Source organism: Erythrolamprus reginae, chromosome 10 (assembly GCF_031021105.1).
Source record: "Erythrolamprus reginae isolate rEryReg1 chromosome 10, rEryReg1.hap1, whole genome shotgun sequence".
In the NCBI taxonomy this organism is placed as follows: domain Eukaryota; kingdom Metazoa; phylum Chordata; class Lepidosauria; order Squamata; family Dipsadidae; genus Erythrolamprus; species Erythrolamprus reginae.
In genome coordinates, this window is record NC_091959.1 from 23,501,768 (window position 1) to 23,573,856 (window position 72,089).

General features: G+C 42.1%; 2 protein-coding genes across 2 annotated transcripts in view; one reads left to right on the top strand and one right to left on the bottom strand.

Moving 5' to 3' along the window:
• Nucleotides 1-15,910: 15,910 nt before the first annotated feature.
• Nucleotides 15,911-46,591, bottom strand: RHCG (Rh family C glycoprotein). Its single transcript, XM_070762030.1, has 11 exons — nt 46,321-46,591; nt 36,747-36,933; nt 33,269-33,419; nt 30,248-30,395; nt 25,081-25,247; nt 24,327-24,464; nt 23,304-23,440; nt 21,321-21,445; nt 19,451-19,524; nt 17,951-18,045; nt 15,911-17,007 (listed from the first exon to the last, which is right to left on the bottom strand). Exons 1-10 carry the CDS (start codon nt 46,523-46,525, stop codon nt 17,974-17,976), a joined length of 1,404 nt encoding a protein of 467 aa, XP_070618131.1. The 5' UTR covers nt 46,526-46,591; the 3' UTR covers nt 15,911-17,007; nt 17,951-17,973.
• A 23,469-nt stretch (nt 46,592-70,060) lies between these two features.
• The window catches only part of TICRR (TOPBP1 interacting checkpoint and replication regulator), a 28,112-nt gene continuing 26,083 nt past the window's right edge, over nt 70,061-72,089 (top strand). The window contains exons 1-2 of the mRNA XM_070763494.1: nt 70,061-71,044; nt 71,961-72,089. The exon at nt 71,961-72,089 is cut by the window's right edge and continues 148 nt beyond it. Coding sequence (XP_070619595.1) covers nt 70,388-71,044; nt 71,961-72,089 — 786 coding nt within the window. The 5' untranslated portion in view covers nt 70,061-70,387. The remainder of the gene's footprint in view (nt 71,045-71,960) is intronic.

Sequence of the window (72,089 nt, forward strand, 5' to 3'; positions counted from 1 at the left end):
CACGAGGCTGGAGATGGTCCTCCAAGTCAGTGTTTCCCAACTTTGGCAACTTGAAGATATTTGGACTTCAACTCCCAGAATTCCCCAGCCAGCTGGCTGGGGAATTCTGGGAGTTGAAGTCCAAATATCTTCAAGTTGCCAAGCTTGGAAAACACTGCTCTAAGTAACATGCCAATGTTCCAAAACCCAACGTGTGTGATTTTTGTTTTCATCTTCATTGGTAACCAGTCAACCCGTCTGTGGGAATCCTTTCCTCGTGGTGGAATTTTACACCAGAATCCCCTTGTCTTTCTTCCCCCCCCCCAGCTAATGTCCAAGCCTTTTGATTCCATTGTGACTTGACTGAAGGTGGCAGGGTTGGTTCTCCACCCACCCCCTCACCCACCCCTTATGTGGTCCGAGTGATGATTCTTATGGGATGTGGGAAGAAAGGGGAGAGACTTTGTCTTTCTCCCCAACCCTGACAAACAACATAGCTGTCCTTTTCTATTCAGCATCTTCACACGGTTTAAGCCCCAGACAACATACACCCTGATCTAGACTGAATCAATGCCAAATCAGTATGCAGAGGTGGAATCTACTTGGTGGTGGATTAGCATAAACACTCTAGGAGGCAAATAGAGACACAAACAGCCACTGTGTACCATGTGGAGATGCCTCTTTGTTACTTGGGTCTTTTCTCCCTTCTTTTAAGTACAAAGTTGCAGACGTCTGTTAAATGTCAATTATGGGTTGGGGAGGGGAAAAAAGATGTCTGCTTTAGGCTTAGTTATAGACTTCTTTTGGCCACAGAGATCTTTTAAAACAATGAGCGAGAGACTTAGACTAGCCCACAATGCATCCAGCTATCAAATGTGTAGGTTGTAACTCTATAAACAAGCCAGAACTTTAATGGAGGCTGGTGGGGATGCAAATGAAGAAGGGGAGAAGCTTTCAACATCTTGTCTTTTTTTGTTTTTTTTAAATTTGGGAGGAGTGGAAAGGAAGAAATAATAAAATAAATAAAATAAAAGGAAGTGCAAGGGGGGGAAATTAGACTTGTTTCAAGGGTGAGAGACAATTGCTTATACGTTGGGATGCTTTCACTGGTATGTGTGGTCATGCCTTGGAAATCTAGGAATAAATTGAAATGAATTGGAATAAATCCGGTGGGGAGGGGGCTTAGAATATTTGGATATGAGCTGTATGTTCTCATTATGTTGAAGTCCAAGAGGACATTAATTGAGACTTCGAGATGGTCCAGTAAAAAGATAAGCTTGGAAAAAGAATTCTTAACCACATATCCTGTTTCGAATAGAGAAATGAATGCAATTTTTAAATTCTTTTTTTAGAATTTAGTAATAGAATAGAATAGAATAGAATAGAATAGAATAGAGCTGGAAAAGGCTGGAAGAAGCCTCCGTGGGGCCTCTCTAGGAATCTCCTGGGAGGAAACGGGGCTGGAAAAGGCATGGAGAAACCTCCCTGGGGCCTCTCTAGGAATCTCCTGGGAGGAAACAGGGCCTCCACCCTTCCTGTGGTTTCCCCAATCGCACACATTATTTGCTTTTACATTGATTCCTATGGAAAAAATTGCTTCTTCTTACAAACTTTTCTATTTAAGAACCTGGTCACGGAACGAATTAAGTTCGTAAGTAGAGGTACCACTGTACCTATTTTACAGAGGGAAAAAAAGTATGAAATTGCAGTAGAAAAGTCTTGAGCCCAACTATGTCCTCACCCATTTTGTTACTTCAGATATGACATTTCCCTCCCACCCCCCCACCATTGCATACAAAACGTTAAATGTAGCTTTTGTCTTCCAAAGGTTCCCCAGAGCTCATCTTGTCATCCGTGTTCAATCTGAATTGTCACTTGGATATGGTTTGCGGTGCTAATCTGGGTTTTATTTTCAAAGGAAGGATTCATGGAAGAAGATGGATGAAGTTCAAACTGCTCACTTATCCGTAATTAGCTGAGAATATGCAAATCACATTAATCCAGGTCAGACAATTTTACTAAATGATGTGAAGTTAGGGAATGAACGGTTGGTCTCTTTTGCTGTCCTCCTTTTTAGTCTTTTCCTCAGTGAACTGTTATGGCAATCTTTGCAAGGGGAGAGATATACAATGGCACCCCTATTTACGAACTTAATTACTTCCTGGACCAGGTTCTTAAATAGAAAAGTTTGTAAGAAGAAGCAATTTTCCCCATAGGAATCAATGTAAAAGCAAATAATGCGTGCAATTGGGGAAACCACAGGGAGGGTGGAGGCCCTGTTTCCTCCCAGGAGATTCCTAGAGAAGCCCCACGGAGGCTTCTCCCCGCCTTTTCCGGCCCTGTTTCCTCCCAGGAGATTCCTAGAGAGGCCCCACGGAGGCTTCTCTCTGCCTTTTCCAGTTACAGTTTCGGAGGCTCGAGTTTGTAAGTGGAAAATGGTTCTTGAGAAGAGGCAAAAAAATCTTGAACACCCGGTTCTTATCTAGAAAAGTTTGTAAGTAGAGGCATTCTTAGGTAGAGGTACCACTGTAGAGGAAAAGAATATCAGTTGATGTGTACATACAGAAAACAGAAATGGAGCATTTTTGTTCTGTTCTGATTCGCTAATTCTGAATTATTATTGTTGCTGTTTATTACACTCAGCCAGATTCTGGATATGGTGCTTTTATCCACTTTCCCAGGACCTGGGAAATGCAGATGTTGTCTGATGGATCAGCACTCATGATGTGGCCTAATTTGGCTAATGAAACATCTGTAAGAAAACAATCAAGTTCAGAGACCCCTCATTTCAACCCTGAGCTGCAAATATTCTATTTTATTGATGATATTAAAGGCATTGTGGAAGGATGCACTGTAAGATCTTACAGTGAAGTTCCCATTAGCAATTGACTGATGGCAATTTTGTCACAATGCCCCGTTGTTATTCTTAATTTTAGAAACATAGAAACATAGAAGAGTGATGGCAGAAAAAGACCTCATGATCCATCTAGTCCACCCTTATACTATTTTTTGTATTTTATCTTAGAAGGGATACAACTACTTTTTCAGTAAAATAATATTTTCTCATGTTGCTTCTGATCTTTCCCCCAGCTAACTTCAGATTGTGTCCCCTTGTTCTTGTGTTCACTTTCCTATTAAAAACACTTCCCTCCTGAATCTTATTTAACCCTTTAACATATTTAAATGTTTCGATCATGTCCCCCCTTTCCCTTCTGTCCTCCAGACTATACAGATTGAGTTCATGAAGTCTTTCCTGATACATTTTATGTTTAAGACCTTCCATCATTTTTGTAGCCCATCTTTGGACCCGTTCAATTTGATCAATCTCTTTTTGTAGGTGAGATCTCCAGAACTGAACAGAGTATTGCAAATGTGGTCTCACCAGCGCTCTATGCAGCGGGTTCACAATCTCCCTCTTCCTGCTTGTTATACCTCTAGCTGTGCAGCCAAGCATTCTACTTGCTTTCCCTACCGCCTGACTGCACTGTTCACCCATTTGGAGACTGTCAGAAATCACTGCCCCTAAGTCCTTCTCTTCTGAAGTTTTTGCTAACACAGAACTGCCAATACTTTTGGCAATACTTTTCCCCAAGTGCATTTTTTTACATTTTACATCTTAATTTCACCTTTTATATATTATGGTCAACTCATGGTGGCGAACATGCCTAATCCCGCTGCCTCCTAATTTATGCCATTAAAATTACCCTGGTGTCTTTAAAAAGAATGAGAAAGAATTTGATTCTCATTTTCATTATGGTGATTATAATCACTATTTTTTTCCCTAAATAAGAAGCTGTCATATGTCAAAGCAGTTCCTCCTCCCCTCCACCCCTCGTAAAACAAAGATCTTCTCTTTAATTGTTATTTCCAGGGACATACTATGGTTTCAAATATTCCTGAGAGTTAGGGAAATAGCTCCGTCTTCACATCTTTTGGTCAGGCAGTAGGAAAAGCAAGTATTTATTTATTTGTTTGTTTGTTTGTTTTGTCCAATACACAATAATACACAATTAGGGTTATAGAGGATATAATCAAGTATAATCAAAATGCTTGGCTGCATAGCGAGAGGTATAACAAGCAGGAAGAGGGAGATTGTGATCCCGCTATATAGAGCACTGGTGAGACCCCATATGGAATACTGTGTTCAGTTCTGGAGACCTCACCTACAAAAAGATATTGACAAAATTGAATGGGTCCAAAGATGGGCTACAAGAATGGTGGAAGGTCTTAAGCATAAAACATATCAGGAAAGATTTAATGAACTCCATCTGTATAGTCTGGAGGACAGAAGGAAAAGGGGGGACATGATCGAAACATTTAAATATATCAAAGGGTTAAACAATGTTCAGGAGGGAAGTGTTTCTAATAGGAAAGTGAACACAAGAACAAGGGGACACAATCTGAAGTTAGTTGGGGGAAAGATCAAAAGCAACATGAGAAAATATTATTTTACTGAAAAAGTAGTAGATCCTTGGAACAAACTTCCAGCAGACGTGGTTGGTAAATCCACAGTAACTGAATTGAAACATGCCTGGGATAAACATATATCCATCCTAAGATAAAATACAAAATATAGTATGAGGGCAGACTAGATGAATCATGAGATCTTTTTCTGCCGTCAGTCTTCTATGTTTCTATGTTTTAAACATGCAATATTTAAAACTCTGTGAAAAAAAGTTTTCACCGAGATGCTTTATGCCTTCCTCATTATGGCCGATCCCTAAGTCCTATAACAATACCCTGAGTTGTTATGCAGTGGGAAAGTCCGTGTTTGTTTGAATGGGACTGGGACAAAACAGGTGTCTCGTAGTGGGACATTTATCACCGTATCCAGCAAAGCTCTGAGAAGGAGCAGCCAGCATGTTTTATGACTGCCGAAGAAGGGTAAATGAAAGGACCCACCCTTGTCTCCTTATGCAAATCCTTGCATCTTTCTCTACTACTCCACCACTCAGAGAAGGTCCCAGAAAGAAGTTGCAATTATTTGGGTTGGAATTTGAGGAGAGGTGTTATCTGCCAATCAAATGCCATTGAAGGAGGAGAAGAGTGGGGAGTGGAGGGAGGGCAAAGCACCCTATAAAACAAGTTGTTTGGTCTGAATCTCCCGATCCTGTTAACCTGAGGCCGGCTAGTCTAGGCCCCAGCCTCCAAGTGTGGGCCTCATGCCACTTTGCCTAGCAACACGGCAAAAGCCCAGTGTAGAAGAAAAGGCCCATTCTTGTCGGTGAAAGATTCATCATCGGGCTGAAAGTGGTCCCACCCCTCTTTCAAATACTTGTCAGCGGGGAGAATACAGCTTGGATACGAAGCTGATCAGATCATAGCTAAGCTGTGCGCTGTGGCCACTAAAACTGCCAGCAGACTTTCAAACAACTTCACAGAGTGTCTGCCTAATGTTATGTCTGGAAGGGTGGTGGAGAGAGGGCGCGGAAGACAATAACGTCTGCCGGGTACATGTTCCGATTCTTATTTATTCCCCTCGGTGTCTGCGTGTCCAGATTTCTGGGGCCCAGGGTGCAGCTGAGTCCTTTGACACTTTGGGACATAATGAGCTGATGAGAAGGATCTTTGGGTGTGCATAGCATGGCAGAGGTGAAGCAAACAACTCATGGGGACATAAACAGCATTTTGTCACAGAACACACAAACACACACAATCTATGAGAAAATGCTGCTTATGTCCCCATGAGTTGTTTCCTTCACCTCTGAAATTCTCTCTCTCTCTCTATGTCTTTCCCTCTCTCTTTCTGTGTGTGTGTGTGTGTGTTTTTTGTTGTTGTTGTTGAGGAGAGCCTGTAGTCTAGAGGCTAAGGCCACTGTCTTACAAGGTAGAGGCTGCAGGTTCAAATCCCAGTAAGAGTATGGCTAGCTGACAAGAGCAAATAAGCTCAAAATCGATTATACTAGCCTCCCTTCATTTTCATTAGCAGTACAAAATATGTTACAAACACACACACACACACACACACACATATATGTTTTGTATATCAAAAATATATCTGTTGAATGTATCTGTTGAATATATATATATATATATGTGTGTGTGTGTGTGTGTGTGTGTGTGTGTAGATTGTTCTGAGTTCGGGTTTTGCCCCGTGTAATATTTTGAGTGATTGCCATATATTGCCAAGAGGCAAAAAATGGAGCTGTGGTGTTCCTTCAATACACCAGGGACATTTGACACAAAAATATGTAACCCTTCCCTGGTGCAGAGCTAAAGGGATTGGATGCTGTAGCATAGAGGTTAATTCTCTGCCTTACAAGGCAAACGTTGCAGGTTCAAGTCCCAGTGAGGGTATCACGTGAGCATCCATAACTACATCTGTGTCATGTGAGCCAATCAAATTTTTTAAAAAGTTAGACAAAGAAAAGATGCTGGACGCTGTTCAGCTGGCGTATGCCCCATGCCTTCAATTAAAGGGAAATTTAGCCAAGCAGACACACACATGAGAGAATGCAATTAAATGTTCTTTATCCAAACAAAAAAGAAGCAAAACTCCCTTTTAAACTTCAAAGGGATTTCTTGTACAAACAAGGCACTCTTGAATACAGACAGTTGTTGTGGTTGGCTCTGGACCAGCTCCTGCCCCAAGGAATGTGGAGGTGGAGGTGGGGGAGACATCCACATGCCACAGGTCTGTTTTGCTCCCGATAGAATCTCCTGACGAAGGCTCCTCTGACGAAGGAAGCATGGGTAGCAGGGAAGGGGGGAGTTTGGCAGACAGCCCAGGAGGAGATCAATCATCCTTATCATCCCTGGATTCTGAACAGAAACTTATGACAGACCCACGCATGCGTAGAGTGATGCATAGGAGAGAACAACTGAAGGATTATTACAGAAGATACGTGAGACCACCTGTGGTTGGGTGGGGCTGCTGTAATTAATGCTACAGATAAAAAGAGCAGCGTGCTGGTTTAGCCTTGTGGCAGTTTATCTGATTCGTAGTTTTGTCAAGATCGTGGTTTTTGCTGTTTCCCTGTTCAAGACTGTCTGTGGACTTTAGAATTGGACTCAATTTCCCAGTTATTGGGTAAGAAATTGGATTGCATTTAACCTGTGCCTTGTGTGTACCAGAAAATCCCTTTGACATTTAAAAAGGGAGCTGTTTCTGTTTTTCTGTTGATAAAGACTTTTGGTTTTGCTTCTATCGTGTGGTGTGTGTCTTTCTAGACTAATTACCCTGTAATTACGGGCGGTTGGGACACGCCGGCAGAACAACAGTGGTCTTTTGCATCTAGGTCATTTTGCCCCTATTGACCTTAAGAACTACAGGAGAAGCAAACTGATTAGATTCCGCCAAAAAAAGACAGTAAATACATTCTAGATCCCGTTTTATGCAGAGATGCTCAGGGCAGCTGGTGACAAAATTTAAGATGGGATGCAGCTGCAAAAATGGCCAGTGTGATTTTAGAGTGCACTAACAGCAGCATCCTTTCTAAATCACAGCACTGGCTCTGCCTTATTCTGAATACAGATTTGACCATGAAGAAATTTATTTATTTATTTATTTGTTTGTTTGTTTGTTTGTTTGTTTGTTTGTTTATTCATTCATTCATTCATTCATTCATTCATTCATTTATTAGATTTGTATGCCGCAGATTCGGGGCAGCACATGACAATAATAAAACAATGTACAAAGATATTTTAAAAATATCTAAAAACCCATTACAGTATTTAAAAAACATACAGCACAGGCATACCATACATAAAACTATATAGGCCTGGGGGAGATGTCTCAATTCCCCCATGCCTGTCAGCATAGGTGGGTTTTAAGGAGTTTGCGAAAGACAAGGAGGGTGGGGGCAATCCTAATCTCTGGGGGGAGCTGGTTCCAGAGGGTCGGGGCCGCCACAGAGAAGGCTCTTCCCCTGGGTCAACGGGACTCAGAGAAGGCCAACTCTGTGGGACCTAACCGGTCGCTGGGATTCGTGTGGCAGAAGGCGGTCCCGGAGATATTCTGGTCCGATGCCATGAAGGGCTTTATAGGTCATAACCAACACTTTGAATTGTGACCGGAAACTCGTTGGCAACCAATGCAGACTGCGGAGTGTTGGTGTAACATGGGCATACCTGGGGAAGCCCATGATTGCTCTCACAGCTGCAATCCAATGGAAAACAACCTGGTCTTGCAAATAAATGTGTAGGTTTTTCTAACCCTCCGTTAGCTTTTCACAAGCTTGTCTCTACACAGAAGAGGATATGTAGGAATCCATAAGCTGTTAATTTTGAAAAAAAAAAATGCATGTAACTGTGCACAAGGCTAAGAGGAATTTCTAGGATCTTGGGGTGGTGGTGGTGGAATAAAACAGAAAATGCACATTTGCTTGTTTGTTTAGGGATTTAAATCTCCATACTTAGGGTATCTAATATTTAATAGTATGTAAATCCAGTCATAGAGAAGGATGTCTCGTGAATTCTTATGGCCTTGTTGAGAGTTGAATCTACAATTCATATGGAAAATTGCCCAATAGGTGTATTTCTCAACTCAGCTGAATAGCAGGGACACTGAAATGTCTCTTGAAGTTGCAGTCTATGATAGCAGTTTTACTTTCGAGCTGAAAGAAAACCCCTGGGTGGAACATCTACAGGCATTCTCAGTCTTGATATCAGGTCATGGTTGTCCCAAAAGTTAATTGTTCATCCTTCAAGTTATTTTCCTTCTTTTGTTTTTCCTTGAAGATGTTTCGCTTCTCATCCAAGGAGCATCCTCGGTTCTTCAGTCAGAACTGAAGAAGCTTCCTGGGTGAGAAGCAAAACGTCTTCAAGGAAAAACAAAGAAAATCCAGTTGGCTTTTGAAAAAGCGCTTTAGAGACAACCATGAGTGGAACCATGTGAGCCACCCTGAGTCTTCGGAGAGGGGCGGCATACAAGTCTAATTATTATTATTATTATTATTATTATTATTATTATTAACAACAACAACAACAAAAACAATAACAACAGGCTAAAAAGAGTAAAGGTAAAGGTTCCCCTTGCACATATATGCTAGTCGTTCCTGACTCTAGGGGGCGGTGCTCATGTACATTTCTAAGCCAAAGAGCCAGTGCTGCCTGATGACAATTCCATGGTCATGAGGCCGGCATGACTAAGGTGCACGCAACGTTGTTACCTTCCCACCAAAGGTGGTCCCTATTCTTCTACTTGCATTTTTACATGCTTTCAAACTGCTAGGTTGGCAGAAGCTGGGACAAGTAATAGGAGCTCACCCCATTACATGGTGCTAGGAATTTGAACAGCCGAACTGCTAACCTTTCTGATTGACAACCTTAGCGTCTTAGCCACTGAGACATCGCATCCCTTCTGAAAGAATATTAGTAACTGGAAAAAAATATTTTTTATGATTTTCTCAAGCAAAGAGCTGTGTTTGATATGTTTGTGATCAGAGCCTGAAGTAAACAAGTGAAGAACCATGCTATTAATGCTCAGGCCACTAAAGGTGACATACTGTGCAAGTCAAAAAGAGGGCTGTGAAAATACTTACTGACCCCTCACATCCTGGACACAAACTGTTTCAACTGCTACCCTCAAAACGTCGCTACAGAGCACTGCACACCAAGACAACTAGACACAAGAACAGTTTTTTCCCAAATGCTCTCACTCTGCTAAACAAATAATTCCCTCAACACTGTCAAACTTTTTACTAAGTCTGCACTACTATTACTACTAGTTTTTCTCACCATTCCAATCACCCATTTCCTTCCACTTATGACTGTATGACTGTAAGGTGTTGCTTGTAACCTCAAGATTTTTATTAATATTGATTGTTTCCTCATTGCTCATTTGACCTCTATGACAATAATTAAGTGTTGTACCTCATGATTCTTGACAAATGTCTCTTTTCTTTTATGTGCACTGAGAGCATCAGACCAATTCCTTGTGTGTCCAATCATACTTGGCCAATAAAGAATTCTATTCTATTCTATTCTATTCTTCCAAACTATACTAAATGTTACTCCAGTACCATTCCTGCCACTCACAAGTTCAAACAGTTGTCAAACAGGACCATGGACAGCACATGATGGAGTTGTCTCATTGTTTGCAAGCTGGCTGAGGAATTCTGAGAATGAAAGGCCATTCATCTTAAATTTCCCAAGGTTGAGAAATATTGGTGTAAGACAATTCTGTCCCTCTCAAACAGACAAGCTGTCAGCATTCCAAATAACACCAGAGAAATCTGCCACAAGTGCTAGCACCATGTGGAGATGAGTGAATGAATTCAGTTTCCCCAACTCTGTCATTCTGATTTATTTATTTATTTTATTTTTGTTTATTTCTTTTGTCAAGTACGTATTGGTGATATACAAAGATATAATAATATTTATATGCATTTATCATATTTAATATTTTTTATTTTCAAAATAAAATAAATTTATGATATTTATATTTATGATATTTAATATTTATGATACTAGTGAGAGAGAAACAGGGGATGGAAGGCACACTGGTGCACTTATGAACGCCCTTACTGACCTCTTAGGAATCGGGAGAGGTCAACTGTGGATAGTCTAAGGGTAAAGTTTTGGGGGTTAGGTGATGATACTACAGAGTCTGGTAGTGAGTTCCATGCATCAACTACTCGGTTACTAAAGTCATATTTTGTGCAGTCGAGTTTACAGTGGTTTACTTTAAGTTTGTATCTGTTGTGTGCTCATGTGTTGTTGTGGTTGAAGCTGAAGTAGTCATTAACAGGAAGGATGTTGTAGCAGATGATTTTATGGGCTATGCTTAGGTCATGTTTAAGACGACGTAGTTCTAAGCTTTCTAAATCTAGGATGAAACCAAACCCCCACCTCCACAGTCTACATAAAACTACAGTATCGCTCTGTAGAAGGCTGCTACTTATATTGACCTTACGAGAGGTTCACCTCTGGAAAAAACAATTACAAATAACTAAATAACTAAAATGCTTACAGTAGGCACAATAGTGCGCTTATGCACGCCCCTTACAGACCTCTTAGAAAAGGGGAAAGGTCAAAAGTAGATAATTTAAGGCTGAAGATTTTGGGGTTAGGGGAAGAAACAACAGAGTCAGGTAGTGGGTTCCAGGCATTGATCAATCTGTTGCTGAATTCATATTTTCTGCAATCACGTTTGGAGCAATTTACATGTAGTTTGTGTTCTGGTCTCCGGCTAAGGCCACTGATAATTGGAATAAAGGATTGCTAGATGCATATATTTGTAAAACACCACATCATCTTTATTTTTCTTTCCTTTGTTCCACACTGAATCATCTTGGCACGCAGCGCTAATCTCTTATCTTAAACTTTGGTATACAAGGCAACATCAAAATCATTAAAACATTCCACAAGTCATTCTAAGATTTATGGCTAGTCAGAGTTAGCCCAGAGTCATAAAAACTGCAATTAAAAGCACCCAAGGCATAGTTCTCATTCGGGGCTGCTTGAAAAACCCTCCATATTTCTTAATGGCAGATTGATGACTCAACTCTTCTCTTCCGCTGACACCTGGATGTGATGAATTAATTACTTAATTAATTAACCCATTCCTCTCCTTAATATTTCTTCCCTGACCCTCGCTCTCTTCGCCTCTGCAAGCGTCTGAAATAAGGATTTACCCATCTATCATCTGAACCCATAGAAATGTCCTGTGGTTGGTCTCCTCCTTCTTCTGCCTCTAAATCAGGCCTTGCCACTAATTCATAACCACTTTCTGAATCAGAATCTGAAAAATCCCCAAACTGAACAGGAGTTTAGTTTGTATCTATTATGTGCTCTTGCATTGTGTTGAATGGATTTAATTGTTTGTTGGTTTCGGATCTAGATTTTATGTTTGGGTTTCTTAAATTTTGTATTTTGTGTATTGACTTTATCTTGTAAGCTGAGTCCCCTGGAGAAAGGCAGCCTAGAAATCCAAGCAAATAGATAAAAAAGAAGGTGGGATGGGGGAAACCCAACCCTCACAATTCCTCCAGTGGTGTTTTTGCAGCAAAGCCACATCACCGCATCTCCAAAGACCAGCCACATTCCCAGAACTTAGTTGGCCATGTTTTTCTTCCATTACCACATGAATAAGGCCGGCTGAGAGAAGAATGGACGTACCCCAGCGTCCACTCAAGCAGACAATTTGCCTAGTAAACTGACATAATTACAAGGGACAGAGAATGGGGGGGAAGCAGGCCTTGACCCCTACTGGTTTACTTGGACATTGGAGCTAGGCGTTGATTAGAAACCGTATGTCCTTTTCAAGAGTTCAAACGGATTGGCTGCATTAATCTGATTACAATTTTTCCCCCTAGAGTTCTTTCAGAAAATCCCTTCACATAAGCATAGAGATTGGCAAACATGCACACAGCATGGTGATAGGTATGGCGGCTGATGTGTCCATAGGAATGGCCTTGGCTTCCGGATGTAGAGTACATGCAACCCTACCTTCCAGGATGCTTACAAAGCAAATCTGGCCTATGCAGGGCACATAATCATATGAAAATCAAAATCAGAATACCAAATACAACCTGAATAAGCAAGACCTTACAGACAACCATTAAACACCTTGGAATACTCATATCAAATGACTTAAGTGCCAAAGTCCACTGCAACAACATCGCCAAAAAGGCTTCAAGAGTTGTTAACCTAATCTTAGGTAGCTTCTGCTCCGGTAATCTCACACTACTAACCAGACCCATTCTTGAATACAGCTCAGCTGTCTGGAACCCACACCGCGTTTTGGACATAAACACACTAGAAAATGTCCAGAGATACTTTACTAGAAGAGCCCTCCATTCCTCCACTTGCAACAGAATACCCTACGTAATTAGACTTACAATCCTAGGTTTAGAAAGCTTAGAACTACGTTGCCTCAAACACTACCTAAGCATAGCATAAGAGTGCCTTCTATCCTGTCCTAGTGTTTCTTTTTTACCAGTATCATGTATATAAATATTATTATATCTTTTTATACCACCAATACATACTTGACAAAACAAACAAACAAATTAAATAAATAAATAAAATATGAAGAATGGCTGCAGGAATTGGGCATGTCTAGTTTAATGAAAATAACGACTAGGGGGTGACATGATAGCAGTCTTCCAGTATCTCAGGGGCTGCCATAAGGAAGAAGGGGAAGCTATTCTCCAAAGCCCCTAAAGGATGGATGAGAAAACAATGGATGGAAACTAATCAAGGAGAGGACCAGTCTAGAACTAATGAGAAAATTCCTGATTGCTAGAACAAGTAATCAGTGGAACGACTTGCCTCCAGAAGTTGTGGGTGCTCTGACTCTGGAGATAGAGCTGGGGTGGCTCAGTGGTTAGAGTACAGCACTGCAGGCTACTTCAGCTAACTGCTAGCTCTAGTTCAGCAGTTCTAATCTCACCACCAGCTCAAGGTTGACTCAGATGAATAATTGCTCTTATCTCCTGGACATCTCCTGGAATCCCACGTTTTCCTCTCTGCATGTCCTTGATAACTCAATCATCCATCCATCCATCCATCCATCCATCCATCCATCCATCCATCCATCTATCTATCTATCTATCTATCTATCTATCATCTATCTGTCTATCATCAATCAATCTATGTCTGTCTGTCTGTCTGTTTGTCTGCCTATCATCTATCTGTCTGTCTATCTGTCTATCATAATAATAATAATAATATTAATAATAATAATAATATTAATAATAATAATAATATTAATAATAATAATAATAATAATTTAATAGATTTGTATGCCGCCCCTCTCCGAAGACTTGTCTCATCTATCTATCTATCTATCTATCTATCTATCTATCTATCTATCCATCCATCCATCCATCCATCCATCTATCTATCATCTATCTATCTATCTATCTATCTATCTATCTATCCATCTATCATCTATCTATCTATCTATCATTGCTGAAGAGAGATATTTGTCTATCTATCTATCTAGCTCTCATCTAGCTATCAGAGAAAGAGAGAGAGAGGGAGAGAGACAAAGAGATATGGGGGGAGAGTCCTACATGTTCCAAAACAGTTACCAAAGCAAGACGCAACCAAGAACTGATGAATCTTTCAGCCACCAATTTTTCTACCCCAGTGATGGTGAACCATATCTGCTGGGATATGAGCTGTTGCCCTAGCTCAGCTGCAACGTGCATGAGTGTGCTGGCCAGCTGATTTTTGGCTCATACAGAAGCTCTGGAGGGCATTTTTTGCTTCCAGAGAGCCTCTGGGGGGATGTGGGAGGGCATTTTTACTCTCCCCCAACTCCAGGGAAGCCTATGGAGCCTGGGGAGGGCTAAACATGAGCCTGTTGGGCCCACCAGGCCATTCCTGGCCTCCAGAGGGCCTCTGGGGGCCAGGGGAAAGTGTTTTCACCTCCCCAGGCATTGAATTATGGATGTGGGCACACAGACATGTGTAATAGCATGCGCCCACGCTCTTTTGGCACCCGAGGAAAAAAAGGTTCGCCATCACTGTTCTACCCTCTACCACCATTTCTGCCCCACCCTTGACAAAGAACCTGGGAGAAAAAATAATAGCTGTTGACCAAGACTTCTGGTCATTGTTCCAGTGTTCTCTCTCTCTCTCTCGCTCTCTTTCCTCCCTCCTTCTTTAAATCAAAGTGATGGCGGATCAAGCCAAGCCAAATCCTCACTTATCTTGACAGATGGATCTCCTTCATCCCACCTCCCCATGGCACACAGAGGGGGCACCCCCAGCTCTGGAGCCTATGCCTTTGTTGCTTTCCACTCCCTCCCCATCCCCACAATGCCAACAGTCCAATTAGAACTGTGTCCCATGTGCTTCCATCTTTGCCGACAGTTAATTAAGATGCTGCTGCTGGCAGCTGCTGACAAATTCCAGGAACATGTGATAAAGGGAGACAGGTTTGGGGCGGGTGTGTGTGTGTGTTTGTGCATGGGCCCCTCTTTCTCCAGCATAGAAAATGAGGGTGTTGTATCCCAAGGGCACACACATGGCTTACGTCCAATTCGTTCCTTGGGTGTGAGAATATAAGCAGGCACCATGGAGAGCAGCCCCTCCGAACGAAAGAAAGAAAGAAAGACAGACAGAAAGAAAGAAGGGAGGGAAGGAAGGAAGAAAAGAAAGAGAAAAGAAAAAAAGAAAGAGGAAGAGGAGATGAGGATGGATGAAAGAAAGAAAGGAAAGAAAGAGAAAAAAAAAGAAAGGGGAAGAGAAGAGAAGAGAAGAAGGAGGGAGGGAGGGAGGAGGGAGGGAGAAAGGAGGAAGGAAGGAAAGAAAGAAAGAAAAGAAAGAGAAAAGAAAAAGGAAGAGGAAGAGGAGAGGAGATGAGGAAGGATGAAAGAAAGGAAAGAAAGAGAAAAGAAAGAGGAAGGTAAGAGAAGAGAAGGGAAGAGAAGAAGGAGGAAGGGAGGAGGGAGGGAGAAAGGAGGAAGGAAGGAAAGAAAGAAAGAAAAGAAAGAGAAAAGAAAAAGAAAGAGGAAGGTAAGAGAAGAGAAGGGAAGAGAAGAAGGAGGAAGGAAGGGAGGGAGGGAGAAAGGAGGAAGGAAGGAAAGAAAGAAAGAAAAGAAAGAGAAAAGGAAGAGGAAGAGGAGAGGAGATGAGGAAGGATGAAAGAATGGAAAGAAAGAGAAAAGAAAAAGAAAGAGGAAGAGAAGAGAAGGGAAGAGAAGACAAGAAGGAGGAAGGAAGGAAGGAAAAAAAGAAAGAGGAAAGAAAAGAAAAAGAAAGAGGAAGAGATGAGAAGAAGAATGAAGGAAAGAAAGGAAGGAAGGAAAGAAAGAAAGAAAAGAAAGAGAAAAGGAAAAAGAGGAAGAGGAGAGGGGAGGAGGAAGGATGAAAGAAAGAAAGAAAGGAAAGAAGGAAAAGGAAAAGAAAAAGAAAGAGGAAGAGAAGAGAAGAAGGATGGTATAAGGTCTCTTGCTTGAGCAGGGAGTTGGCCAACTCCGATATTCAATGTTCTAAGGATCGTTCTTTGTGGAAGATAAAGCATGGGAAATGTTGCTCACTTTTTGTAAAAATGCCTTTACTTACAACATTTACAGATTTAGGAAAAGCAGAGTTGTGGGTTGCAGCCTCAAGGCCTTTAATTGATTTGATGAAGCCTAGCGTCCCATTGGGTGGATCAAGATATTCCTCAGGCTGTGGACAACCACCCCAAGACCTGTAACAAAACCTAAGTGGTGCTTCTTCCATTCAATGACAGGGAATCCTTCAAGGGCCGGTTGACACCTTCCGCCAGATTATTACGGAATAATTTGGAATCATATGCAAACTCAACCACTTTGCTGCTCTACACTGTTCATCTCTAGATTGTTTCAGAATTATTTTATTAAAATGCCCCCATTTCCCTACAGATCCTGTGGATGACCTTATTTTCGGGCATCCCTCATCCCTCAAAACTTGTGTTACATTCATTCTCTCTTTCTCAGTCTTGCAACATCTATTAAAGGAATTGTTCTTCTACCTTGATTAGTAGGTTGACTCTGGATTGCCCGATGAAGATGTTTTGCTAAAGCATCCAGCTAAAAGATTCATCAGGTTGACTCCTTAAAAAAGCTAAAAAATTTGGGAGGTTACACTTGCCTGGCCAGAAACCATATTCCTTCTTCTATATGGCTTGTAGTTTTATTTGCTTTCCGCAAATTTAGCTAGAATGGCGGCTGTAAATTTTAGCTTCCTTTGCCTTCTTTCGTTATCATTTAAAAAAATAAAGAAAACTAATCCCTACGCCTTAAAAAAACCCAGCCAATTTTAGAGAAAGTTATATGCTTTGGCTAAAACTTCAGCAATTTCGTTTTAAGAGCTCTATGGGGAATGCCTCGCTCATTTTTTATTTATCAATAAGCTCTAGAATTTTATTGCTTATTACTTCTTTGGGTTGTCCCCCTCCCCTAACTTGTTTTGCTTTTAGCAACGTGCTTCTGAATCTGGAGACCCTCCCTTCTCAACTTCCTTATTATTTGTTTGCATAGTTCTTTTGCTAGAATTCACTTTAAAAAAAAAAATCTTCATTGGAGTGTTCATATTTTTCCCTTTTTCGGTTTCCTCGATTCTACTGTATATTTAAAAAAGGAATTCCAACTGCAGAGGTTGATCGCCCTACAAGAGAAAGAGAGATATCTCATTACTAACTGTGTCACTCAGAAATACAGTATTGTTTATTTATAGGTCCCACCTTCAGCTTGGTACCTGACAAATATTTTGTATTCTATAACCCCATGATTCTCAACTTTAGGATTATTAAGATGTGTGGACTTCAACTCCCAGAATCCCACAGCCGGAGGTTCTCATGGTCAAAGGGGTGAAATGCTACCAGTTCAGCCTGGTCTACAATACTGGCACTGTTGGGCAGCCACTTACCTTGCTACCTGGATGGTCCTCGGCAGCTGGCATAAGCGCACACGGTCCAGACACATGTGACTGCGTGCCCCAGCAGATTTGGCTTCTCATGAGATTTTAGCTATTTTTGCAAATATTTTTGCTTCCGTTCATGTGCAGAAGCAAAAATAAGCAAAAATTGATGATATCTCACGAGGACACACAAGATTTTGGCTATTTTCACTGGTATTTTTGCTTCCGCGCATGGGGAGAAGCAAAAAACTGGCGATTGATGCAAGCATATAAAACTCAATTATTGAGAAGGGGTGCAAGATATTTGTGCATCAGTTTCATTTGGATTTGAATTAATTTCTTTATTTGATTTATTTGATTTTTGTATGCTGCCCTTCTCCTTAGACTCAGGGCGGCTTACAACAGGTTAGCAATAGTCCTTTTTAACAGAGCCAGCGTATTGCCCCCACAATCCGGGTCCTCATTTTACCCACCTCGGAAGGATGGAAGGCTGAGTCAACCTTGAGCCGGTGGTGAGATTTGAACCGCTGACCTGCAGATCTAGCAGTCAGCTTTAGTGGCCTGCAGTACTGCACTCTACCCACTGCATCACCTCGGCTCATTAATGCTCTTGGAGAACCTGATCGTTTCTGCACCGTACTGTAATGTTAAAAAAAATTAAGAGGGCATATAAAAGAGTTGGCTGCCTTACCCTTCGTCTGTTGTTGTCCCAGGTTAAGGGTTAATCACAGGCTTAGCATTGGAGTCATGCATGCAGTAAAGGTTGCTCTCTTCATCACCTGGGACCTTTGGAAGGATGGCAGAATACGGGGTGAGTCAGAATCACCGCTTTAAAAAATAATAATAATAATCCCTCTTCCTGCATCAATTGCTTTTATGCACCTGAAGGCACAGCACTGTCAAGATAGCTGGACTAGGGTGTCTGTGGCACACAGCTCGGTGGCTGAGAGGGATGGGAGTTAGAATCCAATACGCCTGGAGGGCATGTAGGTTGGGTGAAGCTGTAAGCCACCAGCTTGCTATTTTGGCAGGCAACAGTGTCACCTAGTGGCAGGACAGCTATACAGTATATCAGATAGATTAGATGATAGATAGATAGATAGATAGATAGATAGATAGATAGATAGATAGATAGATAGATAGATAGATAGATAGATAGATAGAGATAGATAGATAGATAGATAGATAGATAGATAGATAGATAGATAGATAGAGATAGATAGAGCAAGAGAGAGAGACAGACAGACAGACAGATTGATAAATAGATAAATAAATAGATAAATGGAGAGACAGACAGACATATGGGTATGGCTTGATGACAGATATCTAGAGATAGACAGATAGAGAGTAGATACAGACAGACAAGTAGATGATACATAGGTAGGTAGGTAGGTAGGTAGATAGATAGATAGATAGATAGATAGATAGAAGATAGATAGATAAGATAGATAGATAGATAGATAGATAGATAGATAGATAGATAGATAATAGATAGATAGATAGATAGATAGATAGAAGATAGATAGATAGATAAGATAGATAGATAGATAGATAGATAATAGATAGATAGATAGATAGACAGACAGATAGATAATAGATAGATAGATGGATAGATAGATAGATAAGATAGATAGATAGATAGATAGATAATAGATAGATAGATAGATAGATAGATAGATAGAGTGAGATAGATAGAGTGAGATAGATAGATAAATAGATAGAAAGAGAGAGAGAGATAGTGAGATAGATAGTGAGATAGATAGATAGAAGATAGACAGACAGACAGACAGAGACAAAGACAGACAGACAACTGGATATGGCTCAATGACAGATAGATAGAGATAGATAGGTAGAGAATAGATACAGACAGACAGATTGATAGGTATAGGTGATAGATAGATGATAGATAGATGATAGACAGACAAACAGACAGACAGGCATCGCTCCAACTACCCCCAACGTCTAAACTAGCAAATGTGGTGAAGATGACCAGGCTAAGGACTAGCCAGATGAATACCTGGTAGGCAGAATCCCGCCCCCCATTTTCCTTCCCAAAAACTAAGGTGCGTCTTATACTCTGAAAAATACAGTATTTCCAGGACCATGGAATAAACCATTAGTGCGGATTCCACAGAGGGAGCTTCTCCTACAATCTGGATTCATTCAATTAATCCAAGTCTAATCCACTTACTTCCCAATAGACATTATCTTCAAAGCAGTTTTCATCTGTAGGGTCACCAAAGAAGGGCAGTTTCAAAATGCCACCTTCGGGAAAGAAAAATCAAATGCTAAATTCATTTATAGTGCATTTAAATTTAAAATTCTTCTCTCTCTCTCTCTCTCTCTCTCTCTCTTTTCCAGCTGAGAAAGCATTCTATACCATGGCACAAATTACAACAGAAAAAAATTACTTGGGGAGAATATCCACCAAGATACACACAACAAGACACAAGAACTGGGGAAAAAATTACTCAATAAGTTTGATGTCCAAATTTTTGAAAGAGCCGCACAACTGGGAACATGAAAGAAATACTTCCCATGATTAATTCCAAGGAAACTGCAGAAATTTTCCATGTCTGCCTACAATAGTTGAGCTCAGAGAGAAGATGGTTTTACTTTTCTATTTATTTATTTATTCTTTAACCGAAGGCTAACAAGCCAGAAGATGGCAGCAGGGAAACATCAGGGACATGGACACTGGGCTGAGTCCTAGAAAATTAGAGATAGAGATTCCACCTCTTGCTGGCACACTGTTAAGAAAAAGAATTGTTCTGCTTGAGGATTTTTCACTTAGAACATAGAATAATAGGGTTGTGGGGAACTTGGAGATCTTCTAGCCTAGGAGGTCTCCAACCTTGGCAACTTTAAGACTTTTGGACTTCAACTCCCAGAATTCCTCAGCCAGCTTTGCTGGGAATTCTGGGAGTTGAAGTCCACAAGTCTTAAAATTCCCAAGATTGGAGACCCCTGTTCTAGCCCAACCCCTGCTCAAGCAGGAGACCCTGCCTACAGAATTCTGGATAAATGACTACCCAATCTTTTCTTGAAAGAGTAGTAGATCCTTGGAACAAACTTCCAGCAGACACAGTAACTGAATTTAAACATGCCTGGGATAAACATATATCCATCCTAAGATAAAATACAGAAAATAGTATAAGGGCAGACTAGATGGATCATGAGGTCTTTTTCTGCCGTCAGTCTTCTATGTTTCTATGTTTCTATGAAGACCTTCAGTGAATATCCACAACTTCTGGAGGCAAGTTGTTCCACTGATTGATTGTTCTCAATGTCAGGAGAATTCTTCTTAGTTCTAAGTTGCTTCTCTCCATGTTAGTTTCCATCCATTGTTTTTTATCCTGCCCATTGGTGCTTTGGAAAAATAAGTTGACTTCCTCTCCTTTGTGACAATCCCACAAATACCAAAATACTGCTAACAAGAGCTTACAAAACATTTCTCAGGCCAATCCTAGAATACAACTCACCTGTATGGAACCCACATTGCATATCTGACATCAACACAATTGAGAGAGCCCAGAAATATTACATCACGAGAGTCCTTCGCTCCTCTTCTCAGAACAAAATACCTTTCTCCGCCAGACTTGAAATTCTTAAATTAGACAACTTACAACTCCGTCGTCTACGTTCTGATTTAACTATAGTTCATAAAATCATATACCAAAATGTCCTACCTGTTAGAGACTACTTCACCTTCAACCGCAACAACACGTGAGCATGAAATAGATTTAAACTAAATGTCAACCGCTCCAAACTAGACTGCAGAAAATACGACTTCAGCAACAGAGTGATCAACGCCTGGAATGCACTACCTGACTCTGTGGTTTCTTCCCCAAACCCCAAAATCTTTAACCTTGGATTGTCTACAATTGACCTCTCCCCCTTTCTAAGACGTCCATAACGGGCGTGCATAAGTGCACCACTGTGCCTACCGTCCCTGTCCTATTGTCTTCTACCATTACTTATCTAATGTTTTATTTGTACAAATCGCCATCCTATAACTGTTTGACAAATAAAATAAATAAAAAATAAAATAATAAACTTACCTACAATAGCTCCTCCTACAAAAGCCATAGCTAGTGATACTGCAATGCCTGCTGCTTGGAATCCCCCTTGGATACTCGGCGTTCGATCCTGGTATTCTCCGGTGAAGTCAAACATCTTAATGAGCCTGTGAGAAGGAAGTGAAGTGGGAAAGAGAAGAAAGTGAGGATTTCCCACAAGATCAAGGACAATTTTTTTATTCCAAAGTTCTTTTTCGTTCATCTGTCTTGCTTTGCCTCAAAGTGAGAGTTTTCTGGGGAGGCCACCAATGGGCCTCACCATCATTTTGGGACATCGTAGCTGGTGGAAATACATGTCACAAACGTACCCCCAATATTTTTTATTTTATTTTATTGAGAAAGTTAAAATAGAAATTCCAAAGGCACAAAGGGAAAAAAAGGAAATCTTATAAACAAAATGAAGGTAGACAGAACATTTGAAAATGAGCATTAGGAAAATAAAGAAAAAAATAAAGGCAATTATACATTGTCCCACCCTAGTTTATTCAACTAGGGTGGGACAATATATGTATAATTGTCTATATTTTTTCTGATAGGTCTATTGTAGCAATACAGGTCATCCTCAAGTTTCAACCGCAATTGAGCCCAGCATTTCTGTTATTAAGGGAGACATTTATTAAGTGAATTTGGGCACATTTTACAGACTTTCTTGCCATGGTTGTTAAGTGAATCACTGCATTTCTTACGTCAGTAACCCATCTGTTAAGTAAAATCTGGCTTCTCCATTGAGTTTGCTTGTCAGAAGGTCACAAAAGGGGATTATGTAACCCCCAGGACACTGAAACCATCATAAACATGAGCAAGTTGACAAGCATCTGAATTTGGATAACATGACTATGGGGATGCTACAAAAGTTACCGTATTTTGGGGGGGGGGGGTATAAGATGCACCTCTCCCCCCTTAATGAGGCTGAAAATTTGGGTGCATCTTATACTCTGAATGTAGCTTTTTCAAAGCTTTTCCCCCCAGCCCTAATGAGGCACTACTGGTCTTCCTTCTTTTACCGGCTTGCAGGCTTTCTCCCCCCTCCAAATAATGTTTTTTTCAGCCCTAAGTCTTTGCAGGCTTTTTCATTGCTATTCCCTCTGAAGAATGCTTTTTCCAGTCTTAAATCTTTGCAGGCTTTGTTCAGTGCTATTCCCTACAAAGAATGTATTTCCAGCCCTAAATCTTTGCAGGATTTTTTCATGGCTACTCCCTCCGAAAAATGCTTTTTCCAGCCTTAAGTCTTTGCAGGCTTTTGGAAGTGCTACTCCCTACAATGAATGTATTTCCAGCCCTCTTTGCAGTCTTTTTTTAATTGCTGCTCACTCTGAATCAGGTTTTTTTAAGCCCCAACCAGGGGATAAGGTAATGTGCTGAAGCTGACCAGACTAAGGACGCTAACCAGATGAATACCTGGTAGGTAGAATTTCTCCCCTATGTTCCTTCCCAAAAACTAAGGTGCATCTTATACTCCAAAAAATACGGCATATAACAAAAGTTATAACTGTGGAAAAATGGTTATAAGTCACTTTTGTCCAATGCTGTTGTAACTTTGAATGGTCGTTAAGTTGTAAGTCGAAGACTACCTGTAATGACATCCCCTTTTGCAAAACAAGTCCACAATTGATGAAACAAGTCCACAGTTGATGAACTTCTACAAGTCTGTTTGCAACTACTCTGACCTGTCATCTATCTGCGATATATAAAAAAGGTAATTAATAGGTTAAACCAAGATCAAGCTTCCAACTGCCCAAATTTTGATCATGGAACCAAGAGGACACTGCGACAACGCTTCCAAACTTGAATACTGGCCTTAAGTCACTTTTTTTTAGTGCCACCATAACATTCTAATCAGAGAGGGGCGGCATACAAACAAACAAACAAACAAACAAATCCAGCCATAAAACACAACCCTGATGAGGCCCTCAATGAAATCAATTTTGACACCCCTGCCTTACATAGATGCCCCAAAGACCTTACCCTTTCTTTCCGTAGACTCCTTCAGTAGCAGCGGCAGCAGTGACGGCCCCCACGATGCCCCCAATTAAACCTGGCATTGCATGAAGATTGTGGATGCCACAGGTGTCTTGGATATGTAGCTTAGCATCTATAAAAGGCTAGAAGAAAGGAAGGAAGTGTTCTGCCTGGGCCTGATCAGATCGGAACAAAGGAACCCCCAGTCTGAGAAATTCAAACCAAACACATCTATATTTAAAAATGATTTGTACAAAACAAGGTCAGGCTTTTTTCCATGCTGGCACCATTCCCGGTCAAATTGTCTAATAGATAAGAGCTGCAGGCCTGGAGCCAAATCCAATTAAATCATTCCTAAGTGTTCTAATGTCCTTTAAACACACACTCATGAATCTTCATGTTTTCCTCAGACAGCTGCATCTCTGCACAATGAACTTAAAAGGATAACAGCAGCTTGCCAGCAAATCATTTCTGGAACCCCAGATCTGGGACCTCCACCATTACAAACGTTGATTCTCCACACCCCTTTTCCCATAAATCCTGACTTATATACTGTCTGGGTGTGGTCAACTGTTTCCTAGAGCTATTCAATGTCTAGACTTTCTTCCGTAGAGATTTTCACCTTCTAGAATTTTTCCCATAAAGATATTCCTGTCCGCTTCGTGACCTTCTTACCCTGGCATCAAATAGGGGCTCCTGGTCCCCAATGTCCCCCTCTTCCTCTGACTCAGACATTATCATAATTGGGCTTTCTACAGTCTCTGGTGGTTCCCCAGGTTTCTCAGATTCCAATTCTCCCTCACTCTCACTCTCTGACTCAGCTGTCCAGAATACTGGCCTAGGTTACCAAGACGAACCCGGTTCATCCTACTTAGAATCTGTGACCACTCACAACAGGAAGGACAAAACATGAGCACTACAAAGAGGAAACAGCCACAATATATTGTAGTGTAAAGAAGTAACATTTCCACTTTTTTGCTACTGGGTCCTGCCATCAATGCTCGGAAAAGCTTGGATGCATTCACTTACTGTGATGTAGACGTATCCGATAGTCGTCACAATGCCACAGAGGAAGCCCACAATAAGGGCACCATATGGGGTGAGCATCATTTCAGCAGATGTTCCTACAGCCACACCGCCGGCCAGGGTGGCATTTTGAATATGGACCTATGAAGACACAGCAATTTTAATTCCTGATTTTCTACTTTATTGACTCATTTTTTGCTGAAGGGTCATTTTCACCTCCTTCTTTGACCCAATGCAACAGTCTTTTAAAGTGCAGTCTTATTATGATTAGCACAATCATAGTTTTTCTGACCCACCACGGAGGAGGAAGGAGGAAGAAGAAAGAAAGAAAGAAAGAAAGAAAGAGGAGGAAAGAGAAAGAGATAGAAAGAAGGAAGAAAGAAAGAAAGAAAGAAATGGAGGGAGGGAGGGAGAAAGAGACAGAGAGGAAGGAAGGGAGGGGAAAGGAAGGAAGGGGAAGAGAGAGAGGCAGAGACAGGGACAGAGAGAGAGAGAAAGAAAGAAAGAAGGAGGGAGGAAGGAAGGAAGGAAGGAAGGAAGGAAGGAAGGAAGGAAGGAAGGAAGGAAAGATACCCCCCTGTGGTGGGGGTTCCATGAATCTTTGTACAAGATAACAGAAAGCCATGACATCATTTTTAATTATTGAGATTGATTGATTGATTGATTGATTGATTGATTGATTGATTGGCAGGCAAGCAGGTAGTCGAGCAGCCCCCCCCCAACCTTAATGCCTGACACTTTGCCTGGCTTCACTCACCATGTTCAGCCTCCCCTTCTTTTGCAAGAGACTAGAGAAGGCCACAGATGTAAGGACACAAGCAGCCAGGGAACAGTAGGTGTTGATGGCCGCTCGATGCTGGGCATCCCCGTGGTTGGAAACGGCTGAGTTAAAGCTGGGCCAATACATCCACAAGAACAAGGTTCCTGCAATGGGAGTTAACAATGGACTTTTTATAAAGGCAAAGCAGGAACTGCAAGCAGCAGGATAAAGCATGAACATCAGAGGTAGGTTTTTGCTGGTTTGGTAGAGCTGCAGTAATGGGCTGCTGCCCCCATGGGGGTAGTAAGCTTATGCACTATTTATTGAATACTTTAATAATTTTTTTGCCCTTCCTTCTCTAAGGATGATCCTTAATTCCTTTTAAAATAGGAAATAATTCAATGGTATGTTTTTACCCATAAACGCTCTAATCATTTTAATCATTATCTAGAACTGAACTTTTATAGCAATTGAGCTACTTGCCTAATCTGTTCTCATACTGAACCCTGTGAGTTCAGTACAAAACCTTAAAATGTTACCGGGCTCCTCAATAAATAATGCTGTCGATCATTTGTCCTTTTTGTGGCTATTCAAATAATCTTAATCAACTGAAAAAGAGTCCAAAGCACCTCTCTGAAAACTTATCTTGCTCGGTAAGCCACTCCCACTCAGTCACATGACCTTTAAGCCATCCCTGGTCACATGATTGTCAAACCACTCCCACCTGGTCACATGGCCAGCAAGCCACACCTTCCCGGTCAAATGACCATCAAGCCACACCCACACAATAAACCATGCCCACAATGTGGTAGTGAAAAATTTTTCAACCCTTCACAGAGTAGCGGGAATCCCCCCCCCCCTCACAGTGTGGCAGCAATAGCCAGCTGGACACCCCCCGAACTGGCTCTCTCATCAGCGCCCTAAGTGTCGCCATCTTGTTTTTTGCTTCTGCGCAGGTGCAGAAGCTGTTTTTAGCACAGCGCATGCGCAAAATACTTGCGCACATGCCGCGTGTAAGGAAGCAAACCAGCAGCCAGGTAAGTCATAACTCATCCTGATGAACGTAAGCTCCTTGAGAAGTTCCCTAGCCCGAAACAATTCTTTTTGGATACAGAATTGCCAAGAAAACAAGTGAACAAAAAAAAATGTTTTGATGGAAAGACATAATTCTTTTTCTTTATATACTGTATATATATTTCTCTTTTCTTTTCTTTTGTTCTGTTCTGTAAATGTATTTATATTGTTATTTGTATGTGTTTCTTTTTTATTTTCTGTTTTCTCTTTTGTTGTTTGTATGTGTGTTTATTTTCTTTTTAATTTTTAAATTTAAATAAAAACTACTTTTTTAAAAAAGAGAAGAGAAGTTCCCTAGCCCAACTAGAGACCAGGCAGGAAAAATAACTTACTAAACCATCAGCAATATTGATCTGTATGACAGCATATTTCCCGGTTCCTGTACAGAAATCCCTTCTGCGTCTCTCAGTCTGCGTTTTTAAAAAAAATAAACATCCGAAATAGGACCTCGAGGTTACAATAGCAAGAAACCAGAAAACCAGCTTCCCGAATTTAATGAGATGTTTGCGCATCAGTAAACAGGTAGTTTAAAAAAGAGCTCATCAGGAAACTTCTACGTTCCTTTCGCTGTGCTCGTAAAGAGGATTAAAGAGGTTTCAAGATTTCTAAAACAATGACAGGGCAAGCCTAGTTTTTGCCTAGTTTCCGGGCTGTGATGAACATGCAGTTTTGGGCATGATGGATTAAAGCCTAAAAGTCCACAATAAATACTTTCACAATATTTTCCGCTTTGAGTACCTTTGCTCGGGCTACCTGAAACGGAAATAAAAGGTAAGAGAAAAGGCCTCTTTTTCACTATTCCTATTTGTCACAGAAAGCAAAGGTTCTCATTTAGAATTGTAAATGAACTGTTAATAAAGTGGTACCTCTACTTACAAATGCCTCTACTTACGAACTTTTCTAGATAAGAACTGGGTGTTCAAGATTTTTTTGCCACTTTTCAAGAACCATTTTCCACTTACAAACCCGAGCCTCTTAAACTGTAACCGGAACTGTAACCGGAAGACTACGTGGGGCCTCTCTAGGAATCTCCTGGGAGGAAACAGGACCGGAAAAGGCAGGGAGAAGTCTCCGTGGGGCCTCTATAGGAATCTCCTGGGAGGAAACAGGGCCGGAAAAGGGGAGGAGAAGGCTCTGTGGGGCCTCTCTAGGAATCTCCTGGGAGGAAACAGGCCGGAAAAGGCAGGGAGAAGCCTCCGTGGGGCCTCTCTAGGAATCTCCTGGGAGGAAACAGGGCCGGAAAAGGGGAGGAGAAGGCTCTGTGGGGCCTCTCTAGGAATCTCCTGGGAGGAAACAGGCCGGAAAAGGCAGGGAGAAGCCTCCGTGGGGCCTCTCTAGGAATCTCCTGGGAGGAAACAGGGCTGGAAAAGACAGGGAGAAGCCTCCGTGGGGCCTCTCTAGGAATCTCCTGGGAGGAAACAGGGCCGTAAAAGACAGGGAGAAGCCTCCGTGGGGCCTCTGTAGGAATCTCCTGGGAGGAAACAGGGCTGGAAAAGGGGAGAAGGCTCTGTGGGGCCTCTTTAGGAATCTCCTGGGAGGAAACAGGCCGGAAAAGGCAGGGAGAAGCCTCCGTGGGGCCTCTCTAGGAATCTCCTGGGAGGAAACCGGGCTGGAAAAGGCAGGGAGAAGCCTCCGTGGGGCCTCTGTAGGAATCTCCTGGGAGGAAACAGGGCCGGAAAAGGCAGGGAGAAGCCTCCCTGTGGCCTCTCTTGGAATCTCCTGGGAGGAAACAGGGCCGGAAAAGGCAGGGAGAAGCCTCCGTGGGGCCTCTCTAGGAATCTCCTGGGAGGAAACAGGGCCGGAAAAGGCAGGGAGAAGCCTCCGTGGGGACTCTCTAGGAATCTCCTGGGAGGAAACAGGGCCGGAAAAGGCAGGGAGAAGCCTCCATAAGGCTTCTCATGGAATCTCCTGGGAGGAAACCGGGCTGGAAAAGGCAGGGAGAAGCCTCCGTGGGGCCTCTCTAGGAACCTCCTGGGAGGAAACAGGACCGGAAAAGGCAGGGAGAAGTCTCCGTGGGGCCTCTATAGGAATCTCCTGGGAGGAAACAGGGCCGGAAAAGGGGAGGAGAAGGCTCTGTGGGGCCTCTCTAGGAATCTCCTGGGAGGAAACAGGCCGGAAAAGGCAGGGAGAAGCCTCCCTGGGGCCTCTCTAGGAATCTCCTGGGAGGAAACAGGGCCAGAAAAGTCAGGGAGAAGCCTCCGTGGGGCCTCTCTAGGAATCTCCTGGGAGGAAACAGGGCCGGAAAAGGGGAGGAGAAGGCTCTGTGGGGCCTCTCTAGGAATCTCCTGGGAGGAAACAGGCCGGAAAAGGCAGGGAGAAGCCTCCGTGGGGCCTCTCTAGGAATCTCCTGGGAGGAAACAGGGCTGGAAAAGACAGGGAGAAGCCTCCGTGGGGCCTCTCTAGGAATCTCCTGGGAGGAAACAGGGCCGTAAAAGACAGGGAGAAGCCTCCGTGGGGCCTCTGTAGGAATCTCCTGGGAGGAAACAGGGCTGGAAAAGGGGAGAAGGCTCTGTGGGGCCTCTCTAGGAATCTCCTGGGAGGAAACAGGCCGGAAAAGGCAGGGAGAAGCCTCCGTGGGGCCTCTCTAGGAATCTCCTGGGAGGAAACCAGGCTGGAAAAGGCAGGGAGAAGCCTCCGTGGGGCCTCTGTAGGAATCTCCTGGGAGGAAACAGGGCCGGAAAAGGCAGGGAGAAGCCTCCCTGTGGCCTCTCTTGGAATCTCCTGGGAGGAAACAGGGCCGGAAAAGGCAGGGAGAAGCCTCCGTGGGGCCTCTCTAGGAATCTCCTGGGAGGAAACAGGGCCGGAAAAGGCAGGGAGAAGCCTCCGTGGGGACTCTCTAGGAATCTCCTGGGAGGTAACAGGGCCGGAAAAGGCAGGGAGAAGCCTCCATGAGGCTTCTCATGGAATCTCCTGGGAGGAAACCGGGCTGGAAAAGGCAGGGAGAAGCCTCCGTGGGGCCTCTCTAGGAATCTCCTGGGAGGAAACAGGGCCAGAAAAGGCAGGGAGAAGCCTCCATGGGGTCTCTCTAGGAATCTCCTGGGAGGAAACAGGGCCTCCACCCTCCCCGTGGTTTCCCCAATCGCACGCATTATTTCCTTTACATTGATTCCTATGTAACTTTTCCTAACTTTTCTACTTAAGGACCTGGTCACGGAACAAATTAAGGTCGTAAGTATCACTGTATTTTTAAATAAAAAATTTCTTAAGAAAAATAAAAGAAAGCAAAGAGTCTCCTGCAGGCAAGGGTTCCCCATCGCCACCACTCCTGGTGTGGTTGCATGTGCAGCTCTGTGTGAATAGCGGGCGAGTGGGTGTGCCTGCATGAGATTTGGCTTCTGCGCATGCACAGGAAACCAAATCTCACACCAGGATGCTCATGCGTGAGAGATTCCACCAGTTTTTGGCGATTTCTTTGCTCCCACGTATGCGCTTCTGTAAAAATACACCGAAAATTGCAGAAATCACATGTGAGGAAACTTGTGTGTGTGAGATTTCACTGATTTTTGGCATATTTTTCAAATCTTGCACAGGTGCGCCTGGTTGTGTAGTTCACACAGAACTGCATACGCTGCTCCATTTTCCCTACTGGTGCTATGGCATGAGAGATTTCACCAATTTTCAGTGATTTCTTTGCTTCTGCGCATGCACGTCCGCAAAAATATGCCAAAAATCAGCGAAATCTCACATGCACAAGCATCCTCACATGAGATTTGGCTTCCTGTGCACCTCCATTCTCCCTACCGGTGCTATGGCATCAAGCACACCAGTTGGAACCCAATACTGGTCTTCTGGAGGGGTGGGTTCTAACTTACCTCACCGCTGCTTCGCTCCCTCCCTTGCTGCGTAGCTGCATGCATGCGTGCATGTGCGGTGCCGAAAACACAGCTTCTGTGCATGCGCAGAAGCAAAAAAGAAGATGGCGGTGCCTACAGTGCTGCCATTAGAGCTGGTTCGGGTGTGTGGCCAACCAGCTATCAGTCCCGGTGGGAGGGGGGGAAATTCCCGTTCCAGGATCTATAGATCCGGTCTGAACCAGGAGCAACTCTCACCTCTGGTCTCTTGTCTAACAGGGAGAGGAACCACAACTCACCAATCATGGCAAAAAGATCTGAATGGTAAACCGATTCCTGCTTCTCTTTGGTCTGCTCGAGGTTAGGCCGGTACAGAATAGTGGTCACAGTTAGGCCAAAGTAAGCACCAAATGTATGAATGGTCATGGATCCTCCAGCATCCCTGACCTGCGGTAACAGATATAAAAGAGATTGAAGCCTACCTAGAAGTAATTGGTTTATTCTACAGAGAATCAGTAGACCACAGATGAAACTTGAAGCCAGTTGCTTAACAGTCGAAATAGAACATTTGTGCCTTTGGGCATCTAAAAATTCTATTTCTGGATGTCCCCCCAAAACCATGTTTCAAAGCAAATGGACTCTCCTTCCCTTGGGTTTCTTTGTTTTTAATAACAATAACAATAATAATAACAACAACAACAACAACAATAACAACAACAACAGCAACAATAGGGTTGGAAGAGACCTTGGAGGTCTTCTAGTCCAACCCCCTGCTTAGGCAGGAAACCCTACACTACTTCAGAGAGATTGTTATCCAACATCTGCTTAAAAACTTCCAGTGTTGGGGAATTCACAACTTCTGGAATCAACTGTTCTGACTCTCAGGAAATTTCTCCTTAGTTCTAGGTTGCTTCTCTTCTTGTTCAGCTTCCACCCATTGCTTCTTGTTCTGTCCTCAGGTGCTTTGGAGAATAGGTTGACTCCTTCTTCTGTCTGGCAACCCCTGAGATATTAGAACACTGCTATGATGTCTCCCCTGGTCCTTCTTTTCATTAAACTAGCCATGCCCAGTTCCTGCAACCGTTCTTCATGTTCTAACTTCCAGGCCCCTAATCATTTTGTCGCTCTTCCCTGCACTTTTTCTAGAGTCTCAACATCCTTTTTGTATCGTGGCAACAAAAAGGATATTGAGACTCTAAGCAAAGTGCAGTGAAGAGTGTCAAAGATGATTAGGGGACTGGAGGTTCCCTTGAAAACATATTGCTTCTCATTTAACCTCCCTTTACTCAGGAAATGTTCTGGACTACTTTCACTGCTATTCATCTGCAAGAAACTGGAGTCTGGGAAAGAAGAAGTAACAGGCTTTTCACTTTGTTTAGTTACTGTTGACTTCCTCCCTTCTCCCTCCTTTCACTTTGCTATGAGATCCTTGAAACTGCAAATAAGCAAGCAAGGACTATCTTATCTGAAAGATACCCTGGGAGTCTTTCTGGCTGGACAATGACATTTTTTTAAAAAAATTCAAACAAGCACAAAAATGAAACATTGAAAAAAAGATACACATTTGATTTCTATTCCCAAGAATGGAGACATTACTACTTTGCCCTTCAGAGAATTGAACTCTTATCTCAAGCTTTACAATGGGTGGAAGAATAATTCACCTTGTATTTATTCTATCTTCTTGTTGCCCTTCGGCCTGAATGAGAGTAGAAGAAGAGCTGTATAAATTTAGCAAACGAGATGCTCCTTTCCTTGCAGGAAGAACATGTTTGACTGGAAGTCCAGGAGGTCTCCCTTCATTCCACAAGGCTGGTAATATTATTCTAAGCCCGCTTTTCCATTCGGACCCTCCAGCCAGAATCTCATTCAGTCCCCTTATCTGATGGTTAATTTATTCCTCTCAGGGGCTTTTATGTACGTTCAAAGTGGGCCCTACTAGTGCAACCACATTCCAAGCACACAAGAGTTACATCCTGCATCTTGTGGGTCTTGGATAAGAACAATTGGCTCTGTTTCCTCCCTAATTTGGCTCTCCTCTCACTTACCTTACTTAGGTAGGTAGATTAGATAGATAGATAGATAGATAGATAGATAGATAGATAAGATAGATAGATAGATAGATAGATAGATAGATAGATAGATAGATAGATAGGCAGGCAGATATGATTTATGATTATGATTTATTAGATTTGTATGCCGCCCCTCTCTGCAGACTCCGCAGATAGATAGATAGATAGATAGATAGATAGATAGATAGATAGATAGATAGATAGATAGATAGATAGGACTTATATGCCGCCCCTCTCCGTGGACTCAGGGAGGCTTACAACATTTTGGTAAAAAATACAATAAATAAAACACCTAATCCAATTAATAGAAATAATTAATTTAAAAATTATCTTTAAAAAGCTAAACATTTAAAAATCAAACATTCCCATGCATGCTACCACGTCTTACACATTCACTGGACAGAAGCTGGGTTCTAGTGACCCCTGGCCTGACGACATAAATGCATTTTCAAATTCTTACGAAAGGCAAGGAGGGTGGGGGCAGTGCGAATTCCTGGGGGGAGTTGATTCCAGAGAGCCGGGACCCCTACAGAGAAGGCTCTTCCCCTAGGATCCACCAAATGACATTCTCTAGTTTACGGGACCTGGAGAAGGCCAACTCTGTGGGACCGAACTGGATGCTGAGATTTGTGCGGCAGAAAGCGGTCCCGCAAGTAATCTGGTCCGATGCCATGTAAGGCTTTATAGGTCATTACCTTGAATCTGGTCCAGAAAACCAATTGGCAGCCAGTGCAGTCCACGGAGTGCTGGAGAAACATGGGCATACCTTGGCAGGACCATGACAGCTCACATGGTTGCATTCTGCACAATTTGTAGTTTCTGAACACTTTTCAGCGGTAGCCCCATGTAGAGGGCATTGCACTAGTCGAACCTCGAGGTGATAAGGGCATGAGCGGCTGTGAGCAGAGACTCCCTATCCATATATATATATATATATATATATGCGGGGGAGGACTGTAATGTAATGATTTCCCATAAAGGGCTACCTTGACCATCAGCTGGCCAGCATACACATGCACGTTGGAGCTGGGCTAAGGCAACGGCTCGCATACCAGCAGATATGGCTCCGTGTTCCATCTGTGGCACCCGTGCCATAGATTTGCCATCACTGGCTTAAACCATTGTCCTCTTTGTCTTGCTATTCAGGATGGCAAGCGATAATCAAATACACAAGTTTTTCACAATCCCCCCCAAAAAAATTAAGATAGGGAAGCATTTCCGAACATTTGCAACCAAGATGGAGAGCCTTACATGGAGCAGGTCAAGCAGGATATATTCATTGACGGAGAAGAGAGTCACTTGAAACAGGGTCATCACGAGCAGCTGGACAGGGCTGACTTTGCCCAAAAGGGCACCGAAGGCGATACAAACAGAACCCACGCAGAAATCCGCATTGATCAGGCTGAGAGGAGAAGGAAGAGATGGAGAAGTCAGAGAAGGCTACTGAAGCAACACAACAACAAGCATCTTGGAATTGTAGTGGATCACATGAGCCAGCAGTGAGACATGGCTACAAAAATGACACCTGAAGCTTCATTATCTGCCCTTGATGTTATGGTTGACCCTTGAGGATGACATTGGTAGATTTTGGCCATTATGATCTGTCCCTAACCTAGACTTTTAGGTCATCCAATGAGGCTGCATCAAGAGAAGATGAATTTTTAATTCATCTTAATTCATGGAAAGTCACAATTCTATTCTATTCTTTCTTTCTTTGCTGGAAAGTATTCAACCAAGTTGGGAAAGGGTCAGATCAGAGCAGTGGGGATTGAAGACTATTTGTTTAGCTTTGAGATGACCAACAAGGAATGTAAAAGAACTCTTCCCATTTGTCAAAGAGGGTCATGTACAAGCTTTGGCCTGATAGACATTTTCCATCATCCAATGTGCAAAATTTGCAATAATAGTCTTAGCTTGTAGTAAGGGCAACATGAATTTTGAGCCCCCAATATCCCTTCAGGTATATCCCTTAGTGCCCATTACTTTTTTTGTCCTATTGATCTGGTTCTATTTTTTAAAAAACTGCAAACAGCAATCTTGCATTCTGTAAAGTAGAACACCAGCTTCTGGTGTCTCATCAGTTGGCAGGACTCACAAGGTCTTCTGGGATGTCCTCTGGAACAGGGGTCTCCAACTTTGACTCATGCTCGTTGAAGAATTCTGGGAGTTGAAGTCCACAAGTCTAAAGTTGCCAATGGAGACCCCTGCTCTGGAGAACATCCCTAAAGTCTAGCTCATTATTTTTTCTGGGTAAAGTTTTTTTAATTTTTTCCTCCATACAAACGTTGTCAATACATTTCAAAATACCTCCCAGAGACCAATAAGAGCTCACAGAGTTGGCCTCCTCCAGGTCCCACCAACTAAGCAATACAGGTTGGTGGGACCACAGGGGAGGGCCTTCTCTGTGGCTGCCCCGGCTCTATGGAACCAACTACTTCCCGATGTCCGTACTGCTCCTACCCTGCTGGCCTTTCGCAAGGCCACAAAGACCTGGCTTTGCCACAGGCCTGGTGGCCATAAATGTACATCTTCGATGGCCAATTTTATGGTGTGTATCAGTGTTCCCTCTAATTTTTTTTGGGGGGGGCGGAAAAGTATAGTGTCTGAGCAGCAGTCCCTTCGGGACTGGGTGGCACAGAAATAAATAAATAAATAAATAAATAAATAAATAAATAAATAAATAAACAAACAAACAAACAAACAAACAAACAAACAAAAAACCCACCCTGTTTTGCCTCAGATAATTTCAAAATAAAATACTGTACTGTGTGTCTATAACAGTGAGCTCATAATAGGGCAACTCTATCAATATCAAAATGCCACTTAAATAGTTGAGCTAGTTTCAAACTAGATTTTGATTTTCTTTCTCTCTTCCTTACTTCCATTCTTTTTCTTTCTCTTTTCCTTCCTCTCTTTTTTCTATCTGTTTCTCTCTCTTCCTCTCTCTCTCCTTCCCTCTCACTCTTTCCCTCTCGGCTTCTGGGCAGGTTTGGAAAACTCTGAGTTGATGATGATTTTTAAGTGAGCGATTGCTCACTGCTCAGCTTAGAGGGAACTATGGTGTGTATGTATATGAGTGTGACCACCATTTCTTATAATAACTCTTTTTAAGGGGTTTAAGTTAGTTTTTAATATTTTAGTCTTAGCTAATGTTCGACTTCTTTTACTGTTTTGTATCTATTTATTGTACTGAGTCCTTTGGGATTGGGTGGCATGGAAGTCGAATGAATGAATGAATACCTCCTATTTGTGTTACAATAAAAGCAGTATTGTATTAGTACATCAAGTATAATCACCCCCAAAAATTACTGATTCCAAATTAGTTACTTTCGGTATACATCAACCCTTTATGCCCTGGCCTCTAATTTTGTCATCTAGCTAAACAATTTTCTGCTAATTGAATTCAACATTGATTTCCTTTTAATCTTATTCAATTAATATCATTATTGTCTCACAAATCATTAATAATAATAATAATAATAGTAGTAGTAATAATAATAACAACAACAACAACAACAACAACAACAACAACAACATAAAAGCCATGGTGGCACAATGGTTACAATGTAGTACTACAGGCTACTTCTGCTGACTGCCAGCTGCCTGGAATTTGGCCATTCAAATCTCACCAGGTTCAAGGTTGACTCAGCCTTCCATCTTTCCCAGGTTGGTAAAATGAAGATCTAGATTGTTGGGGGCAAGAGGCTGACTCTGTAAACCACTTAAAGAAGGCTGGAAAGCACAGTGAAGAGGTAATATAAGTCTATTGCTATATACACCATAGCAGACATTTTGTCAGTGCACTCAGAATATCCACTCCAAATTCCATATGTGCCTTTGGTCCAAAATTCCAAGTGTGCTTCCGAACCAATGGAGTGTCTCAGACGATGCTTCCACACTCTCTCTAAAATGCTTCTTTTGGGTGTCCTGAATGTTTATTTTGGACCCCATAAATGATAAATGAATCCATCTTATCTCTCACCCAGTACACAGCTTTGCATTCTTAAGCCACAAATTAAATTTATCTTCATTATAGTTTCACTCTTGTCTTGTGACGTGTTTAGCCAGAAACTCTTTCTTTCCCTGTCCATGTTGTGAGTGTTCCCTGTCAGCCTCCGAAAATGTCAGATTCAGAGGAGGATGAGGAGACAGTAGATTTAATGTACCTTGATTTAAGACAAGTGGGAGAGAGCAGTGGAGATGAGAGCGTACCTAAAAATCAGTTAGATGTTAGCATGGGAAACAGTTCTTCTTCAGAGAATGGGAGAGTAGATGACAGTCCATGGTTGGATGCAAGATTTAGGAGATTTGAGAAAAGAAAGGGGGAGATGTTTGGAAAAAAGTTTTGAATCTGCTAATTTAGAATGTGAAACTTAAGTGAGATGTCACATCCTGAATATGCTGGAAGACAAGGGCACTTTCGTGCAAACTGCATAAAAAAGATGGACGTCTTTTGATATTTCATGATAAAACTGTGTGAAATTAGCTTTAACCTGACCCAGAGATAAGGAGATGCCAGAAACCTGTCATCTGCTCATTAGAGATAATTTATAGCTTTGTAAACTCCAGCCCGTGAGATCGAAATGTGCTTAGTATAATGCATTCTAAACTTGACGATTTTCCAGTGTGGAAGAGAAATAAAGACTTGTTATTTGACAATCCAAGTCTTGAAAAGAGAGTTTTTGGAGCAGCTCAGCTGGATCAGAACAGTCCAAGCACGCCATCTTACCTTTCCACTCCAATGAGTATCTTCCCATTTTCAAAGGTGTGGAGCCAGCCCTGCATCAGGAGAGCCCACTGGATCCCAAAGGCAGCGAGGAGAAAGTTGAAGCCAACAGCTCCAAAGCCGTAACGTTGAAGAAAAGTCATGAGGAAGCCAAAGCCCACAAAAATCATCACATGGACATCTTGGAAAGCTGCAATAAAGGAAGATGCTTCATTACATGGACTTCCACTCTCATTCCGCACTTACCTGCGTGCTTAGCAACCATCTCACTTAATGCTGACTACTAGTTTACACACGACTGTTCCTCACTTATGGTCTACAACAGTGTTTCTCCATGTTCGCCAGGATTCAGCAACCTTAAACACTCAAAGAGCTACAAAGGTCCTAACCAGAAGCCACCCCTCCATCCCATTCTGGAGCCGACAGGAAGTCCGGTCCCCCCACCATAGAGTTTCTTCCTAGCATAGCATCCTTTTTCCTCTACCAGTCATAACCGAAAGCCCAATCAATTGTGGAGCTGACTGGGAAACACACCCCTTGCCATAGAGTCTCTTCCTGGCATGCCCTGCTCCCCCCCTCATCAAAACTGAAAGCTCCTCTCAAAATTGTGGTGCTTACTGGTTAGTCTATGTAGAAAAATCAGACATTGGTCCGATTTTGATGGACTCTTGATGGACATCTGGACACTATGCGGTGGATATTTTGTTGAGGAGCACCACAGTCACAGTGAGGGGTAGAGATAAGACCCCACTTAAACCATGAGTCCTGGAAGGCACCATGTTGGGTGCGGGTCCTGTTCAGAGTTGACCAATGCTGGTGAGGAAGGTCAAAACCTGGCCCCTTTTGTGTAGGGTCATCTACACCAGTTTTTCCCAACCTTGGCAACTTGAAGATATCTGGACTTCAATTCCCAGAATTCCCCAGCCAGCATTCGCTGGCTGGGGAATTCTGGAAGTTGAAGTCCAGATATCTTCAAGTTGCCAAGGTTGGGAAACACTGATCTACATGACTGCCTGTATCTGGGCATTCAGCAGCCCATTTGGCTTTCCAATGTGAGTTGATGTCAAAGTTGTTAGACAGTTGTTGAGCGAGTGCCAGAGAGGGCTTCCTGGATTTAAGCCTGCCAATTGATAGATGAGGAAGATCAGTGTGCACAGGAAGAAGTGTGTTTCTCATAATTTTGTTGTACTCCTTCCTGCCTTCGTAAGGTTGGTGGTGCAATGTGGCTTAAGACAGGGAGCAAACAAGTAGTATATTTTATGCCACTGCTTAGGATCCTCATTGTATCATTTAGTCTAGTCTATCATCTAGTCCAGAGGTCAGCAATCTTAAACACTCAAAGAGCCATTTGGACCTGTTTCCCACAGAAAAGAAAACACCGGGAACCACAAAACCCTTTTAACATCTAAAATGAAGATAACACTGTGAATATATCATTTTTTAACCTTTGTGCTATGCATAAAAAACCCTATAGTGTGTTGCATTTATGCAATCAATGAACTGCTACAGAGAAAAACACATTTTTATTTCTGCGTGCAACTGCGAGAGCAATCATGGGCTTCCCAAGGTATGCCCATGTTACACCAACACTTCGCAATCTGCATTGGTTGCCGATCAATTTCTGGTCACAATTCAAAGTGTTGGTTATGACCTATAAAGCCCTTCATGGCGTCGGACCAGAATATCTCTGGGACTGCCTTCTGCCGCACGAATCCCAGCGACCAGTTAGGTCCCACAGAGTTGGCCTTCTCCAGGTCCCGTCGACTAAGCAGTGTTGTTTGGCGGGACCCAGGAGAAGAGCCTTCTCTGTGGCAGCCCTGACTCTCTGGAACCAGTTCCCCCCAGATATCAGAGTTGCCCCCACCCTCCTTGCCTTTTGCAAGCTCCTTAAAACCCACCTCTGTCGTCAGGCATGGGGGAATTGAAATTTCTCTTCCCCCTAGGCTTATAGAATTTATACATGGTATGCTTGTATATATGAGTGGTTTTTTAAATTGGGGTTTTTTAGATTGTTTTTAATATTAGATTTGTCTACATTGTCTTTTTATATTGTTGTTAGCCGCCCCGAGTCTTCGGAGAGGGGCGGCATACAAATGTAATAAATAATAATAATAATAATAATAATAATAATAATAATAATAATAATAATAAATAAAAAAAACATTTTGAACTCTGAAAAAAAAGATGGGCCAAAACACTCAATAAATCGCATGACAGTGGGTGTCGCGCATTGGCAGTTGTGATGCATGTTTTGAGTGACAGGGAGTTGCCGAAGAGGGATGAAAGAGTCACATGTGGCTCCAGAGCCATGGGTGGAAAACTCCTGATCTAGTCTATCATTTAGGAAGAAGGTGGGAGTTATGTTCTCACAATAGGTTTAACCAGGCCAAGTATAGTTTTCTAGCAAAGTCATTCACACAAAATAATAAAAAACAGTTAATGTTAAACTTACTTATTATTTTTGTGGCTTAGCAGGCTGTGTGAATTCAGCCCCTTTGATTAGTTTATGGCTTAATGCATTGTGGCATCCCACAAAAAAGTATTTGTTAACCGGGAGTAAATTTATTGCGTGAACACAATCAATATTGGCCTAATCTCTAATGCAGTATTTCCCAACCTTGGCAACTTGAAGATATCTGGACTTCAACTCCCAGAATTCCCCAGTCACCATTTGCTGGCTGGGGAATTCTGGGAGTTGAAGTCCAAATATCTTCAAGTTGCCAAGGTTGGGAAACACTGCTCTAATGCAATGTTGTTGCCAATATTTTTTTCAGTCAAGAACTTCAAAATCTTAATAGTGATCTACTGGAATTTTCTGTATCTGTATGATAAATAGCAACTTTCATCCTTATACCTCAGGCAGTGGGGTGAGAGATATTTTTGTCTCCAGAACAACTTAGTAGATCTTTAACCAACTTTGTTGCTCATCATATCCTCAAGATAGAAATCTGCTCTGGTGTAAAATGAAACTTGGCAATTATTGGTGGTCCAGGAGATGCCGAAGGCAAGGCAGAAAATTGAAAATGGGTGTTGTGTTTCTTCTATCACTGGCTTAGGAATCTACCTTTTCCCTGACCTACTCATGTAACCAGAAACATACATGCATTGACCCATTCCACACTGATAGTTTTGAAAAGTATTTTCACTGCAGGAGGTAAAAACCCACGCTTTGCAACAGGTTTCGTGAAAATAACAGGATAAAATTAGTTTTGTGTCCTCAGTTTGTTCTGTTCTGCCTTTAAAAAAAACCTGTTAGATTAAATTTCACAGATATTTTTGTCTCAGTCAAAAAAAAAACATTTAGGAGAAATTCACAGAAGAATAATATATTTCTGCATCTTGCCTTAGTTGTGAAAGGGCCAAAGATTGAGTGTGAACATTTATTTATTTTACTGTACAGTCATCCTGCCACCATTCTGCAACTTTCTTGGCTCCACTTCTTTTCTTTTGATCTTATCAGGAAGGACATTTTTCATTCCCATTGTATTTCTTTAGATTGCGAAGTGTGGAGAGTCAGGCTGCAGAATGAAGATGCATCTCAAAAAATTAAACGAGTAGCTGCTATAGCATGCTTCACCAAGTCAGGGGAGTTTGTATCAGAAAGAGAAATTTGAACATTTTTTTCTAGCATCCTGAGATTCAAATAGAAAAAGAGAGGAAACTTGAGATAGATGGATGGGAGGCGTTGAAAGGGGGTAGTCCCTTACCTTACCAAAGTTCAGGGATGGGAGGGACCACGCTGGGAATGGTTTGGATTATTATTATTTATTATTATTATTATGTCAATACAACACAGCAAACGAGATCACTATGCTGGATTTCGTATTTCATCACCAGTCAGGCGCTTCCCAAGCACCTAGGGCTGTGTGATGTAGCGGTGAATTATGTTTGCTGATCCCAGTAAAGCAGCCTTTTGCAATTGACAGATGGAGATTTTGTCAATTCTGATGGTTTTCAAATGTCCGCTGAGATCCTTTGGCACTGCGCCCAGCATGCCAAGTACCACTGGGACCACTTTCACTGGCTTATGCCAGAGATGTTGCAGCTCGATTTTTAGATCTTCATATTTCACTAATTTCTCTAGCTGCTTCTCGTCAATTCTGCTGTCCCCTGGGATTGCGATGTCGATGATCCATACTTTCTTTTTCTCCACAATCAGGATGTCTGGTGTGTTATGCTTCAGAATTCGGTCAGTCTGAAGTCGGAAGTCCCACAGTAGTTTTGCTTGCTCATTTTTGACCACTTTTTCTGGCTTATGATCCCACCAGTTCTTTGCCACTGGTAAATGGTAGTTCCGGCACAAGTTCCAGTGGATCATCTGTGCCACAGCATCATGTCTATGCTTGTAGTCAGTCTGTGCGATCTTTTTGCAGCAGCTGAGTATGTGATCGATTGTTTCATCTGTTTCTTTACAAAGTCTGCACTTTGGATCGTCTGTTGATTTTTCAATTCTGGCTTTGACAGCATTTGTTCTAATGGCCTGTTCTTGTGCCGCCAGTATTAGTCCTTCTGTATTATTATTATTATTATTATTATTATTATTATTATTATTATTACTGTATTATTATTGGAGTTGCCACAAAGAAGAGGGAGTCAAGCTATTCTCCAAAGGCACCTGAGGTTAGGACAAGAAGCAATGGGTGGAAACTAATCAAGGAGAGAAGCAACTTAGAACCAAGGAGAAATCAATCAGTGGAACAACTTTCCTCCAGAAGTTGTAAATGCTGCAACACTGGATGTTTTAAAGAAGAGATCGGATGCCCATCTGTCTGAAGCAGTGTAGGGTTTCCTGCCTAAGCAGGGGGTTGGACTAGATGACCTCCAAGGTCCCTTCAAACTCTGTTATTCCATTCTATTTCTCCAGATTCAGGGCTTTTCCCCCACATGCACATACACCTAGTACAAACATGACTTGGGAATCTGGGTGTTTTTTTTTTTTGTCCTGCTATGTTCCCCTGATGTTATCTTTCATCTTATCCACGGTCCATGAATGTGACACAGCGTAGGCCATGCTTAGCTGAATCGGGAGAATTTTAAGCTTTTTTCTGACACCGTCAAGGACATTCTTAAGGTGTTTAAATTTGTTTAAGGTTGTCGCACGTTATTTGCAGAGAAGTCAGAGGTCTGGCAGCGGCTCAAAAGGAAGGTAATAGAAGCAAAATAGGGATCCCATTTAAATATGCTAAAGGGTTAAATAAGGTTCAGGAGGGAAGTGTTTTTAATAGGAAAGTGAACACAAGAACAAGGGGGCACAATCTGAGGTTAGTTGGGGGAAAGATCAGAAGCAACATGAGAAAATATTACAGTATTTTACTGAAAGAGTAGTAAATGCTTGGAACAGCAGACATGGTTGGTAAATTCACAGTAACTGAATTGAAACATGCCTGGGATAAACATATACATCCTAAGATAAAATACAGGAAATAGTATAAGATGGATGGATCATGATGTCTTTTTCTGCCATCAATCTTCTATGTTTCTATTCCAAAAGTGCTTCTCCAAATGGCAACTGGATTTCTGTGGTTCTCCCGCCCCCAGAAAATGTTTTCCTTCTTACCCAAGAAGCTTCTTCAGTTTTCAATTCTTCAGTTCTCAGAATTGGGAGATTAGAACTCACAGTCTCCCAGTTCCCAGATGGGTGCCTTAACCATTGCAGAATATTGAGACTCTCTGCTTATTTTGAGACCTCCAAGTTCAGAAGAAACTTCCTTTTTTAATATAAAAGATTTTTTTTTAACACATATCCAGGGTTGGGCTACTGCCTGGACAGGGGGCAGCGAAAATGGAGCTCCACCACAGAGCCCCCAATTTGCACTGAAATATGTTGAAAGAAAATGCAGGGCGTCCTGCATAAGCCACAACCACAGTGTGGTAGTAAAAATTTTGGTAGCCCTTCACTGCACATATCCATACAAATGCCAGTGCAAGCGCCTTACATACATATCACAAACAGTACCTTAATCCACATTTCTATATTCATGTTTACAGCTTTTTCTTATTAATAAATCAATGGTCTGTATTCAAATCTCATTTCCCCACTCCCGTCATACACTCTCTATTTCTCCTATCTTCCTTCCCCTCTCTCCAACCTTCCTTCCTCCTCTCACCTCTCCTCCTTTAACCTTCTCCAAAAAACTACTTCCTCCCTCTCCTTCTTAACCCTTTCTTGAGTGATTTCTACTTCAAAGGGGGGGGAAACCCTTTTTATTTGGCAGATTCTCAATATAATAGTTTTGACCAATTCCCTTGTCATTTTTCCTATTTTTAAACTGTCTTAAACACATTTGTTATTATTATTATTCTTTACTTGAATAGTGAAACATTTTACTAGTGAAATGTTTTCAAAAGGAAAAAAATAATCCAAGGAAGTCCTTTGCTATTTGGAAAAGCATTTTTGGGACAATGATGACCCAGAAAATGGAGAATCTCCATAGATATGATAGGGAGTGACAGTGGGGATAACCATTGTGATGCTAGTATAGTTTTGTGTTGAAATGGAAAAGCAGGAGGTATTCCAATTTAGCAATGGGAAAAGACAAAAGACCATTTAAAAATAATAATAATAATCAAGTTCTAAAGCTAGAATGTGAGATAACTGGACAAAGTTATCTCATACAAATCTGTAATTCTAATAAAGGCAATAGCAATAGGAATACTCATCAAATGATCTATGTGCCAAAGCCCACTGCAACAACATCACCAAAAAGACTTCAAGAGTTGTTAACCTAATTCTATGTAGCTTCTGCACCGGTAATCTCACACTATTAACCAGAGAATACAAAACTTTTGCCAGACCAATCCTTGAATACAGCTCAGCTGTCTGGAACCCACACCACATTTTGGACATAAACACTCTAGAAATTGTCCAGAGATACTTTACTAGAAGAGCCCTCCACTCCTCCACTCACAACAGAATATCCTATGCAACTAGATTACAATCCTAGGTGTAGAAAGCTTAGAACTATGTAGCCTTAAATACGACCTAAGCATAGCCCATAAAATCATCTGCTATAATGTCCTTCCTGCCTATTTCAGCTTCAACCACAGCAACACACGAGCATACAACCAATACACATTTAAAGTAAATTTGACTGCAGGAAATATACCTTTAGTAACTGAGTAGTTAATGCATGGAACTCACTACCTGACTCTGTAACCCCCAAAACTTTACCCTTAGACTATCCATTTTTGACCTCTCCCGATTCCTAAGAGGTCCGTAAGGGGCGTGCATAACTTCACCAGCGTGCTTTCCATCCCCTGTCCTAATGTTTCTCTCTAACTAGTATCATGTATATAAACTATCAATATGTTCTTGACAAAACAAATAAATAAAATAAATAATAGCCCTTAGAATTATATACCACTTCCCAGTGCTTTTGCAGCCCTCTCTAAGCAGTTTATAGAGTCAGCATATTGCTCCCAACAACCTGGGTCCTCACTTTACCCACCTCAGAAGGATGGAAGGCTGAGTCAACCTTTAAATAGTTTCGCTGCAGTCCATAAACACTTGAAGTGATTTATTTTCTCTTTAAAAAAAGATGCTCAGTCTTCCTTTCCCTATTTCAGCGTTTCTTGACCTCAGCAGGTTTAACATATGTGGACTTCAACTCTGGAATTCCCCAGACAGCATAAAATGGCTGAGGTTGGGAAACATTCTCCAATTTCCAAGCTGATCCACAATGTAAGTTGGATCACAGGAACTTTTTAAATAATAAAAGTCAGCTACATCATTAATCAATCAATTAAGACTCCTGTTCCACGCAAAGATTCCTTGGAGAAAGAGGCTGTGTTTCAGCTGTGACTTGAACATCTTGGTTCGTTTTTCTATTATTCTCTCCAGGCTAACCCTACCTAAGCACAGAAGGGATTTTTCAGATCAGGAACTTTAAGCGCTGGCATTCAGAACCTCACTCGGTAAATGAGGGAGAAACTCCAAACACACAGGCTTATCTCATCCAGATCGTGAAGAAATGCATGTTGGACGCATACATAAAACAGGAGGAAGTTTCATTAGATATCTGAAGTAGATGAAACAATCGAAACAGCAAGTGAAACAATCCACATTTTCATTTCTGGTGGAAATATACTCCTTCTAAGGATACATTGCTTCCCAAACTCTTGGAGGCATTCCCCCCACCCCAAACTTTTCAAACTGTTGCTTTTAACATGGCAAGAGAGAGAAAAATATTTATTTTAAAGATGAATGGAAATAAATGTTATTCATTATATCTGCTCCAGCTTCAAGGTACAAGCAAGCAAAGGTGAAATCAGATTAAAGCCTTTTTTTAAATTAGAACATTTTATTTATAAATATATATACAAAACACAAAACACATTTGTGTAGCAAATCTGTTTTCCATTTCTTATTGTGCTCACACAGCTATTAACATATCGGTGTTCAGTATCTAATTTCCCTTAACCTTTTGCCACCAAGAAATATCTGTTATTATCATATGTATGTACGTATGTATGTACGTATGTATGTATGTATGTATGTATGTACTGTATGCAAGCATGTATGTATGTATGTAAGTTTTCAGAGTTTTTCATGGGTACAGGTATGAAGGTCTTGGCATATTCGAGTTTCTTCCCATGTAAGTTTCAGAGATTTCTGGTGACGGGACCTCATTGAAACATCACCAGGAATCTCTGAAATTTACTCAGGAAGAAACCTGAATATGCCAATACCTTCATATATATATATGCCATTGCCAATATGCCAATACACCTTCATGTACATACATACATATATAAACTGCTCAAAAAAAATAAAGGGAACGCCTAAACAGTATAACTCCAAGTAAATCAAATTTCTGTGAAATCAAACTGTCTATTTAGGAAGCATCACTGATTGGCAATCCATTTCACATGCTGTTGTGCACATTCAACTTTGTACAGAACAAAGTATTCAATGAGAATACAGTATTTCATTCATTCAGATCTAGGATGGGTTCTTTGAGTGTTCCCTTTATTTTTTGAGCAGTATGTATGTATGTGTGTCTCTGTCACATGTTTTTGCTGAATTTGAAAATTAAGGGAGACTAGGATAGATCTATATACTATACACACACACACACACACACACACACACACACCTACATGTGTGTGTGTGTGTGTGTGTGTAACATATTTTTTGCTGTTAATGAAAAGGAAGGAAAATATATTACTAACTATATGTTTGTTACGTTTTCCTTTTCCCCCAACCAACAATAGAACTTGCCCCACAATCATAATATTCCAAACCCTCCTTATTTTTTTTAAATTCCATTGAGATTAAAGCCTTTCCTGGGGTTGCAGCCACAACATTTGGGAGCATGATCCAGGATGCTGATCAAAGGCATCCAAGGAGAAGTTGAGCAGCCGAATCAATCAAAGAAAAGTTCCTGCAAAGTCCCTATAAAGTCCACATGGCTGATTAATATATCAAACCAACCAGACTGACTACGCTACTCCACATTTATGGCATTGATCTGGAACCTTTATGATTTTCTGCCATTCGGAACTCAGCGGAGGAAAAAAAGGCATGCGGAGGAAAGGAACCCCAGGCTGCCTTGTGGCCTGGCGTGATTATACTCACAGGGGTACCTGAAGTAGAAATCATTCTCAATGTCAGAGATGTTCTTCTGCTGTTTTTCCTTCTCCCAATCAGCTATGTTCGCCTCCGGGTTGAAGCGCACGAAAACCCCAAACAGGATAATCATGGCGACCTCCCAGAGGAGGGCCACCAAAGGTAAGCGCCAGCGCATATCAGTGTTCCTCGCCATACTGCTCAGGCACACCATGGCTGTGACTTTGTTCAAGGAAGGCAGGAGGAAAGAGAAGCCACAGGAGCTTGGAAAGGAGCTTCAGAGTGCAACCTGTGTGTTCATTTTATGTAATCCAGGGAGGAGTGGGTGGGGCTCCCAGGCTGCCGGTCATCGCAGGGCAACCCAGGGAAGGCATCTGTCTCTTCGCTCTCTCGTGTGCAAGTCCAGAGAGAAGAAGCCAAGCGAGTGTCCTGGCTTTTCTTAAGAATGGATTCCAGCCAGCGGTCCGACATCACAGATGAATGGATTCTGTGTCCAGCCTGACCAGCCCTCCCTGCCTTGCCACATTCCAAGCGAAGGGGCAGGAAGATAAGGCAAGGAAAGATCTAAGGAAGACCAGGCGAACCATTTGGGGATGGTCCTGGGGGCAGATGTATGTGAATCTGTGGGGCTGACCTCAAATAATTTTGCAGAGAAAGGAGGCAGGTTTAGATCCCGTTCTTTCGGCCTCTCTATTTCATCTTTCTTGAAAGAGGAGTAAATGCTTGGAACAAACTTCCAGCAGACGTGGTTGGTAAATCCGTAGGAACTGAATTTAAACACACCTGGGGTAAACATATATCCATCCTAAGATAAAATGTAGGAAATAGTATAAGGGCAGGCTAGATGGACCAGGAGGTCTTTTTCTGCCATCAATCTTCTATGTTTCTATCCTCAGCGCCTGTCACCTGTAGAAGCAGGAGCCAAAGTAAGGAAATGCTCTACCACTCTCCTTAATACATCTGGAATCCACAGGCTGCTGCCTGCTACAGCAAATCGTCTTATTTTTAAGATTTCTATGTTTATAATAATAATAATAACAGAGTTGGAAGGGATCTTGAAGGTCTTCTAGTCCAACCCCCATTTGGGCAGGAAATCCTACACTACTTCAGACAAATGGTTGCAGCAAATCATCTTATTTCTAAGATTCCTATGTTTATAATAGTAACAACAACAACAACAGAGTTGGAAGGGACCTTGGAGGTCTTCTAGTCCAACCCTCTGCTTAGGCAGGAAACACTACTTCAGACATATAATTATCTAATATCTTCTGTAAAACTTCCAGTGTTGGAGCATTCACAACTTCTGAAGAAAAGTTGTTCCACGGATTAATAATAATAATAAATAATAATAATAATTTATTAGATTTGTATGCCGCCCCTCTCCGCAGACTCGGGGCGGCTCACAACAATAATAATAACAGAATACAATGTAACAAATCTAGTATTAAAACAAAGTATCTAAAATACATACAACACAAGCATACCATACATAAAGTCTATAAGCCTGAGGGAGATGTCTTCACTGTCAGGAAATTTCTCCTTAGTTCTAAGTTGCTTCTCTCCTTGATTAGTTTCCACTCATTGCTTATTGCCCTGCACTCAGGTGCTTTGGAGAATAGCTTGACTCCTCCTTCTTTGTGGCAGCCCCTGAGATGTTGGAAGACTGCTATCATGTCTCCCCTGGTCCTTCTTTTCATTAAACTAGCCATGCCCAGTTCTTGAAACCGTTCTTCCTATGTTTTAGCCTCCAGTCCAGTAATCACCTTTGTTGCTCTTCTCTGCACTCTTTCTAGAGTCTCAACATCCTTTTTAAATTGCTGGTAAGGATCCCAATACTGTATGTACCTCCCTAGGAAATGCTTCCTCGTATGAAAAGCTCACACCCTCTCTCTATCTTCCCCCTTTTCTCCATGATCTCTTTCTAGGTTCGCTCTATGCTGGCTGGGGAATTCTGGGAGTTGAAGTCCACACATCTTCAAACGGCCAAGGTTGAGAAACACTGCTCTAACCTATATAGCCATATGGTAACCGCAAACTGTATTATAGTCTGGATTCTGTCCTCAGCTGTTCCTGGCACGCTGAAGGTTCATTTCAGTAGAAAGCTATTGCCAATTTGCAAGTGGCTGTTGATCTTTGCCTGCTGAGGACACATTTTCTTTTTTTAAAAAAATGTTTAGTAATCTACTTCTCTGGCAAGCAGCACCATTAATTAATTTGCCTGCCAGGGGAGGATGTAATTCCCCTGAATTACAACTTCGAACAGCTTTCACCATTGTCTATGGTGGCAGAAGCTGATGGCAGGCGAAGTTCAACCAATCGAAAGGCCAAAGGTTCTCCATGCCATTTTTTCCCTTTGTTCTTCTTCTCTTACTAATAATGTCACTGAGTTGTCTCCCTCCTTATTCGTAATTTTCTTAATAGTTTCTTCCCCCATGCCAGCACTCAACACTTAACTCCCACAGCACTGTCTTATGCCTGAAGATATTTACCCATGTAGTAGAGCTGCATTGCTATTACCCTTGTCACAGTGAAGGGCTACCAAAATTTTTAAAACTACACTGTGGTTGTGGCTTATGCAGGACGCCCTGCATTTTCTTTCAACATCTTTCAGTGCAAATTGGGTGCTCTGGGGTGGAGCTCCATTTTCGCTTCCCCACTGCATTCCCCTCCCCCCCACATCCGGGAAGTAGCCCACCCCTGTCTTGTCTTCTTATTATCTTTCTCACCTCTCATCTCCCCTACTACCTTCTCCTATAGATATATTATGATATATCAGTTACTTGTATCTTATGATTTATGATCTATGACTTATCACTGTTGTTTAAAAACTTCTGTACCAGAGACAAATCTCTTATATATCTAACCACACTTGGTTAAATAAAGTATTATGTTCCATTCCATTCCGTTCCTTGTCCTATTCTATTCTATTCTATTCTACTCTACTCTACTCTACTCTACTCTACTCTACTCTACTCTATTCTATACCATTCCATTCCGGTCCGGTCCAGTCCAGTCCAGTCCATTCCTTGTCTTATTCTGTTCTGTTCTGTTCCATTCCGTTCCATTCCATCCCCTATTCTATTCTATTCTATTCTATTCTCGTCTAGTCTAGTCTAGTCTAGTCTAGTCTAGTCTAGTCTAGTCCAGTCCAGTCCAGTCCAGTCCAGTCCAGTCCGTTTCTTGTCCTGTCCTGTCCTGTTCCGTTCCATTCCATCCCCTATTCTATTCTATTCTAGTCTAGTCCAGTCCAGTCCAGTCCAGTCCAGTCCAACCCAGTCCAGTCCACTCCAGTCCGTTTCTTGTCCTGTCCTGTTCCGTTCCATTCCATTCCATTCCATCCCCTATTCTATTCTATTCTATTCTATTCTATTCTAGTCTAGTCTAGTCTAGTCTAGTCTAGTCTAGTCTAGTCCAGTCCAACCCAGTCCAGTCCAGTCTAGTCCGTTTCTTTTCCTGTCCTGTCCTGTCCTGTTCTTTTCTGTTCCATTCCATTCCCACGGACGCAGTGGGGGAGTAAGTTTATGCGCTATTTATTGAATACTGGTCATAAGTCTCTTTTTTTGGTGCCATTGAAACTTCAAATGGTCACTGAATGAACTGTTGTAAGTCGAGAACTACCTATAGATGGTCCATCAATGCTTTGGCATACCAATAAATGTGCAATTCCCCACATTCTCAATTCACGTTCGCTAACTTTCTCCAAATGTTTCTTTCCAACCCTAATGATTTTCCCAGCTCATACTGGCTTTCAAGCTCTTTCGTTGTTACTCTCTCTGAATAAGGATTTTTTTTTCAAAGACTTTTAACTAGGGGATAAAATAACGTGCTGAAGCTGACCAGACTAAGGATGCTAGCCAGATAAATATCTGGTAAGCAGATTCTTTCCCCTATTTTCCTCATCCAAAACTAAAGTGCGTCTTATACTCCGGTGTGACTTATATTCCGAAAAATACAGTATTCATTTTGGGTCACTTGTTCTCCTGGACTGGGGGGAAAAATCCCCAGTTAAGAAACATGGCAATTCTGCATCTACACACACAGAAAAGAAAGAATATGACCTACTATATTTGTAAACAACTTTTCCAGCAACCCTCAAGCCCTTCTGTTTATCATTAGGGCCTCCTGCTTAGTTTCTTATGTCCCCCAGTTAAAATACAGGTTTGCCCACTGAGAATTAGCCAGTTTGCTTTCCGATCAGGAAAACGTTTATCTTGGGAAGTCCTGCGGAATGCTTTTTCCCCCTCCAGGGATATTCTAACCTTCTTGCTTAAAATTTTCCAGCTCCATTCTATCTTTTAAAACTGTATAACTACTGTATATTTTGAAACCTTATGCTTTTTCCCCACTGCTGAAAATCATGGTCCAATCAGGGACATGATCTGATTTTAGCAAATAATTCCTAGCCAGTTTTGAAAATATTCTAAAAAGTAATATTTAACACAGTCAAATCATGCTTTTCACTACCTGAATCTAATTGCCTGCTATGCAGTTGAATGTCCTACCATCTGTTATGCCTTCAGGCTTTCTCACCAGAAAAGACCTGGCTACTCTCCAGTTTCAAACACATTCAAGCCCAAATCAACATGTACAACTGTCAGGCCCAAAGTATTGTGTGAAGTTAGAGATTTTGGCCTGACACAGTTAGCAGCAATAAGGAAATGGGAGGGGTGAGCGAGAGAGAGAGATATTGATTCCAACACACATTTCAAGATCAACTGAATAAATGAAGAAGCCAGTAATCCCTGTACCGGATTGGTCCACATTTGTGCATTTGTGGGTATGGGGATGTGAAATGAACTTTAACCTGGATGGGAACTGAAGGGAAATTCAGTGTTGGAATGAACATGCCACGAATACAAAATGGCCATGTTAATAAATCAAACCTTGTGTGAGAACACAGGAGTGGAATGTGATGTATTTCTCAAATGCGATTTGGTTCACCGACAACAACAGAAGAGAGATGGAGGTGAAAAGCTCTTTTAGACCCTCAAACCAGTGGTGGGATTCAATTTTTTTTTACTACCGATTCTGTGGGTGTGGCTTGGTGGGCATGGCAGGGGAAGGATACAATCAAGGAACCAGTCGAGATGGCAGCCTACCGTTCCCAATCTTGATATGAACAACTTTGACCTGGAACTGGAGACCAAGCTTCCCAGACCCTCAGAATGCAAGTTGGGGAAGCTCCCCATGGAAATTGAAGCTCTGTAGTAAAGGACCTGATAAAACCATAGTTGCTTGGGTGGTGCATGGAGATGATCTAGGGCAGTGATGGCGAACCTTTTTTCCCGTGGGTGCCGAAAGCGCACGCATGCCCACTATTGCAAGTGCATGTCCACACCCATAATTCAATGACTCTCTGCACCCAACCCTCCTGCACATTCATGTGTGACTTGCCTGCCCGTGCTGCCCCACCCCCATTCATGTACGCATGACCTACTTCCCCCATTTCTGGACTTTTGATGGGCCCTGTAGGCCTGTTTTTCACCCTCCCCAGGCTCCTCCGCGTGAGCCAAAAATCAGCTGGCTGGCACCCACATGCACACTGGAACTGAGCTAGGGCAATGCCTCACGTGCCATAGGTTCACCATCGCAGACTATTTATCTCCATGATTGAGTGCAGCGTTCATACAATCCCCTTTTTGCAAAGGTATCTCCCTTGTAAATGATTTCGGGAGCACCAAAATTTAGCTCTTTACTTTGTTTGTTTTGGTATGCAAAGATATAACAATATTTATCTACATGATACCAGTAAGAGAGAAACAGTAGGACATGGGACGGAAGGCATGCTGGTGCACTTATGCACACCCCTTAGCAGTGAAGGGCTACCAAAATTTTTACTACCACACTGTGGCCGTGGTTTATGCAGGACGCCCTACATTTTCTTTCAACATCTTTCAGTGCAAATCGGGTGCCCTGGGGTGGAGCTCCATTTTCGCTACCCCACTGCGCTCCCCCACATCTGGGCAGTAGCCCAATCCTGCCCCTTACTGACCTCTTAGGAATCGGGAGAGGTCAACAGTGGATAGTCTAAAGTTTTGGGGGTTAGGTGATGATACTACAGAGTCTGGTAGTGAGTTCCATGCATCAACCACTCGGTTACTAAAATCCTATTTCCTGCAGTTGAGTTTAGAGTGGTTTGCTTTAAGTTTGTATCTGTTGTGTGCTCGTTTGTTGTTGTTGTGGTTGAAGCTGAAGTAGTTGTTGACAGGAAGGACGTTGTAGCAGATGATTTTATGGGCTATGCTTCTTCGTTTTTAAGTGAGTCTGTAGTCCTGTATTCTTCCACAATGATTGGAAAGACTTTCTTTTCTCCCATCTAATTACAGCTGAATAAAATTGCACCAGACCAAACGCTCCTCTTGTGTGTGTGTGTATGTGTGTTACTGGACAATTGGGATTGATAACCGAACTCCTTAAGCCAGTTATTTTACAATTCTTGAGTGAAACTTAAAATAATGTGTACATTAAGCTTTGCAGTTGATCTTTAACACTTCCAGTTTATTGACATTCTTGCAACATAATCCTTTGGTTTCTCGTTGTTACCACACCTAGTACTGGGCATCAAGTTTGGCTCTTGAATGTTCGGTGAACCCTATGGCCAATCCCACATTTTATGCACCAATGACACATAATTTCGACCCAGTGCTCAGAATGAGGATGAAGGAATGTCTTGGCCTCCTTCTTGATTCTTTTCAACTTGGGGAGAAGTCAGAGAGAAGAGGCATATAAAGTATCAAATCACAGAGCAGCAGTGTTTAAGGGGGCAGACTGATAATTTCCATGGAATTTTTAAAAAGTAATCTGGTATTTGAGGCTGCTCTGCATTCTGTCCCTGGAAAAGAACTGCATCTAAAATAGGGACAATTCAAAGAAGAAAAGGAATAAGTGTTGTTTCCTGTTAGGGCATTCAGCTTTCTCTGATAAATGCTGTGATTGATGTCCTGTGCTCCCATCAAGGAAGTAAATACAGTGATACCTCGTCTTATGAACTTAATTGGTTCCAGGATGAGGTTTGTAAGGTGAAAAGTTTGTAAGACAAAACTATGTATCCCATAGGAATCAATGGAAAAGTGATTAATGCATGCAAGTCCCAAACTCACCCTTTTTGCCAGCCGAAGCGCCCGTTTTTGCGCTGCTGGGATTCCCCTGAGGCTCCCCTCCATGGGAAACCCCACCTCTGGACTTCTGTGTTTTTGTGATGCTGCAGGGGAATCCCAGCAGCACAAAAACAGGTGCTTTTCTGGCAACGGAAGTCCGGAGGTGGGGTTTCCCAGCAAGGGGAGCCTCAGCGAAATTGCAGCATCGCAAAAACACGGAAGTCCTCGAAACCCCACTTCTGGACTTTTGGTGATGCTGAGATTTCGCTGAGGCTCCCCTCGCTGGGAAACCCCACCTCCAGACTTCCGTTGCCAGTGAAGCACCCGTTTTTGCGCTGCTGGGATTCCCCTGCAGCATCACAAAAACACGGAAGTCCAGAGGTGGTGTTTCCCATGGAGTGGAGCCTCAGGGAAATCCCAGCAAAGCAAAAACAGGCACTTCGCTGGCAACAGAAGTCCAGAGGTGGGACATCCTAGTGGCGTTTGTAAGGTGAAAATAGTTTGGAAGAAGAGGCAAAAAAATCTTAAACCCTGGGTTTGTATCTTGAAAAGTTTGTATGATGAGGGGTTTGTAAGATGAGGTATCACTGTATAGGTGGTCTTCGATTTAATGTCCATTGCTGAGCAAGGCAATGATGTTAAGAGAGTCATACCCAGTGAAGGGCTGCAATTATTTTTACTATCACACTGTGGGTGTGGCTTATTTTGAGGGTGTGGCTTGCCAGCCATGTGACCAGGTGGGAGTGGCTTGACGATCATGTGACGGGGAGGCTTAAAGGTCATGTGACTGGCTTAAAGATGGCCAACTTGACATCACTCACGTCAAGGATTTGTTTGTTTTTTAAATTTATTTATTTATTAGATTTGTATGCCACCCCTCTCCGGAGACTCAGAGCAGCTCACAACAATAATAAAGTGTACAAATCCAATACTTAAGAAACAATTAAAAACCCTTGTCATTAAAATAGTCACACAACCCAATCAAACCATACATAAATCGTAAAAGCTAGGGGGTATATCAATTTCCCCATGCCTGGCGAAATAGGTGGGTTTTCAATAACTTGTGAAAGGTGAAGAGGATGGGGGCAGGTCTAATCTCTGGGGGGAGTTGATTCCAGAGGGCCGGGGCCACCACAGGGAAGGCTCTTCCCCTGGGTCCCACCAGACGGCATTGCTTAGTCGACGGGACCTGGAGAAGGCCAACTCTCTGGGACCTAATCGGCCACTGGGATTCATGGAGCAGAAGAAGAGTTAGAGTGCCTGGCCTATCCTTGCCTCAAAGAGATACAATTTCCCTTACTATTACTGAACATCCAAAATACACAATTTAATTCTGTATATATATGCTATATGTGTACATAAATAGTACACACAGGCACAAAAAATATACATTAGCTACTATATAAACTATATGTATATGTACACACACACATGCACAGCTCTTCTAAAATTATACACATTCAACCTCAGTTACTGTGATAGGAAAAACATACCCAGAGCCCAGAAGGGAAAAAAAGGAAAAAATCCAAAATTTTTCTACCGGTTCTGTGTACCTGACCGTACCTGTAGGAGCCCATCACTGGTCATGCCACAGTTGCTAAACTAATTAGTGCAGCCGTTAAACAAATCTGCCTTCTCCCAATGACTTTGCTAATCACAAGCCAGCTAGGAAGGTCACAAATGGCAACCACACAACCCTGGTGTCGGTGCTCCAAGTAATACACCCACAGCAAACAGAACTCCAAGGCAGGTAGAGTCTTCAAAGGATATTTCGAGATATCATCTTGGCACAGAGTTCTGTTTGCTATGGGTGTTTTACTTGGCTTCGGGGTTAACATCCACTCAAACTGTTGTAACCACATGCAGGGAATTCACGTTTTGATCACGTGACTATGGAGACTTATTTATTTATTTATTTGTTTGTTTGTTTGTTTATTAGATTTCTTTTTTTTAATATAATCTTTATTGAAAATAAATGGGGGAGGGGATTTCTATGCTGCCCTTTTCAAAGCATCTCAGGGCGGTGTACAACATTGTAAGTACAAACAATATATGTGGGAAATCCAATTATTTAAAATGACATAGATAAAATTAATAAAAAATCTAAAACCCCTTATGCAAGCATCCACATTCATCCGATTCAATCATTCAATCTCGTGGTTCACGGCCCCCCATGCCCGTTGGCAGAGGTGGGTCTTCAGAGCTTTACGAAAGACCAGGAGGGAGGGGGCGGTACATTTGTCGGGAGGAAGTTTGTTCCAGAGTGCAAGGGCTGGTTGTAAATCTCTTTTTCCCCCCCAATTTGAATCAATTCAGTTTGATCCATCCTTTGAAGGATGTATCAATGAATGGTTGTAAGGTTGAGGTCTACTATGGATTCTGATCTTCCAGGTCTTTAAAGCTTCATGAAGGAAAAGTCACTCTGGAGCTTCTGCAGCAGAGACAAATTCCTTGTCTTATCTAATCACATTTGGCCAATAAAGTATTCCATTCCATTCATTGTCCTATTCTATTCTATTCTATTCTATTCCTCTTCTCGTCTCATCTCGTCTATTTCTAATCTAGTCTAGTCTATTTTAGACTATTTCTAATCTATTCTAGTCTATTTTCTACTTCCTTTATTTTGGGTTATTGTTCTCAATGACATTGATAACAGTTAAAATAGGCTGTCTCATTTAAGCATACAGTTCCTGTAGTTTCTGATGTTTAGAATATCACTTATTCTCTTATTTAATTATTTTATTTTATTAAATGCATAGGCCACCCTTCTCCTCATGGACTCTTCAGCCAGTTCATCTAACTTTAAATAATCGTTTAACAAATAAAACTAGTTCAACAATATTATATGTTAGTTCATTAATTGCGATTGTAAGTAAATATATAGGATTTTTTATCAGCTATTTCTGATTAAAAAATTAGTTCTATTACTGTTTGTTCCGATGGTATAGTTTTAGTCTAATATCAATTAAGAAAAACAAACACAAAAAGTTAGTTACTCTGCAATATTAAATACTTATCAATACTTTCAATACTTCTATATAAGGGTTCTATAACTACAAATGTACTATTATATTACCATCAAATATATATAGAAACTACACTGCTCAAGAAAAAAAGAAATAAAGGGAACACTTAAACAACACAATATATAACTCCAAGTAAATCAAAATTCTATTAAATCAAACTGTCCACTTAGGAAGCAACACTGATTGACAATCAATTTCATAGGCTGTTGTGTACATTCAACTTTGTACAGAACAAAGTATTCAATGAGAATATTTCATTCATTCAGATCCAGGATGTGTTCTTTGAGTGTTCCCTTTATTTTTTTGAGCAGTATATATTACTTAAAGCAGTATATATTACTTAAAGCAGTATATATTACTTAAATTCTTAAAATCCTTAAATTCAAGAGAAAAATAGCAAATAGCAATTCAATTTAAAAAAGCACAAAGGAGGGGGAAAAAAGAAAAGTATTTCAACAGAAGAGGCCCGATTTCCCCGGGCTTTCATTGCCAAAGGCCATCAGTTGAAAATATGATACAGTGACCCATTCGAAAGCCCAGCTCTCTGTAGGGAAAGGCAACATTTACTCTTCCTGAACTGACACCCCATTGTATTCGAAATGCTCCTTTCCATGTTATCTGTGACATTGGCCTTGACTTGTCTGTTGATGAGAGCCTGCTTTTGTTCCTAAGAATTACAGTGTACAATGGGAAGAAGACAAGACCTTCTTATTAGTAATGCGTTCAAAAAAAAATTTGCAAAGACTGCAAGACCTTTTAAGCATCTCATACAAAGGGACCAGAGACAAGACTCCATAAATAAAAGCCAAAATTAGAAGGGATCAGGAAGAATAAGAATGGCAATCTCAACACATCTGGAGCAATGTGCCAGTAAAGTCCATGTTGGTACATGTCTCTGGAATTACAGCCAAGGGGAACCAATGTAGAATTTTGCTAAGTTTTTGTGAGGCTGGATAGGCAGGTAGTCAGACAGATTAATAGAGTTGGAAGGGACCTTATAGGTCAGTGATGGCAAACCTTTTTTTCCTCGGGTGCCGAGGAAAGAGCATGGGAGCATGCTATCCTGCATGCGCACCCATAATTCAATGCCTGGGGAGGGAAAAAACAGCTTCCCCTATCCCCCGGCGGCCCTCTGGAGGCCAGAAACAGCCTGTTTCCCAACTTCTGATGAGCCCAGCAAGCTTGTGTTTCGCCCTCCCCAGGCTCCAAAGCCTTCTCTGGAGCTGGGGGAGGGTAAAAACGCCCTCTGCCATCCCACTGGAGGCTCTCTGGAAGCCAAAATGCCCTCCCAGAGCCTCTCTGTGAGCCAAAAACCAGCTGGCCGGCACACAAATGCACATTGGAGCTGAGCCAGAGCAACAGCTCGCGTGCCAGCAGATATTGCTCTGCGTGCCACCTGTGGCACCTGTACCATAGGTTCACTGTCACTGTTATAGGTCATCTAGTCCAACCACTTGCCCAAACAGAACACCCTACACCATTTCTGACAAATTGCAGTCCAATCTGTTTGTTTGTTTGTTTGTTTGTTTGTTTGTTTGTTTGTTTGTTTGTTTGTTTTGTCCAATGCACAATAATACACAATGAAGGCTATAGAGGTTATACTCGAGTAAAATATATTACAGAAAGAATCGAAGTGAAAATTTAGGAATAGAATATATCAATTAGAGAATAGAAGGATATTATAAGAGTGGCATAAGAAGAATAGTAGGAGAGACAATTGGACAGGGGATGGAAGGCACCTTTGTGCACCTGAAACTCCCACTACTTCTGAAGGCAGCTTCTGTTCCATTGGTTGAATCTCTCCTTGGTCAGTTTCCATCCATTATTCCTTGTTTGGTCTTCAGGTGCTTTGGAGAATAAGTTGACCCATCCCCCTCTGTGGCAGCTCCTCAAATACTGGAACATTGCGATCATATCTCCCCTGGTCCTTCCGAATTCTTTCTTCCCAAAAAAGGTTTTGGATTGGCCATCTCTACACTGGACATGCTATCTCAGTATCTGAACAGCTCTAGTACCTTCCAGCGCAAGTCAACCAAAATAACTGATTGAAAAGCATGTCCTGTTTTCTAAAGGTTTAAAGAGCTTAGTTCAAAGACAGATTTCTAGTTGTGCCACTTGGCTTTTTAAAAATGTTGTTGCGATTAAAACCTTCATTCAAACCCATAAACAAGCAAACAGGCAGCTAGCACTTCTTTCAGCTTTATATTTATTTGTAAAAAATGGTCTCTGGGCCCTTCATTATTCCAAGAATATCCAGGCTCCGTCAGTATTCCTAGAAAAGATAATCAAGTAGAGACCAAAAATAGTCTTGGAAAGAAAAAAAAAGAAAGAACAAAAGAGGTAAAATAGAAGCAAAAGAAGAAAAGTAGAGGACGAAAGGGATATATATATATATAATATTTGAATTCACAACAATTTACATACATATACCTGTGAAAATTCTACAAAAACAATGTTTTTTTGCTGAATTTGAAAATTAAGCATTAAGTATTAAAATTATATATATAGCTAAAAACATTTCACATATATATATATATATATATATATATATATATATATATATATATATATTTGTTTTCGTAGATATAGATATATATATACACACTGCTCAAAAAAAATAAAGGGAACACTTAAACAGAACAATCTACATATATATATATATATTTGTTTTCGTAGATATATATATATATATATATATATATATATATATATATATATACACACACACACACACACACACACTGCTCAAAAAAAATAAAGGGAACACTTAAACAACACAATATAACTCCAAGTAAATCAAACTTCTGTGAAATCAAACTGTCCACTTAGGAAGCAACATTGACAATCAATTTCATAGGCTGTTGTGCACATTCAGATTTGTACAGAACAAAGTATTCAATGAGAATATTTCATTCATTCAGTTCTAGGATGTGTTCTTTGAGCAGTATATACATATGTATGTATGTATCTCCCTTAATTTTCAAATTCAGCACACACACATACAAACACATATGTATGTATCTTGTATTAGACAGTGGTTTGCAAATATTTTAACTCCTCTGAATTTTGAGCTTCTGAGGGGCCATTAATTCCATTGATGACAGCCTGCGAACTGGCACAATTCAAGATTCCACCCATCCCATGAATTCTATTAATAAGCTCTCCATCAATTGAGCTTTCATAAGAATAGGAAGTCCACAAAAGCACTCACTCACAACTTGGATTATGAGGGTGTGTGCTTATTTATTTATTTATTTATGTTGGCCTAGGATATTAGCTGAGTCTTTTCTGAGGAATTTATTTGTGGTGATATGTCAGTAGCCTTATACAGAGACCACATGGAATAATAATAATAATAGTAATAATAATAATAATAATAATAATAATAATAATAATAATAATAATAATTTATTAGATTTGTATGCTGCCCTCTCTGCAGACTCGGGGTGGCTCACAACAATAATAATAACAATGTGCAATGTAACAAATCTAATATTTAAATGAACGTATCTAAAGACCCTGTTTCAACATTGCAGTCTGTCTATCAGCATGCAGCTGAGGTTGTATCACCATATTTGGTATCGCCGTGTTTCAACAGGGTTGAATCTTGCATGCAAATTACGCATGCAAAGCCAAGGAGCAGGTGACGACTGCTACGGATATCCAAAGCTGGGCCATTGAGGTGAGCAATAAAGGCGCTTGGTGCGCAAAGCATTGAGCGCTTTAGGTTACTTGCGATCATTTCTGACAAGGAACAATATGCTTCGATTCCAAAGTTCCTTGATCAAAATGTACATCATCTGGTTGCCTGTTGGCTAAATGGCCCACCAGAAGTTGGGAAACAGGCCATTTGCAGTCTCCAGAGGGCCTGGGGGGGGTAGAGGAAGCTGTTTTCACCCTCCCCAGGCATTGCCTTATGGGTGTGGCACTTGAGCATGTGTGATAGCATGCACACACACTCTTTCGGTACCTGAGGAAGAAAACGGTTCGCCATCACAGATATAGGGTCCCCTGTACCACCAGGGATTTTTTATTTTACTTTTATTGATTGATTTTGTCCAATACACAATGAGGGTTTTAGTGGGTATACGCATAGTAAAATACATAACAAAGGTTATAGAGCAGACCTGGGCAAAGTGTGGCCCGGGGGCCGGATGCAGCCCGCCTTCTGTCTGTCACCGGCCAGTGGAGGTTGGAAGGAAGGAAGGAAGGAAGGAAGGAAGGAAGGAAGGAAGGAAGGAGAAATTCTCTTTCTATGCCCTTTTGCAAAAGTCCAGTAAATGCTCATTTTTTAATTGTTCATTGGTTTCATTGGCCTTTCCAAGAAATTTAAAGCAACCCCCCCCACCCCACCTCTTGGGGGGGGGAGGGAGGAGGAGGAAGAAAAGGAATTCAAAGCTACTTTCAGGCAAAGCCTCCACTATGTTTTCTCAACTGACAATGTAGGTCAGTTGAAGAGAGGCACCTGAAAGGAATATTTTGAAAGAGAAGTAAATAACTGCCCAAAAGCAGAAATAAAAGGCAGAGAAAATCAGAGAGAGAGAAGCTTCTCTCCATCTGGAGAAGGAAGGAAGGAAGGAAGGAAGGAAGGAGGGAGGGAGGGAGGGAAGGAAGGAAGGAAGGAAGGAGAAATGGAGGGAACAAGGAAGGAAGGGGTGGGCAATTAATTTATAATTATAATATATAATTATATATACATAATTTATAATTATAATTAACTCAGTTCTAACCAATAATATACAGTATTATTATATTATAAGTTAATTATATTAATCAGGCCCTCTAAAACCATCCCAGTTTCTCATGCGGCCCCATGGCAAAATTGATTGCCCACCCCTGTTATAGAGGATATACTCATAGTAAAATATATCTAAGAAAGAATAGAAGGGAAGATATAGGAATAGAACATATCAATGAAAGAATAGAAGAAGAGATATAGCAATAGAAGAAAGGTATAGGGGATATAGGAGAGCAATAGGACAGGGGACGGAAGGCACTCTAGTGCACTTGTACTCGCCCCTTACTGACCTCTTAGGAATCTGGATAGGTCAACCGTGGATAATCTAAGGGTAAAGTGTTGGGGGTTTGGGGATGACACTATGGAGTCCAGTAATGAGTTCCACGCTTCGACAACTCGGTTACTGAAGTCATATTTTTTACAGTCAAGTTTGGAGCAGTTAATATTAAGTTTAAATCTCTTGTGTTGTTGTGGTTGAAGCTGAAGCTGAAGTAGTTGCCGACAAGGCAGGATGTTGCAGCATATGATCTTGTGGGCAATACTTAGATCATGTTTAAAGCCTCTTAGTTCTAAGCTTTGTAGGCCCAGGATTGAAAGTCTAGTATCGTAGGGTATTCTGTTTCGAGTGGAGGAGTGAAGGGCTCTTCTGGTTGGACTAGAAGACCCACAGGGCCCCTTCCAACACAAACTATAAATTTTAAAAAGTGTGACAATTGATCCTAAGTCACTATTTTTTTCACTGCCATAACTTCAAATGAATGGTGGCAAGTCACAAGGACAACCTGTAATTCTATGGTTTCCTTTCATCCCTTCCCAAGACTCAGCCATTCAATTTTCATCGCTTTCCAGCAACGTTGCTTCTTATGTTCTTAAATGGTGACCTCAAAAAGAAGAAGCAAGAGGGCTTTTCGGCAGGTCTCGCAACCCAGCAGGGGAAAGGTGAGAGCTTTGGAGAAGTCATTGGACCAGGAAGGCAGGTGCCCAAGTTGGAGATCTGCCCATAATGTTTGATTTTTTAAAACTGATAGCAATCTGGTTTGAACTGAAAGAGTAAAATAATGGTTAACATGATCGACTGGGAGTAACACACTGGGGTCTTCAGCTCTCTTCTCAACCACTAAGTTTAACAGAATAACAAAGAGACCTTGGAGGTCTTCTAGTCTAACCCCCTGCTCAAGTATGAGACCCTATATTATTTCAGACAAACAATTGTCCAGTCTCTTCATAAAAACCTACAATAATATAGCACCCACAACTTCTGAAGGCAAGCTTACTTTAAAAAAAAAAAAAATTCTCCACCATTCCAACTGCTCTAAACTTAACTGCAGGAAATACGACTTTAGTAATCGAGTAGTTGATGCATGGACTCTGTAGTATCATCACCTAACCCCCAAAACTTTACCTTTAGACTATCCACTGTTGACCTCTTCTGATTCCTAAGAGGTCAACAGGGCGTGCATAAGTGTACAAGCATGCCTTCCATCCCCTGTCCTAAAGTTTCTCTTTTACTAGTATCATTCTATACCACCAATACGTATGTGACAAAACAAATAAATAAATAATAAATAAAGGAGCTTTAATCATTCAAGAAGACTTCTTCAAGAAATAAGTGCGTACCCACCATTAAAGTGCACTTATGATCATGCCTATTCATAAAACCTTTAAGCTAGCCAAAGTCTGTCATCGAGGATGTAAAGGGCTGAAGCACCACCCATGTTCAAGTCAGAACAAGCATCCAGGTGTCCATCAAACATCAACATCCAGCATTAAGCTTCAAGGATATTAATCACCAACTTGGGCTGGGTCTGGCCTAGCATTCAAGGATTTCACACACAATCAGGCATAATACCTGAAGCTTCCTCATAGAAGCTTTGCTGAACTTTATCCCACAAGAAATGCCCACTGAGAAGCTGCCCTGATGCCACAGGAGGCACCCAGAGGGCACCAGTGATGGGCTCATAGAAACATAGAAGATTGGCGGCAGAAAAAGACCTCATGGTCCACCTAGTCTGCCCTTATATTATTTCCTGTATTTTATCCTAGGATGGATCTATGTTTATCCCAGGCATGTTTCAATTCAGTTACTGTGGATTTACCAACCATGTCTGCTGGAAGTTTGTTCCAAGCATCTACTACTCTTTCAGTAAAATAATATTTTCTCACGTTGCTTCTGATCTTTCCCCCAACTAACCTCAGATTGTGCCCCCATACTCTTGTGTTCACTTTCCTATTAAAAACACTTCCCTCCTGAACCTTATTTAACCCTTTAACATATTTAAATGTTTCAATCAGTCTTCGGAGAGGGGCGGCATACAAATCTAATTAATAATAATAATAATAATAATAATTATTATTATTATTATTATTATTATTATTATTATTATGTCCCCGCTTTCCCTTCTGTATACAGATGGAGTTCATGAAGTCTTTCCTGATAAGTTTTATGCTTAAGACCTTCCACCATTTTTGTAGCCTGTCTTTGGACCCGTTCAATTTTATCAACATCTTTTTGTAGGTGGGGTTTCCAGAACTTAACACAATATTCCAAATGTGGTCTCACCAGCGCTCTATACAGTGGGATCCCAATCTCCCTCTTCCTGCTTGTTACACTTCTAACTATGCAGCCAAGCATTCTACTTGCTTTCCCTACCGCCTGGAACTAGAAGGATGTAGGACCACCCCATGGAAGAATCCAAAGGCAGAGAGCAGATTTCATAATGTGGTGATGAGGGGGTCTTGTCACCTTTCACAGAACTTTTCATTCTCCCAATTGATTCTACTGCCACTCCAGGTGAATTTTGCTGCAGCTGCAAACTGCAGGAATATTCTGGTAGGTGTAAGAAGCAGTGAAAAGAGAGTACGAAGAAGAGGGCAGAAGCATTTGCTCTTGCCTCTGGCCGAATAACCCGGTTGGATCAGCCTTCAGCCCCTAAAGTGTTTGACCTTAGCCATTCTTAGCGCAACGGTGTTAGCTAACCCTTTTTATCCACCATATCTTTAATCAAAAAGTCAGTTACTAAACTCCTGGGCTCTTTGGCTGTTTTCTGTTCTCATGCGGTTACTGATAGATAAGGCAGATTATGATTGCAATTACCTCTACATCTATTTCAGGTCACCTGGAGAGGAAAGATCTGGTGCGGGCCTTTGGTGTTCCTGGAATGACGTACCAAGCATTCATGCAGTGGTGTTTATCTAGCTGATTTGTGAGAACCTGTCATTAAATTATAGGCAAAAGACCGGAACCAAAATCTCATGGTGTACTTTTATTGCTTTGAATCAATTGGTGTTGCAAAGCCACTGGATTGAATGATCTTAACTTAGAACAGAATAGAATAGGACAGAACAGATATTGGAATGAAAGAATAGAATAGAACAGAATGGAACGGAACAGAACAGATATTGGAATGAAAGAATAGAATGGAATGGAATAGAATAGAATAGAATAGAATAGAACGGGATAGAATAGAATAGAATAGAACAGGATAGAATAGAACAGGATAGAACAGAACAGATATTGGAATGAAACAATAGAATGGAATGGAATAGAATAGAATGCAATAGAATTCTTTATTGACCAAGTATGATTGGACACACAAGGAATTTGTCTTGGTGCATCTGCTCTCAGTTTACATAAAAGAAAATATAACATTTATCAAGAATCATGAGGTACCACAATTAATGATTGCCATAGGGGTCAAATAAGCAATGAGGAAACAATCAATATTAATGAAAATCTTAAGGTTAAATTAGAATATGTATCTTAGGTTGTTTATTTTTTTTAAAAAATTAAACTAAATAAAAACATTGTAGTAAAGGCCTCAGTTCAATTCCATGACTCCAATATTATTCTTAATTTTATTCCAGGCTTTACTGTATCCACAGGGGTTTGGTCTTGTAAATGTACTCTCCCACTGCCTGTTATGCAAAGGTTATTCTATTCTTAGCAAAGCGTCCATCTCACAGCTTTCTAGTGAGCCGATGCTGACATCTAGTGGACGTAAAAACAGAAAATACCTCGATCCCACTGGTCCAACCAGATTTTGATTATGTACAAAATTTAGGCAAAGGACAGCCCTGACTTGTAGGAGGAATATCTGTGCAATATTATAAATTCCATAAGTAGGAGGGAGAAAGAAAGAAAGAAAGAAAGAAAGAAAGAAAGAAAGAAAGAAAGAAAGAAAGAAAGAAAGAAAGAAAGAAAGAAAGAAAGAAAGAAAGAGACAGAGGGGAGAAGGGGCTACCCTAGACAAGTGTTCGGAGAATTCAAATGGTCCAGAATGCAGCTGTACGAGCCATCATGGATTTACCTCAGTACACCAATATAACGCCTTTGCTCCGAAAGCTGCACTGGCTTCCTATTAGTCTCTGGGCACAATTCAAGGTGTTGGTTATTACCTATGAAGCCCTACATGGCTCAGGGCCAGACTATATATGGGACTGTCTCTTGCCGCATACTTCCCAGAGACCTATAAGAGCACAGAGTTGTCCTCCTCTGTGTCCCGTCAACTAAGCAATGCAGGTTGGCGGGACCACAAGGGAGGGCCTTCTCTGTGGCCACCCCAGCTCTTTGGAACCAGCTTCTATCCGATGTCCTACTGTCCCTACCCTGCTGGCCTTTCGTAAGGCCACGAAGACCTGGCTGTGTCGCCAGGCTTGGGGGCCATAAATTTTACATTCTAGATGGCCAATTTTATCAATGGTGTGCATGTGTATGACTGTGATTGTTTTTATCTTTATGAGGCTTTTCGTTTTATAGCGTTTTAGTTTAGAAATGTTCAACTTCTTTTATCTTTTGTATCTATTTTATTGTATTTTATCATTGTTGTAAGCCGCCCTGAGTCCTTCAGGATTGGGTTTTGTGGGTTTTGTCTCCCAAGGACAATTCCATCTGTACGTCCATTATCCTGGTGGCGGGGAATTACTGACTCCTTCAGAGAAGGTCCACAACTTGGGCGTTCTCCTCGATCCACAGCTCACATTGGAGAACCATCTTTCAGCTGTGGTGAGGGGGGCGTTTGCCCAGGTTCTCCTGGTGCACCAGTTGTGGCCCTATTTGGACCGGGAGTCACTGCTCACAGTCACTCATGCCCTCATCACCTCGAGGTTCGACTACTGTAATGCTTTCTACCTGGGGCTACATTTGAAAAGTGTTCGGAAACTTCAGATCGTGCAGAATGCAGCTGCGAGAGCAATCATGGGCTTCCCTAGATATGCCCATGTCACACCAACACTCCACCGAGTCTGCATTGGTTGTCGATCAGTTTTCAAAGTGTTCGTTATCACCTATAAAGCCCTTCATGGCATCGGACCAGAATACCTCCGGGACCGCCTTTTGTTGCACGAATCCCAGCAGCCGGTTAGGTCCCACAGAGTTGGCCTTCTCCAGGTCCAGTCGACTAAACAATGTCATTTGGCAGGACCCTGGGGAACAGCCTTCTCTGTGATGGCCCCGACCCTCTGGAACCAGCTCCCCCCGGAGACCAGAATTGCCCCAACCCTCCTTGCCTTTCGTAAGCTCCTTAAAACCCACCTCTGTTGTCAGGGGGAATTGGGATATTCCCTTCCCCCCAGGTCTATACAATTTATGCATGGTATGTTTGTGTGTATGTTTTGCTTTTTCCATAAGGGATTTTTAGATACTTAAATATTAGATTTGTCATTCATTGTTTTGTTACTGCTGTGAGCCGCCCCGAGTCTACGGAGAGGGGTGGTGTACAAATCTAATTAATAGATAGATAGATAGATAGATAGATAGATAGATAGATAGATAGATAGATAGGTAGATAGATAGATAGATAGATAGATTAATCAGCATAGAAGTCGAATAAATAAATAAGGGAGAGAAAGAGAGTGGGATGGAGAAGGGAGGGGGAGGGAGGGGGGGAGAGAAGCCCAAAGTCTCCCACTGATCTCCCATAGGTGAAAAAGGACTTCGATCTCTCTGCAGTCCTTGCCCAACCTTTAACCTCCATCCCAGGCTGGCTCTCTTTCTCTCTTTTAACCCATTTTTTTAATGTTTGCACAACAGATCGAAATCGGATAGTAACAAATACGCTCGCTTGGCACAACACACTAAACCACAAAGCAAAGGTCAAAATCGGCCAAGCGTCGCCATATCCTATCCCCGCAGGCAGCGCAGTCATTCCACTTACAGGGCAACCTTTAAAGTTTTAAAAATCAAAGCGTGGCCGCCTGTCATCCAATCAGCGCCTCGGCTTCCAGCGTTTTCGACCAATGGCGGAGGAAAGGGAAGTGAATTTAATGGAGGAGAGAACGTAGAGCTAGGAAATTACAAGAACGGCCCACCCTCCACTTATTTTTTTTTTTTAATTCATTTTGTCCAATACACCAGTGTTTCCCAACCTTGGCAACTTGAAGATATCTGGACTTCAACTCCCAGAATTCCCCAGCCAGCATTCGCTGGCTGGGGAATTCTGGGAGTTGAAGTCAAAATATGTTCAAGTTGCCAAGGTTGGGAAACACTGCAATACACAATAATAACAATGAAGGTTATATATAGAGGATATATTAGAGAAGAAATACAAGATATACGAGACTATAGGACAGGGGACGGAAGGCACTCTAGTGCGCTTATGTATGCCCCTTGCCAGAAGCACAAAGCTCAAAAGGGGTGTGACATATTTTTGCTGCTAATGAAAAGGAAGGGAGACTAGTATAGATCTCTTTCAAGCTATTTTGCTCTCATCAGCTAGCCATGCCTTTTACTGGGATTTGAACCTGGGGATTCCACAGAAAAAAAATCCATATAGAATAGAATTCTTTATGATTGGACACAAAAGGAATTTGTCTTTGGTGCAGATGCTCTCAGTGTATATAAAAGAAAATATACATTTGTCAAGAATCATGTGGTACAACACTGATTGTCATAGGGGTCAAACAAGCAATGATGAAACACTCAATATCAATAAAATTCTTAAGGATACAAGCAACAAATTACAGTCATAGTCATAAGTGGGAGATGGGTGATAGGAATGATGAGAAAAAACTAGCAGAAATAGTAGTGCAGACTTAGTAAATAGTTTGACAGTGTGGAGGGAATTATTTGTTTAGCAGAGTGATGGCATTCTGGAAAAACCTGTTCTTGTATCTAATTGTCTTGGTGTGCAGTGCTCCATAGCGAGATTTTGAGGGTAGGAGTTGAAACAGTTTATGTCCAGGGTGCGAGGGGTCAGTAAATATTTTCACTACCCTCTTTTTTGACTCATGCAGTATACAGGTCCTCAATGGAAGGCAGGTTGGCAGTGATTGTTTTTTCTCCAGTTCTATATACACATACATACATACATACATACATACATACACACACACACACACACACACACACACACACACACACACATATTTAATATATAAATATACTGCTCAAAAAATAAAGGGAACACTCAAACAGAACATCCTGGATCTGAATGAATGAAATATTCTCATTGAATACTCTGTTCTGTACGAAGTTGAATGTGCTGACAACATGTGAAATTGATTGTCAATCAGTGTTGCTTCCTAAGTGGACAGTTTGATTTCACAGAAGTTTGATTTATTTGGAGTTATATTGTGTTGTCTAAGTGTTCCCTTTATTTTTTTTAGCAGTGTATATTAAATATACCCCCACCCATAAATCAAGGTCGCCTAAATTTTGCAAGGCTGGCTAAGAAGCTGAAGTTGCCCCATGTCTTAAAATCAGCCAGGTTGAGAAGCGTTTGAAATAAGTTAGAGCTTTGCTTTCAAATCTTTCACTTCAGATTTTGAAATCTTAAAGGAGCCGCGGCTCCTTTAAGAAAGGGGGAGGGGGAAAAGCCCAAACCCCGAGGTCGAGTTCGTTCTTCCGCCTGCGAAAGGCGCCTGCGCCAACCGTAGCAACCAATCCGAAGAGCAATTCCAGGGAGAGGCGGAGCTTGGGGGAAAGGAGCCCAGCCAATGGGGAGCGCGCCAGGGCTTCCTCTCCCGAGCCAATGGGAAGGCAGAGCACAAAAGGCGCCATCAGTTGGATCGACTGAAGCGATCGCTGGCGGAATGGCGGCCATTGGAGCGGCTCCCTCGGAGTAGCTTGCGGCTTCTCTCCGCTGGGAGGGCTGCCCGAGGAGGACCGGAGGCTGGGAGAAGCCTCGGGGATCGCGGATTCCGGAGAACGGCCGTTCGCCCTTTTTTCTGTGGTGGAGCTCTGGAAAGTCTTGGGAGGGAGGCAGGCAGGGAGGTCACGGAGGGGGCTGAGTTAGCAAGACAACCGGGGGAGGGGGGAGAAAATAGTCATCAAGGTAACGGGAGGGGTAGTTAGGAGGACAAGGAGGGGGCAGGAAAATAAAGGGGAGACGGGAGTAAAGGTAAGGGGGGTAGTTACCAGGGCAACCAGGGGTGCAGAAAAATAAAGGGGAGACGGGAGAGTATAGGTAAGGGGGGTAGATACCAGGGCAATCGGGGAGGGGCAAGAAAATATAAGGGAGGCAGGAGAGTAAACGTAAGGGGCATAGATAGGGGGGGCAGGACAGTAAAGATAAGGGGGGGGGATACCAGGGCAGGGCAGGAAAATATAGGGGAGACAGGAGAGTAAAGATAAGGGGGGAGGTAGATACCAGGGCAACCGGGAGGCAGGGAAATATAGGGGAGACAGGAGAGTAAGAGGGATTACCTGGCCAACCTAGAGGGACAGGAGAACAGGTATCAAGGTAACATGTAAGCTAGGAGGGAATAGTTACCAGGGCAGTGGAGGGAGTAGAAGGGCAATTATCAAGGTTAAGAGGGGGTAATTTTTGGATAACCGGGGAGGGGGAGCAGAAAGGTAGTCCCGCCAGGGCAACTGGCAGCAGAACGGGGGGGGGGGGGGAATCCGCCATAGTCGACTTTCCAGGTTGCACCTCCATTTGCAAAAGGGTCCAGTGGCTAGAATAAAGAGGCTTGCTTGACTTTTTGCAAATGAGGGGGTATGGCTTTTCTGTGAGAAGGACGAGCTTTGGAGATGGATGATGCTGCCACACGCCTGTGAATGCCAGCAGAGGCTTAAAGTTCCTCGGTTCACAAGCTCTGCTGTGAGCATGCTTGTATGGAAAGCCGGCCCCAGTGACTGTGAAGCCCAGGGATCCGTTTCTTCACCTTTAGGCTGCTTGGATACAATTAGGATGGTGAAATAACCTTCGGATTTCGGTTCAGGTGGATGCCCTGTCCTCGCGCTTGGGAGCTTCCGGGATCCCAGCGGCTGAAGCATCATGACCTGCTCCCACAATGTGGTTTTCCTCTTGGACACCGCAGATTCCGCAGAGAAAGATCACCTTCACCTGGGCGTCTTGCGGATCTTGAACTTCTTGGGTTGCAAGTTTGGCCTAGCTAAGGTCCGTTGGGATTTCAAGTTCTTTAACTCCGTGGGAATCCGTGGCCGGGCTTCTCGAGTAGGCAGTTTCCGGGCGCTTGGGTCTCGCAGCTGGGAAGACTTTGAGGAAGAGCTAGAGGCCAGGTTTGGGAAGCGGTCCTGCCCTCCGGGCTCACCTGGCCAGACGCCACGCTCCACCGTTGTTCGGAACATCCTGAAAGAAACGCTCCTGGACTATCAGTGGGAGCGCCCTGAGATAGTCTCGCCTACCAAACCAGTGCTGAGGAACCAGAAGAACAAATTGTCTGTGATTGTCGACAACCCTCTGGCGCAATCCATTCATGTGGGCTTTGCTAATGCCATTTTCGTCTTCTCTCCCTGCCCTCATTCTCGGAGGGAACTGTGGCAATTTATTTCTGGGAACTATGCTCCTTTGCCCGAAGAACTGCCTCCTTCGCACGACCTGGCAGAAAAATTCCTCCCTAAGGGAATCCAAGACATGATGGTCAGTCATAAGGTTACTCTATATTGGATGGACACCACTGAATGGTCCAAGGTAAAAAAAATGTTCTCTTTGCTATGTTGCTGCATTCGTTTTAGAATGTAGAATAACAGTTAGAAGGGACCTTGGAAGTCTTTAATGCAACCCCCTGCTCAGGCAGGAAACCCTACACTAGTGAAGCTGAGCCTGTTTTTCTTCAGGTGCTGAAAGAGTGTGCGTGCACGTTATTGCGCAGGCATGAGTGGCCACACCCATAATTCAATGGCTGGAGAGGGCAAAAACAGCTTCCCCTGCCCCCTGGGGGCCCTCTAGAGCAGTGTTTCCCAACCGTGGCAACTTGAAGATATCTGGACTTCAACTCCCAGAATTCCCCAGCCAGCATTCGCTGGCTGGGGAATTCTGGGAGTTGAAGTCCAGATATCTTCAAGTTGTCAAGGTTGGGAAACACTGCTCTAGAGGCTGGAAACAGCCTGTTTCCCAACTTCTGGTGGGTTCAGTAGGCTCATGTTTCACCCTCACCAAGCTCCAAAGGCTTCTCTGGAGCCAGAGGAGGGTAAAAACGCCCTCCCCCACTCCCCTGGAGGCACTCTGGAAGCCAAAAACACCCTCCTATAGCCTCTGTGCAAGCCAAAAATCAGCTGGCTGACACGCACATGCACGTTGGAGGTGAGCTAAGGTAACAGCTCACATGCCAGTGGATACAGCTCCATGTGCCACCTGTGGCGCCCCTACCATAGGTTCACCATCACTAGCTTAGCCATTTTGTATGACGTCATCTACGACCGTGCCTTAGCTAGATCGCAAGTTACAGGGAAATGTCAGGGAAATATCAGGAAATTTCAAAATGTTTTCCTCCTGGACACCCTGAAAGAAACAAACCTAGTCTTGCATGTTGCATACTATTCTACTTGTCACAATAAGCCTTATTATTAATCCACTCATCTTTGATTTGTCTCTTTTTTTTCTCCAGCTTCTCAAACCGCCTGATCACATTGGCTACCTCACGTTGCTTGAGCTGATGGGCATTATGGGAGGCGCCATTTTGCCCTCGGAGGTCTTAACGCAGCATCTAGATCACCATAAGAAAAGGAGCATCGTG

Excerpts from the sequence above, each read along its gene's own strand:
- RHCG (XM_070762030.1), bottom strand. The coding sequence starts at position 46,525 with ATGGTGTGCCTGAGCAGTATGGCGAGGAACACTGATATGCGCTGGCGC. Across the intron at positions 23,441-24,326 it reads TCGGATACGTCTACATCACA|CCTTTTATAGATGCTAAGCT; the intron begins GTAAGTGAATGC and ends CCTTTCTTCTAG. Across the intron at positions 18,046-19,450 it reads AAGATAATGTCTATTGGGAA|GTCCCAGGTGATGAAGAGAG; the intron begins GTAAGTGGATTA and ends ATCCTTCCAAAG.